This window comes from Ursus arctos, unplaced genomic scaffold, assembly GCF_023065955.2.
Source record: "Ursus arctos isolate Adak ecotype North America unplaced genomic scaffold, UrsArc2.0 scaffold_19, whole genome shotgun sequence".
NCBI lineage: Eukaryota > Metazoa > Chordata > Mammalia > Carnivora > Ursidae > Ursus > Ursus arctos.
In genome coordinates this window covers 29,018,947-29,091,035 of record NW_026622863.1, presented here as the reverse complement: position 1 = coordinate 29,091,035, position 72,089 = coordinate 29,018,947, and the positions used below count along the sequence as shown (strand labels likewise).

The window sequence follows — 72,089 nt, the reverse complement described above, 5'->3', positions numbered from 1 at the left end:
AATACAGACGCAGTGAGAAAAGATTATTTGGAGGAGAAAGACAACTGCCAGGCCACTCGAACTAAAATGTTCCCTGAACTAACAAGGAAAGAGTCAGCAGTTTGTGACGCATATTATAGAGGAGCAAAGACTCGAGCACACAACTAAAAAAAAAAAAAGTTCATCAAGTTTAACTTCAAGTGTACACAGATTCAGAGTAAATTCTCTACACGTGGTCATTATTACTATGATTAATATTGTAGAAAGGTTCAGAAACCCTAAAGAAATGATTTCAAAATCATCATAACATTGTGTATGTAAAACTTCGGCCAAGCTTTTAAAAATATAGAGTGGCAGGGATGTACTGTATGGTGACTAACATAATATAATTAATTAATTAATTAATTAAATAACATAAAAAATAAATAAAAATATAGAGTGGATGTTGTCTATTATAAAGTGAAATACGGGTATCAGCGGTGGACCAAACTAGGTAGAGTACCTTTTCTAGAATCTGTATTGACAGAGGTTATCTCGCCCATATAATTTTTTTCTGAAATATTCTGAGTTGCTTTGAACAGGTCTTCATACTTCCACAGTACTTTATTTAATTAATGGTGTGATATATCTGCTGTGCCTAGCATTTCACCAATTATCATGAGCAGTTGTGAGGAAAGCAAATGGCTTTTAAGATAAGACTCTGCCCACAAGAGCCTAGATGAGGAAAACACACACACACACACACACACACACACACCACTGTGTGTGGGTTAATGTAGTATTGTGGATGTGTTGTCATTGGTTTTGCCTAGGGGGATGGGCGCAGAAGTGGAAAGGCTTCCTTAATTAAGGTGCCTTGTGAAACAAAAGGCAGGGTGTGTGGTGAACAGAAAGAGAAAGATCAGAGTCTTTGGTGACTTTTTTTTTAAAGATTTTTCCTTTTTTTTTTAATAATAATATTTTTTATTATATTATGTTAGTCACCATACAGTACATCCCCAGTTTTTGATGTAAAGTTCCATGATTCATTACTTGCGTATAACACCCAGTGCACCATGCAATACGTGCCCTCCTTAATACCCATCACCAGCCTATCCCATCCTCCCCCCGCCCCCAAGCCCTCAGTTTGTTTCCCAGAGTCCTGGAACTGGAAGGAGGAGCTGCTGCCCTGGGGGAGGAGGTAACAAGGTCAGCTTTGGACAACCACAGTTAGTGGTAGAACCCCAGCTCTACCCAGAGGTCTGCCACTGCCATTCTCTGCTCCACGGAGAGCTCAGAGCTGGGAGCAGAGGTTGCTGCAGGTGGAGGAGTGCCTGAAACCATGACAGTGTCAGCCCAAGGGAGTTATTATTTCACAAAATGAGACATCACAGCATCATCAGTGCCACCACGTAAAGAAATTCTGCTTCATGTTTACATATTTAGGAAAATCTAAAAATTTAACACTTGACTGCATATGTGCAATACACGCACCTTTGATTAGCCTATTCCAGAAACTATCATTTCCATTTGCACCTCTTTTCCATTCCTTCCTCTCCATTTCCAATAACAGTCTCATTCTGAAGCTCATCCCAGAGCAAGAGCGGTGCCCAGCAGATGCGCCTGATTCATATTCTCCACAGAGCTTGTGGGAAAGTGGTCAGAATGATTGAAACTTATTAAATACCTGTTGTGGTCTTTAGAAATCACCAGGGAAAATATCGCACATAAAACTATCACCAAATATTTCAATTTAGTAGTTACAAGGACCAGCTTCCCATTAAAATGGATTTTCTCTTCCTAGAAGGATACTTAAGCCAGGATTCCTAATTCATATTCATCTTCCCTCAAAAACAAGTTGATTTTGACAAGCAGCACTCATCGGGTGGGAAAGGACCTTTGATATGGGCTGGCTCCTTCCTGTCCTTGTCGCCTCCCCTCCCCCCCTGCTCAGGGCAGAGCTGAGTGAGCGCCATGTTGCCAAGCAACTCTGAAAAGGCTTTTGAATCTTATTAATTAAAATAATTAATTAAATTACTCTGAAGGGCACTTGGAGGACATGGACAGACCCTGTCCAACCGAGGCAGGGGAAATGCTCCCAAACAACAGAAGGACCCAGCGTGAAGACCAATCACAGAAGGAGCTGGGCGGACACAATTTCCACAGGCAAGATTTCCTGACATTTGCGACAACATAGATAGAAATTGAGGGAATCGTGCTGAGATAAGTCAGACGGAGAAAGGCAAATACTGTATGATCTCACTTGTGGAATCTAAAAAAGCCAAACTCATAGAAACAGAGTAGAATGATGGATGTGGGGTGGGAAAACTGGGAGATGTTTATGGTACAGACATGCAACTAGATCAGTAAGCCCTGGAGATCTAATGCAGAGCATAGAGATTATGGCCAACAATACTGTACGATAAACTTCAGAGTTGCTAAGAGACTAGATCTGAATTATTCTCACCACAAAAAAGAAACGATAATTATGTGACGTGATAGAGGTGTTAGCTAAAAGTACACTGGTAATCATATTGCAACTTATAAATGTATCACAGCAACACATTGTATACCGTCAAGGGACACAATGTTACATGTCAACGACACCTCAACTTTTTACATTTTAAAATTAAAAAAAAGAGAGACAGAGAACCAAAGGAGTATGAGAAAAAGCCCAAGCACACTTCATGGAATGAATTCTCCTAAAAGTGTCACATCTGGGGAAGTATCGTCTTGTAAGAACTGGTAAGAACTCAGATATCCAATTTATTTCTGGGACTTCCTCAGCTTTCCCATTTTCCGGCAAATACTCTGAATAGATCTTAAGCAGCCTGAACCGGCACAAAGCGTGCGCCTTCTCTATGGAGACTCTCTCCCCGTCACTTCTGTCCTTCCGTTTGAATTCAGTGAGTGTGTGCTGATTCTGCTGTTGTGTTTTATTTTGTTTTCATGAGTACTTCCGTTGTGCTTTATTCAATTAAAGTAAATGTATGTTAAAATACTTCCCTAATAAAAGCAGAATCAGTTGTTTTCGTTTCTGTTTACATCACTGACAGTAAGTAATCACCATCATTTTGTGCATCGATTTTGCTCATTTTTTGGCACCTTTCATTCCTTTGTGTGGATCCAATTTCCCATCTGCTATCATTTCTGTTACACTTGAAGAACTTCCTTTAACATTTCTTGTAGTGCGGGTCTGCTGGTGACAAATCATATATGCATTTATTTGCCTGAAGAAGCTTTTATTTTGCCTTCACTTTTGAATATTTTTGGTGGATTTAACATTCTACGTTATAGGGCTTTTTCCTTTTATTTTAGGACTATGAAGATGGAATTCCATTGCCCTCTGATTTGCATAGTTATTGGGGAGACATCTGAAATTATTCTTATTTTTATTGCCCAATATGTATTGTATCTTTTATCTCCAATTGCTTTTAAGATTTTTTTTAATCAATGGTTTTCAGAAATTTTATTGTGATGGGACTCCATCTGTTTTCTTTTTTTGTATTTATCCCGCTCGGTTGGGTTCACCAAAACTTTTAGATCTGTGGGTGTAGAGAGCTCATTAATTTTGGAAATTTTTCAGCCATTAATTGTTCAGAAATTCTTTCTAATCCCATGTTTTCTGGGACACCTACTGAAGGTAAATTAGACCCTTCAATATACTCCCACAAATCACTGGATGTCTGTTCTTTTTTAATGTGTTTATTTTTCTCGGCTTCATTTGTGTAATTCCTTTTTGTACATTTTCAGGTTCACCAAGTTTTCCTTTTTCGATGGCTGCTCTTAGTCCCATCCAGTAAAATCTTCATTTTGTATATTGCACTTTTATGTCCACTGGTTCATGGTTTATTTTTATATCTTCTATTCCTGTCCTAATTAGGTTTGGAGGGAAGATTTTAAACATAATGATTTAAACATAACAATTCTTTTAAATACAATGATTATTTTAAACATAAATATTTAAAATAACCATTGTAAAGTCATTAAGCTAATTCTCTCACCTTTGCTATCTCTAAGTACCTGTCTATTGCCTGATTTTTTTCTTGGTTAACTATAATTATACACATGTATGCATGTATACATGTATATACACATATATATATAACATATACAGCTATATATTTTATTATGAATAACATTTTATGTATTTATTTTATTTCATTATATGTATTTGCTTCTGCATGTCTTACAATTTTATATTAGATGGTAAATATTATGAGGTTATCAGGTTTTGCCTTTTGGTAGACAATACTGAAATTCGTTTGGGCAGGTGGTTAAGTAACTTTCAGGTCAGCACATTTTTAAGCTTTATTGGGTCTAGATTAGAATTATTATTATTAGGATTATTACCATAAGTACTAGAATTTAGTTTGGCCTCATTCCTAAAGCCTGACCTTTCTGCTGTCTCTACTGACTAACCAGCCAGGTTCAGTGGAACTTGTTCCCCAGCCATGGTGAGTTCTGGAAGTGACTGAGCTTCTAGTGCCCCAGCTGATCTCTGTGCTGCTTTATGGAGTTTCACACCCTGCATATGTGAAGCCTAGTTTTCAGCCACAGATTCAAAAGGACCCCTACTCTGATCTCTAGAGCTCTTTGCTCCATGACTCCCTCTTCTGGAGCACCCCGCCCTGCAAATTCTACCCCCTTCCTCCTCCCCAGACTCTAATCTCTGTCTTCTCACCTCGATGGGAGTGTCATACTCTGCCTGGTTTATCCTTGCTTGCGCCAAGGTGCACAAAGGGTCTCCAGGTGGTTATAGCCAGAACGGTTGTAGGGGTCCCATCTTTCTTATCCTTGTCCCTGGATCACAGTCCTTCGCTGCCTATTGCCCAAATTCTGGAAAACCATTGTTTCATATGTTTTTCCAGCTTTTAAATTTTTTATAGCAAGAAGACAAATGCAGTACTAGCTACTTCAACATGGCAAGAAGTGGAAAATGTGCAATTTCAGTGGCTAAGGAATTCTGGACAACTGGAATGGGTACGTCTCACTCAGGGTCTCTCACAAGCTTGCAGTTGACATGTTTGCCTGGATGACAATAATATGAAAGCTCAAATGTGGCTGGACAATGAATTCCAAGGTGACTCACTAATGCCAAAGTCAAGTTGGTACTGGTTGTTTGCAGGAAGTCGTACATCCTCACCTCATGGGCATCTCTGGCAGGCTGCTTGAGTGTCCTCATGGCAGAGCAGCTGGCTTCTCCCAGAGCAAACGATCCAAGAAGTACCTATGCTTCCTACAACCACCAGAACACTTAGAACACAAGGAGAGAGTGCCTAGAGTCCTAGTAAATGTCCAACCATTGACATTATCCTCAATACAAACCACAGTGGATTGCATTCAGCACACGAAGAATCAGAACCACCCCCAAATTCTTCAATTAATTACTTAATGTGAAAAAAAAAAATGATCCAAGCTCAATTTGGTAGAGTAGGTCCAACCCCCAAGGAAGTTTGCCCAGCATCTCAATAGTCACTGCCCTCCCTCCCTTTCACAAATAGCTTGTCACGTTATTCCAGAGGTTCTAATGGAGAATGTTTCCCCAAGATTTTCAAGAGGGCCAAAGGGGATTTTGCTTGGCACACAACATCGGTATCCCCAGATAACGAGAGCCTGGGTACAACGCCCCCTTTGCCCATTGCAGCGTACTTGGCTGTCCTTGCTTCTTGTTTCTCTCCACAGAGCTAAAGCCAGCAACCTCTTTCTAAGAATTCTGCCATTTCATGCCACCACCTCATAAATATGTAAGACAGGAAAAGAAAAAGCCTTTTCTACTAAGGGGTATTCCAAGTATGAAGAAAAAGATGATGGAGCCACATGCTAGCTTCTCTGTCGCTGTAGACATGGTTGATTTCATGAAGGACAAGGTTGCCTTTACTTCTAAGTAAAGGCAACTTGCAAGTCACATAACATTTTACATGCATTTCTTTAGACTTTATGTATTCCTTCCAGAAAATCTACTTCTCTTCCAAGTGTGTGAGACTCATAGCTCTTAGCAATAAATTTAGCATTTAACATGCAGAAGTCTAAACCAGGAAGTCAACAGAGGGGAGAGAGACACACTAAACTTTTCTGGCTCACACAAAAAATGAAAGCATTTATGTATGTATGTATGTATGTGTATACCTGTGTGTGTGATGATGCTTATGTATTCATGTTTGTATTATAATTTCCATTTAGCTTTTCTTGATAAGAATTAGAGGAATGGGCATGCCTGGGTGGCTCAGTTGGTTGGGCATCTCCCTTCGGCTCAGGCCATGATCCCAGGGTCCTGGGATCGAGTCCCGCATTGGGCTCCTTGCTCAGCAAGGGGCCTGCTTCTCCCTCTCCCTCTGCTGCTCCCCCTGCTTGTGCTCTCCCTCCCTGATAAATAAATAAGTTAAAAATCTAAAAATAAAAAAAAAGAATTAGAGGAATAAACAGGTGCCAAATCTGTCAGTTTACAGGCATTTACTGCTGCCCTCTCTATGTTATTTACTGTGCTGTTTGCCAGGGATTGATCCTGAGCTGCGTGCCTTCGAGAACCACAGACCAGGCAAAGTGCGTACAGCTAACATACTTCCAGCTCTTCGGCATATATCGAACTACACGCACTCTATGTCTGACTCTCCGTCAGACACTGAGGGTTCAAGGTACGAAATAAAGATCCTGACATTAACATAAGCCAGAATTGGAAATGGACATTGGGAGAGGCGTTGATGCCATTTCTATGACTGTCTACGGTTAAATGTTGGTGTAGCATGTTTTATAGTTTAATATCTCAAGCAATGTTAGCAATGTTTATTGGTTGGTTGAAGGTCTGAAATTTGATAATTATGAAATGCCATACAGATTCTATGTTAAGAAGCTGTTGAACAAGAAAGAATGTTATCACTTAGCCTTACCTGCATTTTTATTAATGCACTCTGGCATTTATAGTGACAATTCGTAAACACTCCTCTAAACATCTAATGATCACAACCTTCTTTTAGTGTCTTAATTTCCAGGGTATAGCTGTGTTCTCTAACATGGCAACCATACGTATGCACCTAAATTTAAATGTATATTAATTAAAAATAAAAATAATAATAATAAATTCCCCTCCCCAGTCCTACTATCCTCACTTCAAGTGTTCAGTAGCCACTGAATTATAGAATATTTCCATCATTATAGAAAGTTCTATTGGACAGAAATAGTTTAACAATTTCTAACATTAAAAAATCTTCCAACTGAAAACATATTTGTTTGCCAAGCACATTTCCATAGCATTTCATTCGTTTATTTTTTTAATGTTAACTTTTTGACTCCTACAGATAAACCTAATGTTATTCATTTTACGATCATTTAAAATAGCAGTTGATTAATAAACTTGTTCCCTATGCTCAGTCTATTCTCTGCTCTATAGCACTGCCATTTGAGGACACCATATTAAAAGCAACACTTCAATTCTTAATATTAAATTTGAAAACACCATTTAAAATTAAAAATTGATTACCACAAAATTAAATCAACTATTTATTTCCTTTACGAAACTCTCCATGGAGGATGCACTGAAAATACAGCCCTTTCATCCTGGATACTTGTAAATTACTTGCTAATGAAAATTTCAGAAATTTGGGTATTTGTACAATATGCTTCTAGATTTTGTTTTCCACAGTGAGAGAGATGGAAAGAAAGAGATTTGCATACACTTCTTCAATCAAGAGAAACTCCAGGTCACTTTTGAAAACTCAAACTGATAGAACATCACGTGCAGTGATAATTTGTTTGTCATTGGGGAAAAGATTATTAGACTTCATGATGATAGGACTCAGTGCTCCTCCACAGATATTTTACTAGAATGCTTCATACTGGATAAGAGAAAATTCAACATGATACATTCAAATATTCCATTAAAACTTTTTTTCCACTAAAACTTAAATGACTGTCAGCTTAATATAGACTACTATATGCAGAAGAGGTTATATACAAGCCTAATGGTCATTATATATCAAAAACCACCAATAAGTATGCAAAGAATAAAGAGAAAGAAATCCCAATATATCACTAAAGAAAATCAGCAAAACTGGAAAGAAAGACAAGAAAGGATCACAGAAAATCTTCAGAAACAACCATAAAACAAGTTATAAAATGACGATAAATACATATCTGTCAATAATTACTTTGAATGTAAATGAACTAAACACTCCAATCAAAAGACATAAGGTGACAGAGTGGGGAAAAAAAATGAGACCCATCTCTATGCTGCCTATAAGAGACTGGTTTTAGACTTGCAGATTGCAAGTAAGGGGATGGAGAAGCATCTATTGTACAAATGGTTGTCAAAAGAAAGCCAGAGTTGGGGGTGCCTGGGTGGCTCAGTTGGTTAAGCATCTGCCTTCGGCTCAGGTCATGATCCCACTCCCAGGATCATGATCCCGGAGTCCAGGAATCGATCCCCACATTGGGCTCTCCCCTCAGCAGGGAGTCTGCTCTTCCCTCTGCCTTCCCCCCACTAGTGCTCTCTCTCTAATAAATAAATAAAATGTGATAAAAAAAAAAAAAAAGGAAGGAAGCAAGCAAGCAAGCCAGCCAGCCAGCCAGAGTAGCAATACTTACATTGGACAAAATAGTCTTTAAGAACAAACACTGTAAAAAGAGACAAAGAAGGACATTATATAATAATAAGGCGACAATCCAACAAGAAGATATAACAATTGTAAATGTTTATGTACCCAACATAGGAGCACCCAAATACATAAAACAGTTAACAACAGACATTAAATATCTAATTGATAATAATACAATAATAGTTAAAATGTCCATGCCACCCAGAGCAATCTACACTTTCAATGCTATCCCGATCAAAATACTGAGGACATTTTTCAAAGAATTGGAACAAACAGCCCTTAAATTTGTGTGGAACCAGAAAAGGCCCCGAATCGCCAAGGAATTGTTGAAAAGGAAAAACAAAGCTGGGGCATCACAGTGCCGGATTTCAAGCTGTACTACAAAGCTGTGATCACAAAGACAGCATGGTAGTGGCACAAAAACAGACACATAGACCAATGGAACAGAATAGAGAACCCAGAAATAGACCCTCGGCTCTTTGGGCAACTAATCTTTGACAAAGCAGGAAAAAACATCTGGTGGAAAAAAGACAGTCTCTTCAATAAATGGTGCTGGGAAAATTGGACAGCTCCATGCAAAAGAATGAAACTTGACCACTCTCTTACACCATACACAAAGATAAACTCTAGATGGATGAAAGACCTCGATGTGAGACAGGAACCATCAAAATCCTAGAGGAGAACATAGGCAGCAACCTCTACGACATCAGCCACAGCAACCATTTTCATGACACATCTCCAAAGGCAAGAGAAACAAAAGATAAAATGACCTTGTGGGACTTCATCAAGATAAAAAGCTTCTGCACAGCCAAGGAAACAGTCAAAAAAACTAAGAGGCAGCCCACAGAATGGAAGAAGATATTTGTAAATGATACTACAGATAAAAGACTGGTATCCAATCTACAAAGAACTTCTCAAACTCAATACACAAGAAACAAATAAACAAATCATAAAATGGGCAGAAGATATGAACAGGCACTTTTCCAATGAAGACATACAAATGGCTAACAGACACATGAAAAAATGTTCAAAATCATTAGCCATCAGGGAAATTCAAATCAAAACCACACTAAGATACCACCTTATGCCAGTTAGAATGGCAAAAATTGACAAGGCAAGAAACAACAATTGTTGGAGAGGATGTGGAGAAAGGGATCCCTCCTACATGGTTGGTGGGAATGCAAGTTGGTACAGCCACTCTGGAAAACAGTGTGGAGGTCCCTTAAAAAGTTAAAAATTGAGCTACCCTATGACCCAGCCATTGCACTACTGGGTATTTACCCCAAAGATACAGACGTAGTGAAGAGAAGGGCCATATGCACCCCAATGTTCATAGCAGCTCTGTCCACAATAGCTAAATCGTGGAAGGAGCTGAGATGCCCTTCAACAGATGACTGGATTAAGAAGTTGTGGTCCATATATACAATGGAATATTATTCAGCTATCAAAAAGAACGATTTCTCAACATTTGCTGCAACATGGATGGGTCTGGAGGAGATAATGCTAAGTGAAATAAGTCAAGCAGAGAAAGACAATTATCATATGATTTCTCTCATCTATGGAACATAAGAACTAGGAAGATCGGTAGGAGAATAAAGGGATAAAGAAAGGAGGGTAATCAGAAGGGGGAATGAAGCATGAGAGACTATGGACTATGAGAAACAAACTGAGGGCTTCAGAGGGGAGGGGGTGGGGGAATGGGATAGGCTGGTGATGAGTAGTAAGGAGGGCACGTATTGCATGGTGCACTGGGTGTTATACGCAACTAATGAACCATCGAACTTTACATCAAAAACCAGGGATGTACTATATGGTGACTAACATAATAAAAAAAATATTTAAAAAAATAATAATAAAATAATACAATAATAGTAGGAGATTTTAACACCCCACTTATATCAATACACAGATCATCTAAACAGAAAATCAATAAGGAAACAATGGCTTTGAATAACATACTGGAAAAGATGGATTTGACAGATATTTACAGAATATTCCATCCTAAAACAGGCAAATACACATTCTTTTCAAGTGCACATGGAACATTTTCCAGAATAGATCACATATGAGGTCACCTCAACAAAAACAAGCCTCAACAAATTCAAAAAGATCAAAGTCATACCATGAATCTTTTCTGACCACAATGGTATGAAACTAGATGTCAACCACAAGAAAAAATCAGGAAGAGCACAAATATATGGAGGTTAAACAACATGCTACTAAACAATGAATGGGTCAACCAGGAAACAGAGAAATCAGAAAGTGTATGGAAAATAATGAAAACACAATGATCCAAAATCTTTGGGATGCAGCAAAAGCAGTTCTAAGAGGGAAGTTTATAGCAATACACATCTATCTCAAGAAGCAAGAAAAATCTCAAATAAACAACCTAACCTTACTCGCAAAGGAACTAGAAAAAGAGCAATGAAGAAAACCCAAAACCCACAGAAGGAAGGAAATAATAATGATTAGAGCAGATATATCAATGATATAGAAACTAAAAAAGCAATAGAAGAGATCAATGAAACAGGAACTGGTAAAATTGATAAACCTCTAGCTAGACTTATAAAGAAAAAGAGAGAAAGGACTCAAATAAAATCACATATGAGAGAGAAGAATTAACAACACCACAGAAATACAAACAATTATAAGAGAATATTATGAAAAACTATATACCAACAAATTAGACAACCCAGAAAAAAATGGTAAATTCCTAGAAACATATAAACTACCAAAACTGAAGCAGAAAGAAAAAGAAAATTTGAACAGACTGATAAACCGCAAAGAAATTGAATCAGTAATCAAAACACTCCCAGCAAACAAAAATCCAGAACCAGACAGCTACACAGGTAAATTCTACCAAACATTTAAAGAAGAGTTAATACCTATTCTTCTGAAACTATTCCGAAAAATAGAAAAGAAAGGAAGGCTTCCAAATTCGTTCTATGAGGTCGGCATTACCCTAATACCAAAACCAGATGAAGACATCAGAAAAAGAGAACTACAGGCCAATATCCCTGATGAACATAGATGCAAAAATCCTCAACAAAATACTAGCAAGCAGAATCCAACAATATATTAAAAGAATCATTCACTATGATCAAGTGGGATTTATTTCTGGGTTGCAAGAATGGCTCTATATTAAAAAATCAACCAACACGATACATCACATCAACAAAAGAAAGGATAAAACCATATGATCATCTCAATAGATGCGGGAAAAGCATTTTACAAAGTATAACACCCATTCATGATAAAAGCCCTCAACAAACTTGGTTTAGAGGGAACATACCTCAACATAATTAAGGCCATATATGAAAAACCCACAGCGAACATCATACTCAAGGGGGAAAAACTGAGAGCTTTTCCCCTAAGGTCAGGAACAGGTCAAGAATGTCCACTCTCACCACTTTCATTCAACATAGTACTGGAAGTCCTAGCCACAGCAATCAGACAACAGAAAGAAATAAAAGGCGTCCAAATTGGGAAGGAAGAAGTAAAACTTCCACTATTTGCAGATGACATGATACTATATATAGAAAACCCTAAAGACTAGACCAAAAAGCTGCTGGAACTGATAAACAAATTCAGAAAAGTCAGAGGATACAAAATCAATGTAGAGAAATCTGTTGCATTTCTATACACTAATAATGAAGCACCAGAGAAAGAAACTAAGAAAACAATCCCATTTACAATTGTGCCAAAAATAATAAGACACCTAGGAATAAACCTAACCAAATGGTGAAAGCCCTATATTCTGAAAACTATAAAACACTGATAAAAGAAATTGAAGCTGACACAAAGAAATGCAAAGACATCCCATGCTCATGGATTGGAAAAACATTGTTAAAATGTCTGACTACCCAAAGCAATCTACATATTTAATGCAATCCCTATCAAAATACCAACAGCATTTTTCACAGAACTAAAACAATAACAACAACAAAAAGTCCTAAAATTTGTATGGAACTATGAAAGATCCAAAATAGCCAAAGCAATCTTGAAAAAAAAAAAAAAAAAAGCAAAGCTGGAGGCATGACAATTCCAGACTTCAAGTTATATTACAGAGCTGTAATGATCAAAACAGTAGGGCACTGGCATAAAAATAGACACACAGATCAACGGCACAGAAGAGAAAGCCTAGAAATGAACCCACAACTATATGGTCAATTAATATTTCACAAAGCAGGAAAGAATATCCAGTGCAGGAAAGAGTCTCTTGTTGTCTTTTCCAACAAATGGTGTTGGAAACACTGGACGGCAACATGCAAAAGAATGAAACTGGACCACTTTCTTACACCGTACACAAAAAATAAATTCAAAATGGATTAAATACCTAAATGTGACACCCAAAACCATAAAAACCTTAGAAGAGAACACAGGCACAAGAAGAGAACACAACCTCTTTGACATCAGCTCTAGCAACTTTTTCTAGATATGTCTCCTAAGGCAAGGGAAACAAAAGCAAAAATAAACTATTGGGAATACGTCAAAATAAAAAGCTTCTACACATCAAAGGAAACAATCAACAAAACTAAAAGGCGACTTACAGAATGGGAGAAAATATTCGCAAATGACATATCTGATAAAGGGTTAGTATCCAAAAGTCATACAGAACTTGTAAAACTCAACACCCAAGAAACAAATAATCTGATTAATAAATAAGCAGAAGCCATGAACAGACATTTCTCCAACGAAGACATCCAGATGGCCAACAGACACATGAAAAGATGTTCAACATCACTCATCATTGGGGAAATGCAAATCAAAACTACAGTGAGATATCACCTCACATTTGTCAGAATGGCTAAAATCAACAAAACAAGAAACAACAGGTGTTGGTGAGGATATGGGGAAAAAGGAACCCTCAGACATTGTTGGTGGGAATGCAAATTGGTGCAGCCACTGTGGAAACAGTATGGAGGTTACTCAAAAAATTAAAAACATAACTACCTTATGATCCAGCAATCTCACTACTAGGTATTTACCCAAAGAATACAAAAATACTATTTCAAAGGGATACATGCACCCTAATGCTTATAGCAGCATTATTTATAATGGCCAAGATACAGAAGCACCCCAAGTGTCCATTGATTGATGAATGGATGAAGAGCATGTGGTATATACATATAATGGAATATTTCTCAGCCATAAATAAATGAGTGAAATCTCACCATTTGCAATGACACGTTTGGAGCCGGAGAGTATAATGCCAAGCGAAATAAGTCAGAGAAAGACAAATAAAAAGATGAAGAAGTCAGAGAAAGATTTCACTCATATGTGGAATTTAAGAAACAAAACAAATAAGCAAAAGGGAAAAAAAGAGAGAAAGAGAGAGGGAGAGAGATCAAGGCAAACCAAGGAACAGACTCTTAGCTATAGAGAACAAACCGATGGCTACAAGAGGGCGGGGTGGGGGGGAAGGGGGTGAATTGGTAATGGGGATTAAGGAGGGCACTTGTGATGAGCACCGGGCATTGTATGGAAGTGCTGAATTCCTATTTTGTACATCTGAAACTAAGAACATGCTGTCTGTTAAAAAATAAATAAATAAGGAATAAACAAATACCCCACTAGAAAAGGAGAGCTAAACAGTACTGAGCGGCCGTGGCCTTTTTGTGAATAGGCTTTTTCTCTGGCTTCCCCCACAAAAGCATCTTTTTTGACAAGGATTTAACATGACCTAACCTAATTTCCTTGGCAGACAAAGGCAGTTTTTCTATCCTATGTCTGATCTCAGGTTTGCCTACATATTCTTCTTCTACAGTTCGAAGTTCCTCAGTTAAGTTTGGCAGTGTATCTATTCCCTGGGTATAGTGCAAAACTCTCTCCCTGATATGGAAGACAGTCTGTGCTCCCCAAGTCCTGTAACCCATAATTACATTACAGTTTTAGATACACTACTCAATATTACTAGCTCTAAGAGAAAAAGAGTCTCCATCTTAGACACCACAGAGTTAACTCTGGCTCAGCTGGACACAGAGGTGATCTTGGAAAGAGGTATGTTTCTTCTCTGAGGATTTACTTCTTTACACTTACATCATTCTCATTGTCATTTAAAAACTGAGTTTACTAATGACTGAAGAAGTCTATCTACATGCTTTTCCCATCATTCTAATCATACACTTTCTCCTCTTCTGATCCAAGTAGATACATGTTGAGGTCGGACACCAAGCCCTTGATCTAAATGGCTGTAATTCTCCTGCTACAGTGACTCTCCCCTTCACTCTACCTAAGGCTGATCTGATTTCCCTGTCAAATCTGTCAAGTAAATCTTTAAAGGTGTCCGTCAGTTGCCAACATGAGGTCTGGCAGACAAGAGTGCTCCCTTCAGGAAGGAAGCAGAAACCTCCAGAGTTACGATATAAAAGGCAGTGAGGCTCTGAGTATCCAGGGCAGTAACACTCCTATCTGAATCTCCAGTCTGGATGTTCATAAGATGTGGAAATACAGAAAAGCAGTTTCTACAGAAGACTCGAAAGTGGGGGGGGGGGGGATATTCCTTTATTTCCAAAACAAGATGGAATGGCTCTAATTAAACTCAATGTTCTATATGCGGTAGAAAAATCTCCTCATGAATTTAAACATTATGCCTTACAGACTTTCAGGGAGCAAGAGACTTTCTACTAAAATTTTTTGGATAACCTATTTGAAGTCAAAGCTGTAAGACTCTCTTTTTCTTGTCTCGACTCTATAGAAAGCAAGCCTATATTTAGGATGAGTTACTGAATAGGGGAATGGGGATTCTAAAGTGGTCTAAAGACTTCTCAACAGCTAGATGTCCCATCTTATCGTTCCTTAACAGGGAAGGCTAATAAAGAATTGCCTCAAATAGTTGATCTATATAAGTCTCATTTCAGCTCAGCTGCTGATTCATCAGATACATTTCTCGCTGTGTGCAGGGGCTTTCTGTCTGACAAGATGAAATTTGGCTTAGTAACTAGAGTTGTGATTGCTGTATCTTCTACCTTTCATAATATGCTCTCCTAAAGGTCTTGGAATAAATAGACCAACTCCCCTTGCCATCATCCTCTTGTACTCTCTAACAGAAACTAGAGAGGCACGTATCTGAGATCTGTATCAATCTTACAAAAAAGTTGAGAAAAAGAATGCAATGAATGTAATTTTTAAATAACATAAATGATAAGTTCCAAATGGTCTAGCGTATGACTAACAAAAATTGAAAGTAATAGAATATGTGGGGGAAATATTACTGGTTTCTTTAGAGATGACAATAGGTCAATAGATTACTTGTTCAGAAAATTTTCAAGGATTTTTGATTGCTTAAGAATAAATTAAAGTGGAATGCTTGCTTTATGAAAGGAAAACTTCAGATAATTATCTGAAAAGTATTACACATTTGAATAAGTGGAAAGGAACTCTGCATATTGAAGAACGACAACATAATGTCTCTTCATTCTGTCTATACAATATTTACTCCTAATGGAATATATTTAAATCAAACTGAATTGCCTAATAATAGAAGAGAGTGATCCAACATATACATACACATGTAATTTTATATGCATCTATACATGTGTGCGCATGTATATATCCCAATGAAATATACCTTTTTTGTTTTTAAAGATTTTATTTATTTATTTGAAAGACAGCATGAGAGCATGAACAGGAGGGAGGGGCAGAGGGAGAGAGAGAGAAGCAGACCCCTGCTGAGCAGGGAGTCAGATGCAGGGCTCATTCCCAGGACCCCGAGATCAAGACCTGAGCCCAAGTCAGAAACTTAACCAACTGAGCCACCCAGGTGCCCGCCTTCTTTGTTTTCATACACACATATATTCCATGTATACATGTATGATTTATTTAGAATTAAACTATACTTCTAAAATAGTACATTGGAAGTTTTTTTTATTACATTGCAAAACATCAGTATACTAAATGAAAAGGGTACAAAAATATTTTTAAATCATTCAGTAGAATAAAAAGTATAAAAATTCATTTATGTCATATGTAAAATATTCATAATGTATACAGGATATAACTATTCATAAAAACAAGATGGCAAGCAATACTGTGGCATAGATTTCAAAGGGTTTTTATAACTTGTGATCCTCATTATGGAAATAATAAATGTCCGTTTTAACAAAAATAAAAGGGTTTTTTAAGGTAAATTACAATAAATTACTTAAAAGAAAACAAAAGATCACCCAGAGAAGACCATGAGCACAATTTGATATATATATATAATCTTCCAAACTGGCTTCCAAAATGTACCCTAATACGTTCCTATTTTTCTGAAAGATTTGTTCATTCACTTTGATTCCAATTCAGATAAATAATCACTTGCATGTTTAAAATCCTCTCTTTCAGGGGCGCCTGGGTGGCTCAGTCGTTGAGCATCTGCCTTCGGCTCAGGACGTGATCCCAGGGTCCTGGGATCGAGCCCTGCATCGGGCTCCCTGCTGTGATGGAGCCTGCTTCTTCCTCTCCCACTCCCCCTGCTTGTGTTCCCTCTCTCGCTGGCTGCCTCTCTCTGTCAAATAAATAAATAAAATCTATTTTTTTTAAAGATTTTATTTATTTATTCGACAGAGATACAGACAGCCAGCGAGAGAGGGAACACAAGCAGGGAGAGTGGGCGAGAAAGAAGCAGGCTCATAGCAGAAGAGCCTGATGTGGGGCTCGATCCCAGAATGCCGGGATCACGCCCTGAGCCGAAGGCAGACACTTAACCGCTGTGCCACCCAGGCGCCCCAAAATCTAAATAAATAAATAAATAAATAAATAAATAAATAAATAAAATACTCTCTTTCAATATTTCACATGGTGTTAAGGTTTCTTCTAGTATTTCACATTACGTTGTCTCGCATTCAGCTTTCTGCAAACTACTGACATCCAAAAGAAGGAAGAGGAGGGAGAGGAGGAGCAAAAAGTGCTGCAGAGTATCAACTTTGAACCCACCACACTGGACGCCCTCATGGTTCATAAACGAAGCAGTTAATAAAGAGTTTCTGTAACAAATGGGTCAATATGTTTTATTTCCATGTGCATAGTTCAGTAGGCCTATTACTCAGCAAACAAGACACGTCATGTAATTACAAACACATTTGGAGACCCTGAGGTTCTAGGTAGCCCTACACTTCCAAGGTGCAAAAAAGGTTTCCCCAGGCTGGGTTTTTTTTTCATGCAACGTGCGTGTGTATTTACACTTACACTGCCAACGCGTTCCTAGATTCTGGTTCCCTAGTGATAAGGAGAGGGTGTAAATATCATTAACATACAGGAACACCAAGGAAAATGAAGGCATAGTTAGTATGCATGTCAGTAACACAACACCAGACCACCACTCTGCTCGAAGTCAGCCACTTCCTTTTTAGTAACTGAGCATCAAATGGTTTTCTTTTCATAAACAATAGAAACTCTCCTTGGATGCTTTTCCAGTCAGTCAATACCACACACAGTCACTGAATAGCATCTACGTATGTGCCAGCCACTGTTGCTGGTGTGGGCACTTGTGGTAAATTATTCTATCTCTCTAACATGTTATTTGGAGGCGGATTGGCACTACTGACAAAGAATTTAGGGTTTAATTCGCATCTAAAAATCTTAAATACCCATAATTGTGGATGGCTGGGAACACTACCCATGGTTAATTTGCATATTGTTCCCTTTGTCCCTAAAATATGAGGACATTTAGCAAAACTTAATGCCATGTGACATGGCATACCAAACTGAGGGCAAAGATTACCTGACAGATGCTGGGTATGGAGGGCTGGTGCAGTCACGATGAGCCACCAGACAGTTTCATGTCATGTCCACTGAATCTCCCTTTTGAACATACCCCCTGCCCAAGTTCTTGCAGATTCATCACAGACTGTCTGGCGCAGTTATCTTGGTACTAGGTGGCTGTAGGCAGAATTGTACTTCAAGAGGTTCAAAGGGCTCAGGGGTTATCCATCAGGCCAATTCCATTTCAAATATAAAGAATCTTATGCGCTCTGGTCAAATTGACATTTTCTCCATCTTACGTGTCAGTAGCACAAAAGCTAAAGCTCCTTCCATATTGAGATTCTGAACTTTATTCTCCTTTAATGTAACAGTCCTTTCCCTAAATCCTTTCTCAGGCTCACTGATTGCTTCTCTTGAAAATACTCTAACCTTGTATCCCTTTCTTATTATGAATAAAACAGTTATCCAAACCTTGAGAAATTTTCCTACTTCTCTAGCGCCTTCAGCCTGCAACTCTGTGCCAATAGTAAAAATTGAATCAAGGCTCTGTAGGGGAAAAATTTGTGCTTCAAAGGGAAACGATGCATTGTCTATACAGCACGTGTCTCCCTGTTACCTATTTGTGATTCTATGACAGCTCCTCCACATCTCTGAACATTCTAGATAGCTGATAGCAATGAAGAATAATTCTTACCTGTAGAAATGCAAACCTTCCCTGTCCACAGAGAGTCAACTGACCTCCCTCCCCAGCAGCGGAGAAACCAGGATTTTCTTTTGAATCTATTAAATGTCTACTTGATTTCCTCACTGATTCACCAGTAAAAGAAAATCTCTAATAATTATTCACTTTATATCAGCACAGGAGCCACAATTTCATCTTTTTTTGGAAATTATTATTTAACAGCTCCAAATGAGGAAAAATATGCATAACTGGAGCACTGATTGGGGGAATTTACAAAAACGAGATGAGGGAAGAGGACATATCCAGCAAGAGGGGATCAAGAGTCATTGTCTCGGGGCGCCTGGGTGGCACAGCGGTTAAGCATCTGCCTTCGGCTCAGGGCGTGATCCCAGCGTTCTGGGATCGAGCCCCACATCAGGCTCCTGTGCTATGAGTCTGCTTCTTCCTCTCCCACTCCCCCTGCTTGTGTTCCCTCTCTCGCTGGCTGTCTCTATCTCTGTCGAATCAATAAATAAAATCTTTTAAAAAAAAAAAAGTCATTGTCTCTCATGCTTTTCTTTTTTTTTTAAGATTTATTTATTTTTTAGAGAAAGAGTGTAAACAGGGGGAGGGGCAAAGGGAGAGGGACAAGGGAGAGAGATCTCAAGCAGACTCCGCACTGAGTACAGAGCCTATCCCGAGGCTCAATTTCAGGACCCTGAGATCATGACCTGAGCTGAAATCAAGAGTCAGATGCTCAATCGACTGAGCCACCCAGGCACCCCTCATGCTTTTCTAAGCATAAAAATGTCATAATTTAGGGGGGATGAAAATGAAGATTTATTTAATAATTTTCTCTTAAAGTAATAACACTTTTTATATTCACATTGGAGTTTTGATGGAAATGATTAAAGGGCGATGGTTAGTGTATGAAACCATTGTCAAAACCACTGCACCTGACAAAGTTAAATGAGCAAGGAAGACTTTACTCAGGGCTGTTGCAATAAGGAAGAACGACCATTCTGAACTCAACTCTGCTGAAAAAATGGGCAGGAGAGTTTTTTGAAGCTGGGTTGGGGGATATCATAGATCACCTGTGTTCACAGATCGGCCTTACCCAAGGAAAAAGGGAAGTGGAAAGAGATTTTACACACTGAGAGGAGAAGACAATATAGAGATAGAGCAGAGAGAGATTTGAGGATTGGGATGATGTGGCCACAAGCCAAACAATACTGGTATCTACCAAAAGCCAGAAGAGACAAGGACATTTACTCCCTAAGGCCACCAAAGTGAGCACAGCCCTGCTGACCCCTTGACTTTGACCCAGTGATACTGATTTCAGACTTCTCTGGTCTACAGAACTACAAGAGGAAAAATTACCTTTGTTTTAAGCCACCAAGTTTGTGCTAATTCTAACAGCCACAGAAAACTAATACGGTGCCTGGGTGGCTCAATCAGTTGGGTGACTGATTCTTGATTTCAGCTCAGGTCATGAGCTCGGGGTCACGGAATTAAGCCCCATGTTGGGCTCTGCGTTCATCTGGAGTCTGCTTGTTCCTCTCCCTCTGCTCCTCCTCCTGCTTGTGTGCTCTCTCTCTTTCTCTCTCAAGTAAATAAATAAAATCTTTAAAAAAAAAAAAAAGAATACAGATTTTGGTAACGAGAAGCTGGGTGCTGCTGTAACAAATACCTAAAACTGTGGAAGAGGCTTTGGAATTGGTAATGGACAATGGCTGGAAGAATTTTGAGGTGCAGGATAGATAAAGCCTAGATTGTTCTAAATGTACTATTGGTAGAAACACAAACATCAATGACAATGCTGGGGACCACTCAGAAAGAAATGAGAAGCGCAATACAAGAAGCCTGGATCATCTCAGAAAATGGCTATATTGCCACCAACAAAATATTGGAAGCAATATGACCACCAAAGATGTTGCTCAGGGGGCTCAGAAGAAAATAAGAAATGTGCTCCTGGAAAATGGAAAGGCAATCCCTGTAATATAGTGGCAGAGAGCGCACTTCACTGAGTTGGGACCTAATATTGCATGGGAAACAGAACTTGCAAGTGATGGATTAGGGTATTTAGCTGAGGAGATTTCCAAGCCAAGCACTGAAAATGCAGCTTGGTTTCTTCTTGCTGTTCATGCTAAAATTCTAGAGGAAAGAGACAAATTGAGGAAAGAATCATTAAGTAAAAAGGATCCAGGACTTGATGATCTGGGAAACTCCCAGATTGTCCATATTGCATAAGATGCTAAATTCAGGAGATTCACTGTTATGAAAGCATGCTCAGGAAAGAAGGATGGAGAACCTTTTGTCAGTGCTCAAGAGATTAAGCATGAGCAAAGGGGAGCAACAGTTGAGGACTGGAGCAATCTAGGTGAAAAGAAGGGTGCATCGGTCCAAGAATTATATGTGGTGGTCCAGCACTACAGGTCCTGAAAAGTGGTTGGATTCTGGATATATGTTGACAGAACTAACAATATTTTCTGATTGAATTTACATATTTTGTGAAAGAGAAGGGTTGGGGATTATTTCAAAGAATTGAGTTTGGATAACTGGAAGGATGGAGTTGTTATTTCCTGAGATAAATTTATAGGAAAATACCAGCAGGTCAGTTTTTAGCTTAATAGATTGATAATTCCATTTAAAAAAGAAACAAGTGGAGATTTTGGAAAGATAATCGAATTGAATATGGGAGTCCAGAGATCAACTTCTAGGTCCAGACAACAGCTATAAATTTAGGATTATCAGTATAGAGATGCCATCTAATGGATATGACTGGAGGAAATCATCAGGACTGGACTGTGAATACAAAATAGAAAAGGTTCAAAAATCGAGTCATGAAAGCCCTCCAAATTAAAAGGTCTAGAAGAAGAGAAGAGACTGAGCAGAGGAGACTGAGAAGGAATGTGGCAGGAGAAAAACCAGGAGATTGTGGAGTTCTGTTGAGCCAAGTGAAGACATTGTTTTAACGAGGGAGCAATCAAAAATGTCCGATCCTGCTGGGCAGGTGCATAAGAAGAGGGCTGAGAAGCGTCCATGGGATTTCGCAACCTGCAAGTCCTTGGAGACAGCGTCTAGAGAAATTTTGTTGTATCAATGGAGATGGAAGATTAACACGATGATTGTGGGGAGGGGGGATAAGAGAGAATTTAAATATAGTATAAACAGGAAGTGAAATGAAATTGACTGCAAAGTCAATTAATTTTGCTTTAAAAAATCCACAAATTTGGCCAGATTAAGCTCATTACTAAATTAAAGGAGAAAACTTGTGCTGAGAGACGCCAGACGGCTAGAGGTACGGAGGAAATGAGTAACCAACATGACTCATTCAATTAGAGAGTTTGCTAATTAAAGAAAGAGTTAGTAAGTGCGGCGTAATTTGCAAGATCTAAGGGGAAAGCAAATGTAGTTGTTTTAATCTGTTAAATCTGTGCGGTAAAATGGGGAGAGAAGAGGCTGAACGGGGTTCTTGAAGGGTTAGAGGCGACGTGAACAAAAGGCAAAGGTGAAGGAATTGACTTTTGGAAAGAAGTACTTCTTCCTCAGAAACCATAGGGATGGGCGGGAAGATAACTGTTCACCAGGGTTTCTCAGTCTGAGCACTATTGACATTTTGAGCTGAATGATTCTTTGTTGTGGGAGAGCTGTTCCCTGCATTACAGGACGTTTGGCATCCCTGAGCCCGACCCACTAAATGCTAGTAGCGCTCCCTCCCATCATGACAGCCCCAACTGTCCCCTGAGAGCAAAACCGCTTTGGCTGAGATCTGCTGATAGACACGTTGAAAAGAAGAGAATTTCACTGTTGATCTCAGAGCACTAAGAGTATACAAAGCCTGAGAATGGGCTGGGTGATTCAGAGAACTTCTTGGAAAGAAATTTTTAATAACAGCTGATATTGTGGTGGCTTTGTTCTATATCGATTTAGCTGGCCACAAACTGTGTTTGCCAGAATCCCCTTTCCTGTGCGGTTCTAGATTCTCTTGGGCCACAAGGGACGTTTTACATGAGAATTGGAAAGGGAGGGAGTTCAGCACATTCCTTCCATACTCAGAAGGTTGGGGCAGGGCACGGTACCGGCACCGGCACCGTTCAGGCACTGGTGCTGCTCACGCAGTGCCATTCATCTGCTGACTCACCTGCGAGTGAGGTCACAAGCACGCCACTACTCCTCCAGATTCCTCCAGGTGCCCTCCTGCCGTCTCTCTCGCTTGCAGCGAGGCGTCTCGCTTGGTGCTGAAGGGTGCCACTGGCCTTGCGGGTCAACCACCTCACTGAAGCAGGACACTTGGAAGCAGTGCGAGACCTGTGTGGGTTCCAGTTCATGTTTGAGGGCTTCGGCCCATCCTTGCAGTTCCTGTTTGTGCCTACTCGCCCCTGCTTCCCGTCCCTCTTTCTTCCTAACGGCCAATAATCCTGCTGACTCTGAGGGGCTGCGTCCAACACGGACGCCATAACCGTGCTAAACCTGTCACGAGATCTCTCAGTTGTCTGAGACGAAGTCCCTCCAACAAATCCCACATTTTATACCACTTTCTTACTACAGCCTGTATGTCAGGTATAACAACACTACGAACTATGTTTTGGCGTCCTTATTTTATAGGTGAGGACACTGACTTTCAGGAAGACTAACTCCACTGAGATCCCACGTTTAGTAAGTGGTGGACATAGGGTTTGAACAACATCCACCTTCCTTTAAAATCCTCTCTCCTTCCACCATATTGGTCTACCATGCTGTCAGCTAGTGGCTTTAGGAGGTAAAAAGGGGTAGAACTTGTTAAATGTATTGACCTTGACCTATGGATAAATGACTCTCTGTTGTATTCTAATAATGGTGGCAAGTGAATAAAACCTCCCTTCAAGGTAGCATTTAATGATGCATTAGAGGTAGGAGGCACAAAACTTCAAGATACAATTTACTTGCTCTTCGCAGATAGAAAATAAGAAGAGTTTAAGTTTCCCATCTTTTATGACTTCGTAATGCTTATGAGACACTAACATTTGGTGGCAGCAGATGTCCTGGAAGTTTAGAAGGGACCTTAATCAACCCATCAACATTCAGTTTAATCAGGACTAGGAGAGAGTGATCAAGGGCTTTATGACTATACTCATGCCACTGTCAATGCCCTGGCTCTAACTTCCTGCCTCTTACTAGCACAGGCAGAGCTTCTAAGCCTCTCCCTCCCCTAAGGAGGGAGGGAGTAACAAAGCAGCCATGTTAGCAGTACACATGGACTGTGGCAATAGACCAAGATAGAACGAGTCTTGATTTTTATTTGCTGGTGTTGTACAAATCAGCAGCATAACCACCCAGGCGTTGATGAAAACATATTAGGTTCTCTGGGTGAACAATCTCAGATGTACATCTCTCTTGTATCTGCTGTGAAGTATAAAGTCCTAAGGTACAGGGACAAATCTATGAACTGCTTTCCCAATAAGGCTAGAATCATAGAATATCAACATTGGAAGAGATTTTTTTTTTCAGGTCACTTAACCCATTTCCATCCCAAATGTTTGAATCCATTCTAAAACAAAGCTAGCTGTCATCCATGCTCTTTTTACACTCCAAAACACCAGAGAATTACCCAACTCAAAAGAAAGCCCACATTGTCCTCTGATAGCTAAAAGCTAGGATGCACTTCTTGCCTTGAGCTAGACTATGCCTGCCTATGATTATGACCCAAGGGTGTTAGAAGAGTCATTTTGCATTATTCGGAGTATATGTCCTACACCCATTGTGTTCCATGTTTAGTATTTACTGCATGCTCTGTTGTTATAATAATGGCAATAATAATGAGATTGACATTAAACCAGCTACTTCCTAAACCAATTTGTTCCATCATTAAAATTTTTGTTAGATTGATTACTAGAAGCATAAATGATTATTGCTTTTGCCATAATTTTTTCGCTTTATATCACGGTAGCATTATGGTTATAAAAGCTCAAAAAAGGTCATAATTATCTTAGTAGTCACTTTGAAAAGCCTCTTTTCCATGATTTCCACAGAAAAGTATTCACTTGAAGTATTTTTTTAAGTCATAGTAAATATAGGATATGTGGTTATCTTCTAAAAATAAGTTTAGGATTCCAGCTCACTCTAAGATTGCAGCTGTATTACCTGAGAACAGGATAAAATTTTGAAATCAAATGTCTTCCTCAAGGAGGGGGTGCAAGTAGGCAGAGTAGGGGGACCCTAAGCTCACCTCATCCCACGTTTACAACTAGATACCCCCCACATCCAAGTAAATAAACTGGGGAGCCATCCAAAGACCGGCAGAACAAGCTCCACTACTAAATGTAGAGAAAAAGCCGCATCGGAGAGGTTAGGAAAAGCAGAAACAGTGGTCGAGAGCTGCCCACAGGGGGGAAGGAACCGGGCCGCAGAGAAGGGAAAGCACCAGTGAGCCCACACAAGCAAAAACGAATCCCCATAACATCTGGCCTTGAAAACTGGAGGGGATGAATTCCATGAGTTTGCATAACCCAGGAGACTTGGAGCCTGGAGATTTAAAAGTCAGCTGCTGACTCAGCAAGGGGCAAGCTGGGAAGGAAGGTTGTAGCTGGGTCCCACCCTTAAAGAGACAACAGCCTGACGACAGGCCACAGAGAAGCCGCAGCTGGCACAACAGGAGGGAGATCAGCTTATACTGATTTCAGAGAGTGTTGGGGGCTTCTCTGGGAACAGAGGAGCTGGTAGTCACCATTTTCCTCTGCCATCCCCAGCATAAACCTGTGGGAGGCAGCACTACACAGACATTGGCTACCAAGTCTGGTAGCTTTGCCTCCCACTGATGAGTTCTCCTGAGGACTTGCCCACTCCGAGCATGCTGCCCTGGGCAAATTTTGCTAACACCATGTGCGCACCCTGCCTAACTGCCGTGAACACAGATGTCATGCGACTCTGGCCGCCACCACTCCCATCATGTGCTGAGCCCCCAGCAGCCAGGGGTTTTGGGAGATCTGGCCTAGAACTAGTGGCTCAGTGCAAATTTTGCTAACACAGCTGCCCCACCCCCAAGCCCTCCTGCTATCATGCCCCTTCAGAGTGTGGGTCTCACTAACACCACAGAAAGCAAGTACTGCCAATAACAGACAAAGAATCAGTGCAGACATCTAGACTGAAAGGAAAAGTGACTCAGACACAACAGCAAGACACAAGCAACACACTTAGGAGACTCCCCTGAAGGGCCAGGTTCTGGGGAGCAGGGGACATTGCACTGCAGGGCCCTACAGCACCTCTTTTCATAAAGCCACTACTTTCAAGGGCAGAAGACATATCTGACTTTCCTAACACAGAGAAACAGAAACAGAGAGGCTCACAAAATGAGGAGATGGAGACATATATCCCAAATGACAGAAGAGGACAAAAACCAGGAGATCTAAGTGAAAGAGAAATAAGTCATATGCCTGATACAGAATTTAAAGTAATGATCGTAAAGATATCCACTGGACTTCAGAAAAGGGTGGACGACATAGGTGGTACCCTTAACAAAGAGACAAAAAATAAGATATCACAGATGAAGAACTGTGATGAAATTAAAAATACAGCAGATGGAATCAACAGTAAGCCACAGGAAGCAGAGGAATGTATCAGGGACCTGGAGGATAGAGTAATGGAAAGCAATCAAGCTGAACAGGTGAGAGACAAACAAATACCACATAATGAGAATAGACTTAGAGAACTCAGTGACTCCATCAAGTGCAAAAACAATCATATTATAGGGATCCCAGAAGAAGAGAGGGAAGGGGGGAGCAGAAAATGTATTTGAAGAAATAATAGCTGAAAACTTCCCGAATCCAGGGAGGGAAACAGACACCCATATTCAAGAGGCAGAGATTCCCCAACAAATTCAACCCAAGAAGGTCCATATCAAGACACATGGTAATTAAAATTGCAAAAGAAATAATGATAAAGAATTTTAAAGGTTACAAGAGAAAAGAAAACAGTTACATACAATGGGAAACCCTATAAGGCTATCAGCTGATTTTTCAGCAGGAATTTTGCAGGCCAGAGGGGAGTCGCATAATGTATTCAAAGTGCTAAAAGGGAAAAATCTGCAACCAAGAATATTCTATCCAACAAGACTATATCATTCAGAATAGAGGGAGAGATAAAGAGTTTCCCAGACAAACAAAATTAAAAGCATTCATGACCAGTAAACCAGCCCAACAAGAAATGTTAAAGGAGACTCTGTGAGTGGAAAACAAAAACTGTAAGTAAGAGTAAAAAAAAAAAAAAAAAAAATAGGAAGCATGAAAGAAAAAAAAAGTATATCTGTAAAAATTAGTCAGAAGAAGCACAAAATAAAAGGATGTAAAAATGATACCCTATATCTGAAATGTGGAGAGGAGAGGAATAAAAATGATTTCAAAATTAAGCAACCATCAGCTTAATATACACTATCTGCAGAAGATGTTAGACATAAACCAAATGGCAACCACAAATCAAAAAACGTAATAGATACGCAAAAATAAAGAGTAAGGAAGCCAAGTATATCGCTAATACAAACCAGCAAACCATGCAAGTGAAGAAAAGATCAGAGAAAACTACAAAAACAAACACAAAACAAGTAAGAGAATGGCAATAAATACATATATATCGATAATTACTTTGAATGTGAATGGACTAAACACTCCAGTCAAAAGACAGAGGATGACAGAGTAGATAAAACAACAACGACAACAAAAAACAAAAAACAAAAAAACACGAGACCCATTTAGATTCTGCCTATAAGAGACTCATTTTAGATCCAAAGACACCTGCAGATTGAAAGTGAGGGGATGGATGGGGCGCCCAGGTGACTCAGTTGGTTAAGCATCTGACTCTTGATATCAGCTCAGGTCTTGATCTCAACATAATTAAGGCCATATATGAGAAACCCACAGCAAACATCATACTCAAGAGGGAAAAACAGAGCTTTTCCCCTAAGGTCAGGAACAGGTCAAGAATGTCCACTCTCGCCACTTTCATTCAACATAGTACTGGAAGTCCTAGCCACAGCAATCAGACAACAGAAAGAAATAAAAGGCGTCCAAATTGGGGAGGAAGAAGTAAAACTTCCACTATTTGCAGATGACATGATACTATATATAGAAAACTCTAAACGTTCCACCAAAAAGCTGCTGGAACTGATAAACAAATTCAGTAAAGTCACAAGATACAAATCAATGTAGAGAAATCTGTTGCATTTCTACACATCAATAATGTGTAGAAAAAGCAGAAAAAGAAATTAAGAAAACAATTCCATTTACAATTGTGCCAAAAATAATAAGATACCTAGGAATAAACCTAACCAAATGGTGAAAGCCCTATATTCTGAAAACTATGAAACACTGATAAAAGAAATAGAAGCTGACATAAAGAAATGCAGACATCCCATGCTCATGGATTGGAAAAACAAACATTGTTAAAATGTCTGACTACCCAAAGCAATCTACACATTTAATGCAATCCCTATCAAAATACCAACAGCATTTTTCACAGAACTAAAACAACAACAACAACTTAAAGTCCTAAAATTTGTATGGAACTATGAAAGATCCCAAATAGCCAAAGCAATCTTGAAAAAAAAAAGAGCAAAGCTGGAGGCATGACAATTCCAGACTTCAAGTTATATTACAGAGCTGTAATGATCAAAACAGTAGGGCACTGGCATAAAAATAGACACACAGATCAACGGCACAGAAGAGAAAGCCTAGAAATGAACCCACAACTATATGGTCAATTAATATTTGACAAAGCAGGAAAGAAGATCCAATGGAGAAAAGACAGTCTCTTGTTGTCTTTTCCAAAAAATGGTGTTGGAAAAACTGGACGGCAACGTGCAAAAGAATAAAACCGGACCACTTTCTCATACCGTATACAAAAATTCAAAATGGATTGAAGACCTAAATGTGAGACCTGAAACCATAAAAACCTTAGAAGAAAACACAGGCAGTAACTTCTTTGACACTGCTGTAGCAATTTTTTTCTAGTTATGTCTCCTGAGGCAAGGGAAACAAAAGCAAAAATAAGATATTAGGACTGTATAAAAATAAAAATCTTCCTTACAATGAAGAAAATAATCAGCAAAACTAAAACGCAACCTGGAATTGGAGAAGATATTTGCAAATGCATATCTGATAAAGAGTTAGTATCCAAAATATATAAAGAACTTATAAAACTCAACACCCCAAAAACAAATAATCTATTAAAAAGTGAGCAGAAGCCATGAACAGACATTTCTCCAAAGAAGAGATCCGGATGGCCAACAGACACATGAAAAAATGCTCATCACTCATCATCAGGGAAACGCAAATCAAAACTCAAGGAGATAGCACCTCACACCTGTCAGAATGACTAAAATCAATAACTCAGGAAGCAGGTGTTGATGAGGATGTGAAGAAAAAAGAACCCTCATGCACTGTTGGTGGGAATGCAAACTGGTGCTGTCACTGTGCAAACAGTATGGAAATTCTTTAAAAGTTAAAAATAGTACTGGGGCACTTGGGTGGCTCAGTCGGTTGAGTTGTGGGACTTTTGGTTTCAGATCAGATCATGATCTGGGGTCATAAGACCGAGCTGCTTGGGATTCTCTCCATCTCCCTCTGCCCCTTTCCCCCACCCCCAGCTCTTTCTCTCTCTCAAACTCTCTCCTCTCTCCCTCTCTCTCTCTCTCCCCCCCCCACCAAGAAAAAAAAAAATAGAACTACGATATGATCCAGTAATCACATACTAGGTATTTACCCAAAAAATACAAAAACACTAATACATGTACTCCAATGTTTATTGCAACATTATTTATAATAGCCAGAGTACGGAAGCAGCCCAAGGGTTCATCAAGTGATGAATGGATAGAGAGGTGGTATATATACATACAACGGAATATTACTCAGCCTTAAAAAAAATATATGAAATCTTACCATCTGCAATGACAAGGATGGAGCTAGAGAGTACAATACTAAGCGAAGGAGTCAGAGAAAGACAAATGATTTCACTCATATGTAGAATTTAAGAAACAAAACAAAGGGGAAAAAAAACAGGGAGAGAGAGAAGCAAATCAAGAAACAGACTCTTAACCATAGAGAAGAAAATGACGGTTACCAGAGGGAAGGTGGGCGGGGGGTATGGGTGAAATCGGTGATGGGGACTCAGGGGTGCACTTGTGATGAGCACCAGATGTTGTATGGAATTGCTGAATCACTATATTTTAAACCTGAAACTAATAACACACTGTACGTTAACTATACTGGAATTAATTTTTTTCAAAAAAAAAAAGAACATCCTCATTAAAACTAGGAACGATTAACTCTTGCATATCATTTTCAAATTTCTACTACTGCCTAATGGGTTTTGATACATGTTGTACCCCTTTCAAGATTGGAGCAATCAAGTAATAAAGAGCTCTTACTATTTTTGAGATCTCACAGCCATCTGCTGAAAATAGAAGGAAGGGCTTTCAGCGGCCCATCTCTTTGCACCTAGAGCACAGTGCCTCCAGGAATGCCCTATCGTTCACCTCATCAGGGTCTGTCTCTGCTAAGGGAAAACGGATAGTGCGGGCATTGACAATATAAATGACCTCAAGAAGAAAATTATAGGCATGGCCAACATGTGTTAAAGCACAGGGTTTATCAGTATTAAGAACTGATTCATTAGTTTAATTTCTCAGTAACTGGATTAGTACCTGTCCTCCAAATAAATCTGCTTCTGGGATGCCTGTGTTCTCCTAGGTTACAGGTAAAATAATGTTTAATAAGAAAATGAATGAAGGATTGCTTCTTTCAAATAAAAGAGTGAAAAAGTCCTAAAGGGGAGAAAAACGAGAAATAATAAGAAGCAAAGTTTAATGATTCAACTTTATATAGCACGACACAATGAAGAAAAAATGCAACCTAGTAGTAAAATTCAATAAATAATTCTTTTAAATTAAATTATTTGTTAAAATTAAGCTGTGCTCTGGGTTTTTTAAATCGAAATGAATACACTATGGTAATTGGGGATATGAGAAAAAATAAATTAGCACTACTTGGAACATAGTTAATGCGTCTGAATGGATGCCAATACCTGTTTGTGAGAAGGAATAATATTCTAGTAGATGAAAGTTGCAAATTATGTTTTAATAGGTTCATATACAATGATAGGCAAATTGTAATACTCATTTTCTTCTGAATACTTCAATTTGCACTGTTTTCCTCCAATAATTTCTGCTTCAATGATTGTATATTGATCTTCACTATGTATTATTTTTCCTTAAATACTCTATTTGTAAGTCGCAGGGGAGGTGGGGGATGACACACATGAACACTAATCCAAATTCTCGTGAAACCACCTGATCTTTCATCAGTACGGCATTGCATTTTCGAAAATAATTCCTGTGGTGTTTTTTTTTTTTGCCTTGAATATTCAGGAATTGGCTCTCCAATTCATTTGTATTTATTCATCTTGCTTTTTCTTCACATTTGATCTTTGTTTCTGCCTTGAGTCATTTCACAGCTAATTAATTTCTCTACCTCCCAAGTGAGAAAAAGACAAAATAATGTAAGCTATCCTAGTAGTGTCGAAGGAGAAAAAATTAGAAAGGGACTACAGTTGTTCCAGATGTCTGTGCCCGCTGACCCCAGGTCCACCTCCTTCCTTCCACACTGCCCTGGGTATGAACCACTTTTGACGTGCAGCTCTACCTCTGCCCTCCTCAGAGATGCAGCCAATCCTGCCGAGCCGGGCTGTATAGGTGGAAATACACATGACAGCTCCATGCCTGTGAGGTTACCAATAGTCTTGCTTCCCTAATATAAGAAAGCCCTGGAAATGGCATGTTTACTGAGAATTCCCTCCATTCCCTCTAAATCAACTTCTCCTAAAGAATACAGCTCTACCTTCTTTTCCTGACTGATAATCTGTCTTCCCTGAAGAGTCCGGAGTCCTCCTCACTCTTGCCCTCATGTAGCTAGATTTCCAACAACACACCAGCCAGCTCCCCCTTGCCTGCTCCCTTCTCCCGGGGATGAGAATTTGAGCCTGTAACACCAGACATTGTTTCAAAGAAGACATAACCTTGGGAAATCTGTACCATCCGCTTACCACAAGTATGTCCACTACCTAGAGATCCCAATAAAGCAGCCCTGTAGAATGCCAGAGCTGGCTAGAATACTGTTCTCTTCAGCACTTCCCCCATGGATAATATATTGGAGACTTAGCCACTTCATTGAAGTCAACTCAGCCTTTCGTTGTCCTATGAATTAGTTACCTCGGTTCTCTCTTTGTCCCTCACCAGCCAACATTCAAAGTCCTATAACAGCTTGTATAATTTAGATTAATTTAATTTCATCCTTTTGTCACTGTTTCTTACTCCAAACAATCAAAATTTGTCAGGAATTATAGTAATAGCTCAGAACTGATGTCAGGTTTCTCTATAGTAAGTTTCTTCTTAGCAAGGTTGATAAAATCTGCAACAAAACTGGTTAAAAATGTTGATCCGCTCTCTCTATGGGTCTATGAATGCTTTGACTAATATGAAGAAGGCCTGGAGAGATACCAACTAACTTAAAGGATTAGCCATATATTGATATTTTAATTGGCCTCATGTTGAGGAACTTGAGGATCCCCAACAATGCATAAGCTTATTGTCTTAATCATTGCTGCACCCCTAGGACCTATCACAGTACATTACTAAGATGAGTTTCTAAAACTTTAGTTATATAAATAAGTGAATAGATGAAGATAGGCTCTTGTGCCTGAATTCAAGGTATCAGAAATAACTTGAATAAATATTAGTCATGGAAGAATAGTGCAAAAAATAGTAAGTACTATAAAAATTAAAAGAAAAGAGAATAGAATTTAATGAAGAAGTTGGAAAAGAGTACATAGATAATTTGGAACTATTCAGCCTTAAATTTTGGGCAAGGTTTAGCATCAGGTAAGGGGGAAAGTATTCCTAGCACAGGGAACAGAATACATGAGTTCCCACAGGTGCATAAGAGAATGGACCAACAAGGAGAATGGCTCTTTGGGGTGAAGAATGTGCAGGAAATACAGTTAGATGGAGGGACTGAGGCCAGAACATGGAGATCATGAAAATTCAGGCTTGGGAAGGCTTGGAAAAATACCAGTAAAGGTTGAGTCTAGTCAAGAAAGAGGTTTTTTTGTGCATCAAGACATCAACTCTCCATTTCACTAAGTCAAAAGGTGCTTATTTCTTTCTCATGCTCTGTATTAAACATAAGACTCCAGGATGGGCAGAGGGGTGTCGAGTTCGTGATAAACTGAAAAGAGAGAGCCACGATGAAGTACATGACAGAGTAACTTGGGCAAGGATGTTATCAAATGCCGATTCCCCAACCTATCACCGAAGCATCTATTGATAAAACAAAGCACCATTAATTGCTTGCCATGGTAACGGAGAACACTAGATCAACAGAGTCTTAGTAATGTCCTAGAGAAGGAGGGACAAAGTCAGGATGTTTACTGAGATTGTGAAGTCTGCTTAAGGCTGGTGTTTCAGTGCGGAGGCTTGATGACTACTGAGTAGGAATCACGATATAATGGCTTAGACCAGTGGGCACAGCCATGCGAGACCGCTGAGGTGAGGAGTTCAGGGTCTAGGCGTAAACTGTCCACAGATTCTTTCAATTAATGAGCTGCTAGAACTATCTGGAAGTCCTTGGAATGAAAACGTTAGTTACAAGTTTTATCTTCCTGAGAAAGAGTCTCCTGAAATACTGAAGTTATGTCGAAGACAATGGAATGATGAAGTCATGTTAGCAGAGACGGTGAGCTGCAGAGATGGTTTCCATTCTCAATGAACGTGCATGCAAAGAGCAGAGGACAGAGAACACAAAGAAGAGGGGCCATGCTGTGCTAGGTAGATTCAGAAAAGTCTTCAAAGAAGAGGTGACCTCCGTGCCACCACCTGAAAAATGAGCGGGAGTTTGACCCATGTACAAAAAGGAGAAAGAATTTCAGGGCATAACACTGTGTACAAAAAGGTCTGAAAGAATGTGCTTGGTCAAAAGAACTCTAAGGAATTTCCGTAAGCAGAAGGCTTTTACTTTGGTTCTAAAATAGCAATTGATGTACTTCGACTTTATTAATTTTAATGATTTAGAATATATTGTTGGGAATGATCTTATTGTGTTTAAGTTAAGAATGATTTTTTTCTAATTATTCCTGAAACCCCTTTAGTGTTTTAAGATTAGTTTAAAAACAAATATAATTTGGAGACACAGACTTAAACTCATGTGGTTTTTTTTTTAAATAGATGGTTTTTTAAAAACGAATTGTTAAAACATATAGAACCTCAGTCTCACCTAGGGAGCATTATAAAGAAAGGAAGCATGGAGCTTCCAACAGGACTCGTGGTTTCTCTGATATAGTGTGATAGCATTCAAATCCTCCAGGAAAAGAAAGGAAATATTCTATCCTACTGAAAGCCAGAGCAGAGACCATTTAGATCCTGCATGTCAGGGAATTTTCAGTAAACTAACTTAGAAATAAAATCAAATGGGATAAGACTGCCATGTTGTATAATAGAAGGGTTGGCTTTTAAAGAGATTTTAATCAGAAAATAAATCTCAAAATCAAAAGCATGCTTTGACTGGATCCGCCATTCCCGAGTCAAACCCTGGTCCCCAGTGAGGCCCAACAACAAGGATCTGAAATCCCTTTGTGAACCCAGAGAGGACCTCAAACTAGTCTTGAAGCAACAAGACAGAGAGAAGTCTTCTTAAATGTTACCTTCCCTATATCCCATCAAAATCATAATCCTTATTGCATTCCTTTCACCCACCCTCTCCTCACAGTATGTGGGAAGTTCACTAGAACAGCCTCTATCTCTTGCAGGACCCCTGGGTCTTGCATTGTGCTTTGGGCCTTGCCTCCTAAATGCCCTAACCTGCTTTATATCTTCCAGAATAAAGGTCATCAAACTCTAAATGGTGGTTCCAATGGCACCTCACATGGAGGTCAAACCAGACATCACAGGGAACCCCTTGACAGATGGGGATGAGAGGAACCCTGACTGCCACCCCATCCAGCGCCCCTGACCAGCAGGAAGTAGCTAAGATCAGTCATCACCCTTCTTCCCTAACAGCAGTTAGGGTTACCTCTTCAGTGGGGGGAATGATGAAGGATAGTTGGAAGGAAGGCAGGCAGGGACGAGGGGCCCCCCACCCTAAGAGGAAACCACCCTTAAAAGGATTTTGCACCACCCTGGAAAGAACCCTCCACCCTTTCCCATGTGATAGATAGGTGACAAAAACCTGATTGTATGACAGGCACAGGAAGGGTTGATCAGATTAAAACAGCCTACCCACAAGCCCATAAAAACCCCTAGACTTAGAAACTCCCATGGCAACCATCTTGGGTCCCCTCCCTCTTCGGGAGCTTTGTACTGTGACCTTGCTATCGCTCAATAAACCTTGCTTGGCTGCCCACCAAAACAAAAACAAAAACAAAACAAAAATGCATGCTTTGGGGCAAGAACAATAGGAAACCAACCAGCATTTGATCTCTGTAGCTTCACCTAGAAAGCTGTATCCTTATCCTTTTGGTGTCCTTGTCTGATAAAGGCCAAGGCCCTTCCATGAGTAGGTCAGACCCAGGTCCTCCAGTCAGTGATGAGCACAGCTCAAATTCTACAAGCTGCAAGCCTGCTAACCCCACACCTGAGAGCCCAGACAGATTCAAAACAACCAGCTAATTAAACCTGGAGCACCAAGCTATCATCATCCGAGATTCATGGGCATCCAACAAGCAGAAGAACTAGCAACACGGCATTCAGCAACAGCTGTCACCTGCTATAATGTTCTTTAATTATCTTAAAATCTCTAAGAACTGACAAATGGGTGACAAAATGCAATTTTCTGTGTCAGGAAGCGAGAGACAAGCCTGTGTTACTTTGATGAAAGGAAATACTGTAAAATCATCTCTCTCAGCTCTTCTTATTGGGGAGGGGGAACTGTTGTCACTCAATTCTAGTCTGTAAACACTGTTTCCTTCTTTATAAAGATTAAGTGGAAGACGCCAGAATGGGCATTGGGCTGTGCCAAGCTGTCCCCTGGCCCAGCTTCAGTCCCAGACCCACAATGGTATTTACTTCCTCCCGTGCACAGATGCATTCCTGGGGTGGACCATTAGCAAAGATTGACTGACCCAAGTTCCCTGGAATCACATCATGCCTCTTGCCACAAATTTCTCCAGGTGCCTGTCCAAATGTGACCTAACCCCTCTAGGTTGCAGTGATGTCTGTTATGACCTCCATAAGGATTTCCAGTAGTCCCTAATTACTGTTTTGGTCATCACATTCTATCCAATGTGCATGATGACATCTTGTTCCTCTGGGGCAAGTTTACTTCTACCATTTACACAGCTTTTCCAGCCTTTATAGGTAAAAAATGTTCATGAGAACACAAAATAAATTGTAGAAAGAAGGTCACTGTCTAGTAAACAGCTCTTAACATCAGCTAGAAAACCACATCATCTATATGGAGTAGTAGGGCACTCATAAGCCAAGAGCATTGCACTACTCATGGTCACATAAATAAAACAGAGAAAAATGTGAGCTAGCTCACATTGGCTGAGAGTATAAGATAGCCCTTAGAACTTGAGGAAAACATACATTAACAGTGTGCAACGAAAGATCGTTACATACAATTAAAACTGATATATGCATGTGCAGTTTTTTTAAGTATTTGAGAGACAAATAGCATAACCATTCAGCATGCTACTGTTATCAGGCACTAACAATCTGAAAGGATCACTAATAATTCTCAAAACATACAGTATTTGTGACTTGTTCTTAAAATGTGTGTAAATATATTAATGCAGGTAACAATGATTACAAGCTCTGGTTACATTTTGGAACCATCAAAACACACTTTTTATATTAAGATTTAAATTAGAGTGTTAATAGCTGATCTGTGAACATTCCTGCCCACTAATTATAGTATAACCACTTAAATTTTGTATTTGAAAATATTTTATGCAATTAGCATATTATTTTTTACTGTCTATTAATAGTTAAATTAGACTGTTTTATGACCTCTGAGATGTAAGCTCTCTGGGGACAAGGCCAAGATCTGTCAAGAAGTTTTGTTAGTGGTATTCTGATAATGTTAGTATTATCAACATTTGATATCTGATAATTTTTTTTTGAGAGACAGAGAAAGCACATGAGCAAGCAGGTAGGGAGGGGGGAGGAACAGAAGGAGAGGAAGAGAGAGAGAATCCTAAGCAAACTCCACACGCAGCACGGAGCCCAATACAGGGCTTGATCTCGCTACCCTGATATCATGACCTGAGCTGAAATCAAGAGAGGGACACTTAACCGACTGAGTTACCCGGGCGTCCCTGATAATTTTTTATAATAGAGAAAAGTCAACTGTTTTCTCCAAGGCCATGTAGTCAAATTCATCCTTTTTTTTTTTTTTTCCTATTTTCAATCTCACTATCCATTCCGTCACTGCATCTCACCTTATCACCTCAGAGCACAGGCCTGGGCATCTCAGAGTCCAGCACATGATTAGACCAGTTACTAAAATGGCACCTGAATAACAGAAAAAAAACGTAAGTACTCAGAGGCAAGATGATTAATTTGCAGATTCTACAGTAATGTGCTGTAGCTGTAACAGAGAAGAAAGATATTTCCCCAAGCATTGGCATAATAGAATGGAGATGCTGGGGATCGAACCCAGGACCTCATGCATGCTAAGCATGCGCTCTACCACTGAGCTACATCCCCACCTGCTGACAACACTGCTTTTCTAAGCTATTTTCATGAAATAAATCAGAAATTTGCTCCCTTAAAAGAAAACTGGTTATAGTGACAGCCAGGAGGTGGGGGGGGGGGGGCCTTAATTCAGAGGGTGTGTAGGGAGAAGTTCTGGGAGTTAGGAATAAAAGGAATGTACTTTTCTCTATGCTTTTTGTACTACTTGAGTATTTTATCATGTAGGCATTGCCTACTTAAACAAAGATGTAAAATAAAATAAAAAGAAAATTTTAAAAAATAATAATAAAGTAAAATAAAATGGCACCTGAAATGGACACGCCACTAATCTAATGCAATAAAAAGATATTTATTTTCTCCAGTCGACTTCCACTAAAAACCAAGGGCAGGGGGTGACCTTGACCCAGAAGTTACAGCACCAATAAATAAATTAATTAAAAAAGAAAGAAAATAAAAGAAAAGGGTGGAATCTATGGATTCAGAGAGACTTAAAAAACATATCAACCAAGTGCAATATGGAGCCATTTAGGTCCTTGTTATTTTGCCCCAGCTGTAGGAAGGAAGGAAGGAAGGAAGGAAGGAAGGAAGGAAGGAAGGAAGGAAGGAAGGAAGGGAGGAAGGAAGGAAGGGGACAGGAAAATTTATGTGAGGTATTTGATTATATTAACTATTGTTAATAATTCAAGCCTCACAATGAAATTATTTTTATATTTTATAGATATACACTGAAATATTCATGAACAAAACAATATAATTTATTTAAAATTCAACCAGGTGGGAGTGCAGTGGATTTATTTTTGAAACAAAATTTTTGGAGGCACCTGGGTGGCTCAGTCGGTTAAACGGCTGCTTTTGGCTCAGGTCATGATCCTGGGATCCTGGAATCAAGTCCCACATGGGCTCCCTGCTTAGTGGAGAGCCTGCTTCTCTCCCCTCCCCCCCTGCTCATGTGTGTGCGCTCGCTCACTCTCTCTTAAATAAATAAATAAAATCTTAAAAAAAACAAACAAAAAACATTTTTGAACCAGGATGATGAATATCTATCTGGCTGGTCACTATACTATTCCACCTTTTTACATGTTTGAAATTTTCATAATAAAAACTTTGAAAACAAATAAAAAATAAAAAACACGATTTGGCTTGCAGTCCAGAGTCATGTATTTTTTATTCCAACGGGCTAACTAGATTCTAGTAAGAATGGAATGTGGTTTATGTAAAACGCAGTATTTGGGACAACCTAATTAATCCACCTGTCCACCCATGAGAAAAGGGAATAAGATAAGACACTCATAGTAGTTCCTAAGCCATGTTGAAGGCCAGGTTTTCAACAGTCCATGGCGGTAGCAGCTAGCATCAGTGCGCTACCTTTCAAGATGCCCTGGGCGACTTCCCACCACCTGTATCTGCAGTATGGCACCTGAGGGCCGCTGCCTGCACACCTGCCTGGCAGGCGGGAAGTGCTGAGGAAGTAGCAGCCCAAGGAACGGTCCCCGAGAAATGACTATCAGGAGTTGCTGTACTTAGCTTCATAGCCCATTTCCTAGTAAAGTCTGAAGCTTTGCACGTTTCCCAGAGATTCCCTGTGGGATCCTGCTCCAGTAAGCCCATGATGGCAATGGCCTGGGGGCTCCCCCTTCATTTGGTTCCCTTTGATCCTTCCCTTTGATCTTTCCTTCCTACCAGTTTCCTACCAATGTATCCTTTGCTTCCCTACTTCACATCTCAGGGTCTGCTTTGGAAGGAATCTGAACTAAGAAAAAGAAATATAAGCAGTTGTCTTTCCTTAAAAATAAGTTTATTCAAAAATATTACTATGGGATAACTAATAATGACAAACACTTAAATATGCTAACACAACTAAGTATTTACCACAAGCCATGATATACAGAGATATATAGATATGTATATGTTTATGTATACATGTATATATGTAACGAATATGTGTTAGATATATATAATATGTGTATATTATATATATTTATCTCACTTGATATTCGGTTACCTTATTTTATACATAAAAAGAGATATTAACCTGACCAAGCCCATACAGCTAGTAAATGACGGAGTTGATAATAATATTCTTACATTTTCATATTCAATTGATATTGTTATTAAGTTGATAGTGTTAATTGTTTGGGGGAAAGTTTGGGGAGGGAGTGTGTGTGTGCTACAATATTCTCACTTGGCAAAATAAAATATGTACTATAAGTCCTTCTCACTCAAATAATTACGAAAATAACTAGGAAAACTACATTAGCCATATCTTCTGAGAAGGAATATAAACAAATGAATAGTCCTTTTATCCAAACCTCCTCCCCCCATCATAATGATGCTAATTTTTTTTCTTCTGGAAAGAAACATTTTGAAAACAGAATGAAGAGGAAATGTACTCCATTAGGATAATTCCATCACTCCAGGCTTTCTTCCTACAGAGAAGAAAGCCTTCTTGAAATTAAAGCTGTGGCCGCGAACGGAGCACCAAAGATAGCGCAAGATAACTCAAATCACCACATCACTAGAACAGAGCTGAACCTCAACATGTAGCTGGCTCTGAGATTTGCAAGAACTATGCCCAGCTATCAGTCAAAGGACATCTCCATTTAAAACAGAAATACCTAAAAAAAAAAAAAAAAAAAAAAAAACCTCAAATGCAAAAGATCAGTGATACTGGGGGACTTGTTTTATAGCATATAGCAAAAGAGGTAAATGCTGTTCCTAATGATGTCTGGCCCTGGGACATGTCCATCCTGGACAGCATGAACTAAAATGATTCATTCTAAGATCTTCACATTTGTGACAACACAGATGGACCTAGAGGGTATTATGCTAAGTGAAATAAATCAGACAACAGAAAAACAAATACCATATGATTTCACTTCTATACAGAATCTAAAAAACAAAATAAATGAGCCAAAAAAACCCAAACCAAAACAAAACAAAAAACAGACTTATAAATACAGAGAACAAACTGGTGGTTGCCAGAGGTGATGGGAGGAGGATGGGAGAAATAGGTGAAGGGGATTAAGAAGTACGATTTCCAGGGGCGCCTGGGTGGCACAGCGGTTAAGCGTCTGCCTTTGGCTCAGGGCGTGATCCTGGCGATCTGGGATCGAGCCCCACATCAGGCTCTTCTGCTATGAGCCTGCTTCTTCCTCTCCCACTCCCCCTGCTTGTGTTCCCTCTCTCGCTGGCTGTCTCTCTCTCTGTCAAATAAATAAATAAAATCTTTAAAAAAAAAAAAAAAAAGAAGTACGATTTCCAGGGGCGCCTGGGTGGTGCAGTCGATAAGCGTCTGCCTTTGGCTCAGGGCATGATCCTGGCGTTCTGGGATCGAGCCCCATGTCGGGCTCCTCCACTAGGAGCCTGCTTCTTCCTCTCCCACTCCCCCTGCTTGTGTTCCCTCTCTCGCTGGCTGTCTCTTTCTGTCTAATAAATAAATCTTAAAAAAAAAAAAAAAAAAAAAGAAGTACAGATTTCCAGTTACAAAATAAAAAAATTAAGTCACAGAGATGAAATATACGGCATATCATCAATAATATTGTGATAACACTGTATGGTGACAGATGGTAACTACATTTATTGTGATGAGCATTGAATAATATAATCAATTGTTGAATCACTATGTTGTACACCTGAAACTAATATAATATTGTATGTCAACTATACTTCAATAATAAAAACTTAAGTAAATAAATAAATAAAATTAGTCATTCTTAGATGTAGTTGTTCTCTGCTTTAAGAAAACCCCAGAGGAATACTCAAGTGAGTGAGTTTTTATATTTATAAAACTTATCAGGCAGTGGATGGTAATATGTATCAAAATCTGTAAATCTGTTTACATTTTGACTTGGAATTTCAATTCTGGGAATTAATTGAACAGAGGTAAAAAATATAGAAATATGTATCTATAAGATATTTTTATTAAATCAATACTCTTAATAGCACAAAACAAAAAGAAAGAACTAAATTGCATAGAGTATTGACTAAAGTATAACATATATATAAAATGGAATCACAGGCATCCATTGTGAAGAAGGAATGAGGTGATATAGGAAAAGTATTCATCATTGGGCATGGAAAGTACTCTACTAGAGAACATGTGGAGGCTCTTCATGTTCTAAACATATATAGAAATATTTAGAACTTTGCATAACAAATTCTGGCTAGTTTTATCTCTTCAACTGAAATTAGCAAGTTCATTTCAAACTTTGTTAATTTTATTATTTTACAAGTGTGTATTTTTTTAAGATTTTATTTATTTATTTATCAGAGAGAGAGACAGAGAGAGAGGGCACAAGCAAGGGGAAAGGCAGGCAGAGGAAGAAGCAGGCTCCCCACTGAGTAAGGAGCCTGACGCGGGACTCGATCCCAGGACCCTGGGATCACGACCTGAGCAGAAGGCAGATGCTTAACCAACTGAACCACCCAGGCAACCCTACGTGTCTGAACCACCCAGGCATCCCTACAAGTGTGTATTTTTACATCACTTTTTTACACTTTTGCAACCAAGAGAAAGTAAAGATGTTTTGAAAACTAAAAAAGGCAATATAACACAAAAGAAACTGAGTTTACCTGTAATATTATTGCCCTAACAAGGAGATTCTATCCGCAACAAAATTCTTCATCAAAAGATACCCTGAAGAATGAACTACTGGTGCTTGTACACTTAGTCACAGATTATAGGTTCCTTGACTGAAGGTGCTAGAAAGAGAGAAATTCAAGATTGGAGTCTTAAAGGCTATTGTCAAAAAGTGAAAAGAATCTCCAAATTTCTATCACTACAAATATTGTAAATTGGGAAAAACTTGTAAATTTGCAAGACTCCCACTGAAATTCAGTTTATACAAGCCTATGTCTATAGTTGCTTAAAATAGGGTCCAAATGCAATTGTGCCAACCCAGCTTCCTTCAGGTCTCATTGGAGTCCAGGTCACAGCTACACATCATCAGGGTGCATACACCTTCATAGACAACAAAGCAGCAGCACCAAAGAACAAAGGTAATGATCTGAGTCTTAAGGAAGGAAGACAGAGTTCATGGGCAAGATACAGTAAGAGTGATGCCTGTTGACTTATGTTACAGCCTTCCGGTTTTTTATTCTATTAATTCTATGTTATTATTTAATTTCCTCTTGCATAACCAAAAAAGACATCTTTGTAAGTCTTTGGCACCCTCTTTTGGACAATCTGATAATTTCAAAACTGATATTTGTTTCAGTGAAATGGATTTCTGAGTATATCATAGGCAAACTGAAATTAAACCTGAATTGATATTTTTAATGTTTTCGTTTTCTATAATTGATACACTTTACTTTTAGAGCAGTTTTACAGTTGCAGAAAAATCAAGCAGATAATACAAAGCTTCCATACACTCCCCTCCCCCATAGTTTCCTCTATTATTAACAACTTGGATTAGTATGGTACATTTGTTAAAGTTAATGATATAATATTAATATATGATTATTAATTAAAAATCCATAGTTTACAATAAGGTTGTACAATTTCATATGTTTGCCATTATAGCATCAGAGAATAGTTTCACTGCCTTGTGCTTCACATCATCATCCTTCCTCTCTTCCCCTCAGCCCCAGTAACCACCGATCTTTTTTATTATCTCTATAGTTTTTTATGTCTCTATAGTTTTCCAGAATGACATATACTGGAATAATAAAATATGTATTTGGAGGGCATGTGGGTGGCAGAGATGGTTAAGAGCCTGACTCTTGGTTTCGGCTCACATGGTGATCTCAGAATTCCTGAGATCAAGCCCCAAGTTGGGCTCCATGCTCAGTGCAGAGTCTGCTTGAGTTTCTCTCTCCCTCTCCCTCTGCTCTCTCCCCTGCTTACTCGTGCTCTCTCTCTCAAATAAATAAATCTTACTATTATACACACACACACACACACACACACACACACACTACGTATTTTTTTCAGACTGGCTTATTTCACGTAGCAATATGTACTTAAGAGTTTTCCATATCTTTTTGTCATTTGATAGCTCATTTCCTTTTGTCACTGAATAGTATTCCATTGTATGGATGTACCAAAGTTTGTTTATCCATATCCTATTGATGAACATTTTGATGGCTTCCAGTTTGTGCAACTACGAATAAGACAGCTATAAACATTCATGTGCAGGTTTTTATGTGTGTTAATGGATATGTTTTCAACTCATTTGGGTAAATACCAAGGAATATGCTGGTATGACCATACTTGGAAACTGCCAAACTGTCTTCCAAATTGACTGCACCATTTTGTATTCCCACCAGCAGTGAATGAGAGTTCCTGTCATCTGTATCTTCACCAGCATCTGGTATTACTGAATTTGAGCCATGCATATTTGCTTTAGTCATGATGTATAAGTTCCTATTTACTGTTGAATTCAATTTGCTCATATTCTGTCGAGGACTTTTGCATATATGTTCAGAAGAGATGTGAGTCTGTTTCCCTTTTTTTCTAACGTCTATATCTGGTTTGGGGTAGGGTGATGTTAGTGTAATGTTAACTTCATAGGATGTGTTAGAAAGTGTTCTCTCTGCTTCTGTTTTCTGTAAGAGGTCAGAGAGAATTGGCATCATTTCTTCCTTAAATGTTTAGTAAAATTCACCAGTGAAACCATCTAGAACTGGTGCTTTTGGTTTTGCAATTTTATTAAAGAGTGATTCAAAATGATTAATAGATATCACCCTATTCAGATTATCTACTTCTTCCTGTTTGAGTTTGGTGGTTCTGTCCAATTGGTCCATTTTATCTAAATTACCAAACTTGTATCATAGAGTTGTATGCAGAATTCCTTTATTATCCTGTTTTTGTCCACGAGATGAGTAATGATCAGTTCTTCTTTTTTTTTAAGATTTATTTATTTAGGATGGGACTGGAGAAGATTATGCTAAGTGAAATAAGTCAAGCAGAGAAAGACAATTATCATATGGTTTCACTCATTTATGGAACATAAGGAATAGCAGGGAGATCGGTAGGAGAAGGAAGGGAAGAATGAAGGGGGGTAAAGAGAAGGGTGAATGAAGCACGAGAGACTATGGACTCTGGGAAACAAACTGAAGGTTTCAGAGGGGAGGGGGGTGGGGGATTGGGATAGGCCGGTGATGGGTAGTAAGGAGGGCACGTATTGCATGGAGCACTGGGTGTTATACGCAAACAATGAATTACGGAACACTACATCAAAAACTAATGATGTACTGTATGGTGACTAACATAATAAAAAATTTTTAAAAAAGATTTATTTATTTGAGAGAAAGAGAGCATGTAAGTTGTGGTAGGAGTAGAGGGAGAGGGAGAGAATATCCAGCCGACTCCCCACTGAGCACAAGCATTATGTGGAGCTAGATCTCACCACCATAAGATCACAACCTGAGCCGAAATCAAGTCAGAAGTTTAGCCAGCTGAGCCACCCAGGCGCCCCAGAGTAACAATCAGTTCTAGCAGTATTTTACTTCGTGTCTTTTGATGCTGTGTTGGTTTTGCAATTTAATAAAATTGCAAAACCTTAATATGATGCATATTAAGGATTGTTCTGACTTCTTAGAGACTGACCCTGTGTTCTTCATGCAATACCTCTCTTTAACCCTGATAATTTTCCTTGTTCTGAAGTCTGCTTTGCCTGAAACATAGTTAGGCCAGTTTTGTTTTGATTGATGTTAGCATGGTAGAACTTTCTACAGCCCCTCTCTATCTATCTGTGTCCTTATATTTACTTAAAATGGCTTCTTTACAGACAGTATATAGCTGGGCCTATTTTTCTTACCCACTTTGATAGTCCCTGTCTTTTAATCGGTGTATTTAGACCATTTGCATTTAAAGTAATGATTGATATTTTGGATTAAAATCTACCATATTTATAATCATTTTCTATTTGTTGCCCTTCTTTCATTCCTTTGTTTTCATCTTCCCCTCTTTTTCTGCCTCTCTGGTTTTAACTGAGCATTTTATATGATTCCATTTTCTCTACCCTCTAACATATCAATTACACTTCTTTTTTAAATTATTTTTCTGACTGCTATGAAATTTGCAATATTTATTTACAATTGAAATTCACTTTCAAATAACATCATACCTATTCATGGGTGTTGCAGATATAACAGAATATCCCAGTTCCTTCCTCCCATTTTGATAACATTGCTGTCACTTATTTCATTTAAAATCTCTACCTAAAATCACCCAGTACATTCTTGAAGAGTTATCTATCATATCAATTAATAATAATAAAAATAAAATATCTTATTTCACCTTCATATATGTATATCTGGCTTTCTGACATACATCATTTTCCTCCTCTGAAGAACTTGATATTTCTTGTAAGGCATGTCTACTATCAACAATTTTCTTTAGTTTTCTTTGTCTGAGAAAGTAGTTTTTATTTCTCTTTTACTTTTGAAGGATGATTTCTCTGGATACAGAATTCCAGATTGGTGGGTCTTTTTTAAAAAACTTTAGGGGCACCTGGGTGGCTCAGTCAGTTAAGCATCTGACTCTTGGTTTCAGCTCAGGTCATGATCTCAGAGTCTTGAGATGGAGTCCTGAGTCGGGCTCTGCACTCAGTGCAGTCTGCTTGTCCCTCTCCCTACCCCTCTCCCCTCCCCTGGCTTTCTCTCTCTCAAATAAATAAATTCCTTAAAAAAAAAAAACAAAACACTTTAAACATTTCACTACACTCTCTTGTTTGCATGGTTTATGACTAGGAGTCCAGTATAATTATTATAGGGGTCCCTCTATAGAGAAGTCCCCCCACCCTCCTGACTTCTTTCTCTGTCTTCAGTTTTTTTGTAGTTTGAATATAATATGTATAGGTATAGTTTTTTGGTGTTTATCCTGCTTAGTATTATCTAAGCTTCTTGATTCTGTTACTTAGGGACCAACAATCACTTGGAAAATGCTCAGCATTATTACTTCAAATATTTCTTCTGCTCCTTTTTCAGTTTTTCCATCTGTTATTCCCATTGTGTGTGGATTGCATCTTTTGTAACTGTCCCACAGCTCTTGGATATTCTGCTCCATTTTTTTCATTATTTTTTCAGTTTGGGAAGAGAGATAACGGAATTTGCTTTTATAATATCCTACTTATTTTTTTATGAAGAAAATTTCATTCATAGATTTCAGATTCATAGTCCTAACCCCCAGTACCTCAGAATGGGACTCTATTTGGAGACAGGGTCTTTAAAGAGATAATTAAGTTAAGATGAGGTCACTATGGTAGGTCCTAATCCAATATGACTGGTTCCTTACAAGAAGAAGAAATTAGGACACAGTTACAGAGGGAAAGCAATGTGAAGTCACAAGGGGAAGACACTCATGTACAAGCCAAGGAGAGAAGCCTTGGAAGAAACCAACCACGCAGATACATTGATCTCAGATTTTTAGCCCCCAGAATTGTGAGAAATATAAATTTCCGTTGTTTAAGCCACCCAGTCTATGATATTTTAATGGCAACACCAGCAAACTAATACAAACACTAATCAGAGGATGTGCCCAAGGGCCCTAAAAACAACTTTTTCCAATGTACATTCATATGCCTACATTGCAGCACCAAACTTTTATTTTGAAACCATTTGTTTTCTCTTTGGCTATGTAGAAATAAACGAGAAGTAATAATAAGCAGGGAAAGTTAGAAAGAAATATGTCTGCCACCATACAGATTTCACATGGTTCAAACTGCAGGCTGCTTCTTGGAGACTGGGAATTTTTATAATCCCCAAATAATACCAAGGTCAAAGCCAAGTTCATGAGAAGAGCTGTGGGGCTATGGATAGCTTTATGGTATCTCATCATTTTCAAAGTCTCACAGGGACTGGCCCACATGCCCAAGCAAAAAGGGAAATCATGTATAGAAATCTGGGTGATGAGACTCAGGAAAATTGCAAAGAAGGATTTGTACTATTTTTGTTTGAGCTCTAACCTGTAGTCTGACTTAAACTCTAAGCTCAGCTACCAATTAGAGGAAGAAGCCAGACAATTCACTTCTCTCCACAAGAGATACCAGTTTTCTCATGTGTGAAGCAAAAGTATCAATCCATTAGCCAACCTCTGAGGCTTTTAACAGCTCCCAAACTTTATAAATAATAAAAGTAGAAGAGGATAATATCCAGTAAGAAAAATCTATGATGACTTAAAAGAAGCTTGAGTCAATCTCTCTATGGCATCCACATGACTTGGACAAGTCTGTATGAAAATAACCAAAGGCAAAGCAGTGATCTCACTGCCGTGTAAGTTATACAATTGAAGTGATATCAGTGAAAATGTCAGAATAGGAACCTCTGAAAATTTACCTCCTCATAAAAGCAATGAAAAAATAATGGCAAAGATTATCAGAACCAACTTTTTTGGAGCTCTGGATATTAAACAAAGGCTTGTAGTAACACAAGGAGTATTTATTCAAGAAAAAAAAAATGGCTAAATAGTCCTAAGAGCAGCAACGTTTTTGGTGTTTGGTTTTTTTAAAAGATTTATTTATTTATTTTAGAGAGAGAGGAGATGGGGAGGGGTGGAGGGAGAGAGATAATCTTCAAGAAGATTCCCCACTGAGCGTGGAGCCCGAGGCAGGGCTCCATCTCATGACCCTCAGATCAGGACCCGAGCCAAAACCAAGAGTCCAATGCTCAACCAACTGAGCCACCCAGGTACGCAGCTTTGTGGTGTTCTACCCTACCCTAGTACCATCCTCCCCTGCCCATCTCACCAGTATCCTTGGAAACCAACAGTCTGCATTCTTGGTTCCAGAGAGAGCAAAGGGGATCATCAATAGACACACCCCACAGAAAGGGGATTGGCTATAATTTTTTTTTTTTTTTTAGTGGAATGTAACAAGTGTTGACAAGGATTTGGAGAAATTGGAATCCTCATACGTTGCTGATGGGGATGAAAAATTGCACGGCTGCTATGGGAGACAGTTGGCGATTCCTCAAAAAGTGAAACATAGGGTTGGCTCAGTCAGTTAAGCCTTTGCCTTTGGCTCAGGTCATGATCTCAGGGTCCTGAGATCCAGCACTGAATCTGCTCCCTGCTCAGCGGGGAGTTTGCTCCTCCCTCTCCTTCTGCCTCTTCCCTCACTCGTGCTCTCTTTCTCTCTCTAACAATAAATAAAATCTTTTTTTAAAAAGTGCAACAGGGGCATCTGGGTGGCGCAGTCGTTAAGCGTCTGCCTTTGGCTCAGGGCGTGATCCCAGCGTTCTGGGATCATGCCCCACATCGGGCTTCTGCACTAGGAGCCTGCTTCTTTCTCTCCCACTCCCCCTGCTTGTGTTCCCTCTCTCGCTGGCTGTCTCTCTCTGTCAAATAAATAAATAAAATCTTTTAAAAAATAAATAAATAAAAACTTAAAAATTAAAAAAGTGAAACATAGAGTTACAGTGTGACTCAGCAACTCCACTCCTAGGGATATACTCAAGAGAACATGCAAACATATGTTCACACAAAAACCGGTACACAAATGTTCATAGCAGCATAATTCATAATAGCTAAAAAATGGAAAGAAAGGAAGTGTTCATCAATTTATAACTGGATAACAAAATGTGGCACAGCTAGCTGTGCAAGGGACTATAATCCATTCATAAAAAGAAAAGAAGTATTGACACTTGCTGCCACGTGGATAAATCTTGAAGTTTCTGCTAAGAGGAAACAGTCAGGCACATGATATGACTCAGTTACATGCGATGTCCAGCACTGGCAAACCATAGCTACAGAAAGTGTATTAGTGCTTTCAACGTTTTGGATTAATGAAATATTCTGTAATTAGTTACGACAGTTGCACAACCTTGTGCATGTACTCAAAATCACTGAAATGTACACTTTATTTTTTGAGAGAGAGAGAGAGGGAGCATGAGTGAGAGGGGAGGGGCAGAAGGAGAGGAAGAGAGAGAATTCCAAGCAGACTTCACACCCTGCAGGGAGCTGGAAGTGGGGCTCAATCTCACCACTCTGAGGTCATGACCTGAGCCGAAATGAAGAGTCAGACGTTTAACCAACTGAGCCACCCAGGCGCCCCTGAAATGTCCACTCGAAAATGATGAATCTTACGGTATCTTAATTGCATCTCAACAACGACAACAGGCCATTAAACCAAATACTGTTATGGATTCCGAAAGATTGACCTTACGCATGGCGCAAACCAGCCACATCGATAAGAATAAATAGAACACCAGCACTGTGGCTTCTCTGATTTTGACACGCATTCTCAATCTTTCAAAAGTCCAATAGTGTTGCCAGTAAAGCATTTTCATTTTAAGCTTCATAATAAGCTGGTCCATTGTTGTCATCATTCCTCGCCTGACATGTGATTTTATTTTATTTCCACAACATAGTAAATTTTGATAGATCACAGTAATTTCAATCCATGAGGAACGTTCAACTGTAGGAGTGAATTAGAAAGATATTTTTATATTGCCTATTTAAGATAACAGGTCCTAGCACCATGCTTCGGGCAAAATACATCAAAAGAATGAACTGAAGGTTAAGTTTCCTTTTAGATCTCAATTTTTACAACATCACAAAAATTCTTGCCTAAAAGCAATCCAAATTATTCAACTGCAAGATATTCTACATTCACCTCATTCAGCCTGAGGGAAAGAACAAAGTCAGTAGCTGGAGACACTTCTAAGGTTGAAGCACATTCATCTTCTCGTTATGCCTTTCTCGGGCACCAATCCCTGAGCACGACCCTGGTACCCTCAGAGAGAAAATGCAAGTAAGAGCTCTTTGAAAAGTTTTCTATGATGTCGTATTTGCAAAGGTAATTGTCACGTGAAAAGAAGCAATAAGAAATTCAAGTAATGAAGTTTAAATACCATGTCCAACAATTATTGCCATTTTACCCTACCCAAATCAATTAAATGTAACTATCTCTCTAAATTAGTGTTAGATAGCACTGAATCCCAATTTGATGTTTAAAAAGATACTTTGTATACTTGTTTCTATTTTATTTTTTTGTAATTTTCCTCATCATTTACTTAAGCAAATGAATTTATTTTTTCTTTTTTTAAAGATTTTATTTGTTTATTTAATAGAGAGTGAGCGCACGCGAGAGAGAGAGAGAGAGAGAGCACAAACAAGGGGAGTGGGAGAAGGAGAAGCAGGGTTCCCGCTGAGCAGGAAGCCCCACGCAGGGCTTGATCCCGGGACCCCCGGGATCATGACCTGAGCCAAAGGCAGACGCCTAACCGACTAAGCCACCCAGACGCCTCTACTTGTTTCTTTTTTACAAAGTGTCTTGCTGTGATTATGAATGAAATGTGGGAATGAAGTGTGGTTTTTCTGCCTCTAATGCTGTTTATGACAGCAGAGCTGATACTCAGTTTCAGAGGGCTCTGTGGGGATCTTCACCCAAAAGGGTTTATCTACTGAACTATCCAGACATCCTCATTACAAGATGATTCCAAATACAGAGGAAGCCACTGACACATTATCCAGGAGCTACTCGGATGACAAGTTTCTATTCAGTCGAGTCTTCCTGGCATCACTCTGTTTTGTGCAGGGCCTGGTCTTACGCGTGCACGCACACACACACACACACACACACGCACACACAGAAAGCCCATTGGGGTTGTGCAACACTGTGGTACTGCTTAATAAATGCTTCTTTTAAAAAAAAACTTTATTGGAATATAACTGTCATATAAAAACTTGCCCACTGCATGTACCCATAATACCGTCACCACCACCAAGATATGAAACATAACCATCGCCTCCCAAAATTTCCTTGTGTTCTTTTGTGGGTTTTTTGTCTGTTTGTTTGTTACTGGTTTGGGGGTTAGAACACGTACTATGAGACATATATTCGTCCCATATGTTCAACTTCACAATGCCGTAATGTTCACTATGGGCACAACGTTGAATGAACGTTTCGTGACAATGAACGTGACATCAGGTGCTATCGCATATGTTCATTTATTTACATAATCAATGTTTTTGTACTGACCACTCAGTTTGTGCCAGGTCCGGTCTTGGCACCCGTGACAGGATGATGAACAGGAAAACAAGGCCCCTGACCTCATGAGGTTTTACGTGGAAGTGAAGGAGGGGCAGAAAGTAAACAAAATCATTTCAAATACCGGTAAGTGCCATGGAGAAAATCCAGTTGAATAATAAGATAGGAAGTGACCAGGCAGAACGATGTACAAAGGTTCGCTGAAGTGCACAGGGAAAGTGGTCAGCTCATCAGGCCATCCTGCACGTGCAAAGACCAAGGGAGCTACTATATAGAGAATACCGTGGAAACGTGACATATTCCAATAACAGATGTTTGAGGGCCAGGTAAGGAATCAATGTACCAATAAAAACATTCAACTCACATCAGGTTTACACTGGGGTCTGCTTTAGAAAGTCTCCCCCAAGATTTGGTGGGTAAACCTTTATACACATGTAGCTCCAGCCTGTTTCGGCTTTCAAGACTTTATTTATTTATTTACTTATTTATTTATTTATTTATTTATTTGAGAGGGACAGAGCACATGCAAGTGGGGGGAGGAGCAGAAGGAGAGGGATGAGCAGACTCCCTGCTGAGCGCAGAGCCCAATGCAGGACTCGATCTCACCACCCCAAGATCATGACCAGAGCCTAAATCAAGAGTCGGTCACGTAACTGACTGAGCCACCCAGATGCCCCATCCTGCTTCAGCTTTCAAAAGGTGTTCACCTAAAGACTAGTCACAATTCTGCTATTTAGCAATGAGAAAAAGCATACTTTCAACTCTGTCTGGAAGACAGAATTCAGAAACTATAAATCCTGAAATGTCTCACTGAACTGGTATCACCCTCACCACACTCAGAAGTAAGAAAAGGGATACAATTTTCCAATCAACAAATGAACAAGGTCAAAATGCGATTTGGGAGCGAAAAAAATGGTCGCTGCAAATGGTCTAGGTATAGATTATTTAGAACCAGTTCTTTCAAGACAGCTATTTTAATACTTCACATGATATTAAGAAACAAACTTTCTCTGAATTTATGCAATATCTTTCATGTACTTGACGCAATTTATAAGCAGTAGTTGATAAGTTTGCACAATAAAGTTACCTGTAAAAGTGAGGCAGGGGTGCGATGCTCCTTGCTACGTGTGAGAAGCTCAGCATCTTCAGTGAAGTAGCCATCTTCATGTGAAGGGCTGACGGCTGGGCAGAGACATGGAGAGATGGATGCCAATTCAAGTCTCCTTGGGCATCTCCTGCAAAACTGTGGCAGAAAACCGAGGTCAGGGACGCCGGGGTGACTCAGTCAGTTAAGCGTCTGCCTTCAGCTCAGTTCATGAGCCCAGGTATGGAGCCCCACATCGGGCCCCTTGCTCAGCAGGGAGTCTGCTTCTCCCTCTGCCTGCCACTGCCCCAGCTTGTGCTCTCTCTCTCTCTCTCTGACAAAGTCAAAGGAAAGAAAGAAAGAAAGGGAAGAAAAAAAAAAGAAGAAAGAAAGAAAAGAAAAGAAAAGAAAAGACCAGACCTAGGTCAAATATTCCAGTTTATCTTTGCTCTTGGTCCTAGTCCATTTGAGCTCCTGTAACAAAACACCACTTGTAACTAACAGACATTTACTTCTCAGAGTGCTGGATGCTGGAAGTCCTGGATCAGGGTGCCAGCGTGGCCGGATTCTGGTGAAGCCCCTCTTCTGGGCTGCCGACTACTGACTTCTCACTGTGTCCTCACCAGTGAAGGGGTCTTGTCACTTCTAACATATTGGCCAGACAATCAGTCACAAAGTTTTCTTTCCAAACTAATTCTAACCCATGTTCACTTGTGATACCAGAACTTTGGGGGACATAATTATTATAATATTTTGCTTTGTTAATTTACAAGAGGCTGAAGTGAAATATGTAGTATTTGAATTGGACTGTAACTGTTCATCTCAGATGTAATTGATTTCTGCTCTAATTACCAACAGACAAGCAGCTCCTGTTCAGTGTCCGTGCTGGTTTCCCGCCTACGTTGTGCAGGTTCTCCGCACTGCAGCCAGAGTCACCCAGCCCGGGGGTGTGTGAGGACACGTGTATCACGGGCTACACAGAATGCTCCACACAGGACAAATAAACAGTAAGTCTCCAATGTGCACTTGTCTTATATTAATGAATAAGAAAGAAGTTAGACCTCTAGTACTGACTTGGGAGAACAATCCTACTGTTTGTGTATGAAATGTGCGGTATGCCAGGCTTGAAGGAAGAGTGCAAGTTCACTGCCATGTTCCAATTCCTTGAAGTGATCAAGAGAACACCGAGACTCAGTTGTCTTCTGTTCCACTTAACTTAGCTCCCCTATGACGTAAAACAGGGATCTAATCAGACCTGATGTATAATCTGCAAAAAATTCAGAATTGTCAAAGGCTACGTCATTATTACCACAAGCTGCATAGTTCTGTGCATAGTTTGTAATCTGCATAGTAATATGTCTGCATAGTGCTACTTATGTGCAGTTTATATCTATGTATAAATATATTGGATGTTTACTAAAACAGCATTTATTATAAAGGCCGTTCAGCCAACGTAGCTGAGAGACTCTAGTCTAAAACATCACTTTAACCGTATCAATCACTTAATCGAAAACTATTATTTATTCTCCACTGGCTGCAAGCTATAGACCGAACCTTTATGCAGCAAATCTGGCCCTTCACGCAGTGGTCCTGGTCCCCTTTCTTATCCTTATTTCTTACCGCTCTTTCATTCCTGCTAACTGCATGGACCCACTCCATCTTCCCTGATCTGGTTATGATATTTTGAGTGTCTATCTCCTTCTACGTGATATTTCCACTGTTGGAGACAGACTGTTACTTGCCCCCTTCTCAAGTGGAAAATTTCTGCATATCTTTTGCACCCTGATAGATGGTCACCTGCTCTGTGAAGCATGCCTCCTTGGTCACTGGGGGTCCACATCTGTGTCTCCCCCAGGAGGACAGGAGCCCTCTGAGGCAGGAAACACATCTTATTCTTCTCTGCACATCAGGAATGAATGTTAATCAGTGCCTTCATAAAGATATCTAAATCCATTTTAGAGGTAGAAAACTACCCTTAAGAACTGTAATATTTCTCCTACTGGGTCCTATGAGGAGATGTCGTAAATCAATCTATGACATGTATGATTGTAGGCAAAATATCTTTATAAATTTTACACTGAAGTAAAAATTCCATGATAACAGTTATAGGAATAAAGTAGAGCTCAACAAAACAGACTTGTGTACCCACACTAATACCAAATATGTAATTTCATAGATCTCTTAAAAGAACTTAGAAATTTTTTGCACTGGGCCTTTTTTAAAAAGCATCTCAGTTGTACAACATCGCCACCTAGTGGTAGACTTCAAAACACAGTAGGTCAATCCTGTCTTCGCGGTTTCAAAGATAACTCAGTTAAGACCTTAGCTTCTGGCCATGGTGGAAAAATACGGGATGAACTCACCCTTCCCCCGGGGGGGGGGGGGGGGGACAGATAAAGTGTACCACACAACTATTTGCAAGACACTGGACAACGCACAATAAAGGACAGGAGTCCTGTGAAACAGGAAACAAACAAGGTCAGCCCTACAGTTGTCCCTAGATTGCTGCCTTGAAAGAAATCCCAGGCCACAGGCAAGGGTGGGGAGAGAGGGGAAGTTCACTCATTAATGATAATATGTCAATATCTGCTTATCAATTGTAACTGTGTCACACTAATACAAGATGTTAATTATAGGAGAAACTGTGTTTGTAAGAACTCTTTGTACATTTTTTCTGTAAACTTAAAATCACTCTGCATAGCGTGTGTGGGCAAGGTGTTTGGAGCTCTGGGGGTGCCCCTGGGCCCCTAAATAAAGTTGTTTGAAAAAAAAAGCATTGGTCAGGGTTTTGTATTTGTCCCTCTCCCCCACCTCGGCTGAGGTCCGCCTGGCTACCCAGCACTGGTTTGGTTCTAGGCATAAGGCTCTCGATGTTCTCTGAAGTTAATGATATTCTGGGTGTGAGGTGACTCCACAGTGGCCTCATGTCATATCCATGATGCCCTGTGTCCTGCTGGTCCTGGGGGCCAGTCAGTAGCAGCACATCCAAGACACCTTAGACCAGACCCAGCTCCCCACTCACTGCTGTGTGCAGTGGCAGCTGTGATAGTCAAGGTTGGATTTTTCATTATCAAGATCTGACTTAAAAAAATAAAAAAGATCCGACTTCATACAGAGACAAAGTGGACACTGGAGGGGCGCCTGGGAGGCTCAGTCGGTTGGGCAGCTGCCTTTGGCTCAGGTCATGATCCCAGGGTCCTGGGATAGAGCCCCAAGTCAGGCTCCTGCTCAGCGGAGAGCCTGCTTCTCCGTCTCCCTCTCCCGCTGCCACTCCCCCCACTTTTGCTCGCTCTCTCTGTCAAATAAATAAATAAAATCTTCTTTAAAAAAAAAGAAAAAGAAAGGAAGTGGACACTGGAAATTCTGCCCCTCTGGAGGAGAGACAGCACATTTTTGAGTAGCTATGACTAATTGAAAATGAATGTGCAGGGCCTGAGTCCAGTTCAGTGGCACCCTTCTGGGAGACACGGTATTGGCAACAAGAAAGTTGGAGACCATGCGTAAAGACCTAGAAACACCTGATCTTTTACTTGGGTGTAAAGTACACATTCCAAAACTACCCAAAGAGGACAAATGTCAAGATAAAAAACAAGTCGAGCTAATGGCCAACATACCAGAAAAACGCAGTCTTTACAAGCTATATGGGAGTACCAAAATCAAGTCACTGCCACTGTTAACATCTGCAAAAGCCATCAGGCAAATGAAGGAAAAATTCACGGAGCTCTCAGAGAGGCTCTGCAGAAAAATTCTCATCTTCAAGGAAGCCTGACAGTTTTCAAAAGAAGCTAAATGAATGAACAAGAGTGAAGACAACTGTTACACAAAATAAAAGAATATTACAGAACTCTTTTTTAAAAAGTCAGATCAAGCTTCTGGGCAAACCCTGCAGGAGATGAGGGACGGGGCTCCTGCTTCCAGAGAAGACAGGGATGGTGGGAGCCTGGAATTGGATGAAAGAAGTTCACCAGAAGACAAGACCACGTGGGAGGGGAACTGAAGGAAAGACAGCGATCTGTATGGCCTGAATTTAAAAACTCCTGAAAAAAAAAAGAAACCAGCTGCACACTAACGGAACTGAAGACTATGAAATAATCAGTGCCTTGGAAGATCATCTGAAATGTCTCTAAAAACCAGGAAAGCTTCGCTGCAATCAGAAAAAAAAAAAAAAAAAGCAGTTAGAAAGGGAGACGGAACAGCTCCAGTGGAAACTTCACATCTTCCTTCAAGTGTATCAGCATAAAAATCATTTTCACCAAATACCTGATTTATAGAGGATGTCCCCTGCAGAGAGGTAGGAGACTTCTTCAAAACCATATGACAAGACTAGCCATTAATGCAAAGAGCTGGGCACCTACAAAATACAAGCCAAAATTCTGTCAGGAAATTTTTAAAGAATCGTGTGTTATTATTGAATCCTATTCAAAGAAGAAAGAGCTCATGACAATGAGTTAGGAGCTCTGTTGGCTGAGAGACACCTCCGTAGCTTAAGAAAAGAAAGGGCATACCTGAGGCGAAAGAAAGAAAGAAAGAAAGAAAGAAAGAAAGAAAGAAAGAAAGAAAGAAAGAAAGAAAGAAAGAAAGAAAGAAAGAAGGAAGGAAGGAAGGAAGGAAGGAAGGAAGGAAAGAAAGAAAGGAAGGAAGGAAGGAAGGAAGGAAGGAAGGAAGGAAGGAAGGAAGGAAAAAAGAAAGAAAGAAAGAAAAAAAGAAAGAAAGAAAGAAAGAAAGAAAGAAAGAAAGAAAGAAAGAAAGAAAGAGGAAGAATGTAAAATTCCGAAAAAATATCCTTATGTCCCTGATGTTGCAAATAGGACATTTGGCAGAGGGCAGAGACCACCAGGGCACCCTTTGGACATCCAGATCCCCAAGGAAGGAGCAGCACTAGGCTGTGGTTGATTGAGGATCCAGGGTCCAACCAAGGATCAGAAGCCCAGGGGAAAGACCCCTCTGGCAGGTCAGCTCCATCCTGACACAGATCTTTCTCAAGATCTCAAGATGGCGAGGATATCCTGGTCCTCCTGGTGCAGACAGCTGCTTGGGACTTTCTTTTGATTCAACAAATCACAGGATCAGAATTCCACTGACCCAGACTCTGATCCTCTCCCTTACCCCCTGTCAGACTTCAGATGTTTTAGAAAACCCTAAGGGGATTGCTTAGGCGGGTAGGACTCTCTGGTCTTCCCTCATTCCAGAAATTCAGAAGAAATTGCCTAGGAATCTTCCCCACCGAGGGCCTTCACTGGCCCGGCACTTCCTCCCCATCCTGCATCAGCCACAGGAAATGTCTCTGCATCGAAGGCGGTCCACACGGCCTGAAAACAAGAAGTGAGTCACCACTGAGCTGACCCCACCTTCCACTGATCCCACAGCTATAGAACCAGAACCACAATGAGATGTTTTCTCTCCACTAAAATAATTTTCTAATACTATTTTAGTCTTATTGCTATTAAGCGATTCTGTAATGTCTACAATGAAAACCACTTGGGATTATATCTCATAGACAATGTTCTATAGTTGTGCATTATTTCAATGTGACACTAAGTTAATTGCTTCATTTTATCCTATTTGCAAGCAGCATAATTACAGCTTTTTGTTGTTTTTAGCAAGTCTTCTAAAATAATCCAGGAGGCCAGTATTTCATTTCGCCTTTCTTTTAAAATAATTTTGATGTCGTTCTTCTGGTTTTACTGCCATTGTATAAAGTGATTACACATCTCAGTGGGACACCTGACAGAATTACAACATTGAGGATTGTGGATTATTTTGTGCCTGATGTGAATGTGAATCAGATTTAACCCTGAGGCCACCTGCCTCTCTTCTCAACCTGCACGCCTTCAGGTGTTGACTGGGAGGCAACCTTAACCTTGACTCTGAAAGGCGACCCAGGTTCATAGGTCAAGCCTAGCTGCTCTTGACCCAGGGCCTGCCCCAGACAAAATTATGAAGGTGACAAAGGCTTTCCAAGACCCCAACTCCCTTCCCTGTCCTGTGTCCTCTACCACCCTGCCCCATCACAACCCTGGATTTGGGGCTGGACAGGACCTCGGAGGCTGGCAGTCAACCCTCACCCCTCCTTCCCTGAACTGTCTTGCCTTTACAGCAGCACACTCAATGGAAACAGTTTAAACCCCTAAATGAGACTATGAGTCCATGATGCTCAAAGACCACCAATGTCTCCAAATCACACTGAGATGCAAATCCATGCTCCTGGTCCAGACATGCGTAAGTCCAAGGCCCTCCTACTCAGCCACTGACCATCCTTCTGTCCAACTAGCATCTCAAGCTCACTTGCGCCATTTCCTCTGCGAGGAACACCTTTCCCCAGATGGGGGGCTGCTGCCTCCTTCATTTGGACACCAACGCTGGTCCTGTCTTCTTAAAGTGCCCTTCCTTGACCACCTCAGGCCAGTGGCTCTGCTCCCTCAACCCTTTCTATTCCCTCACCCTATTTGTGGCCTCAGAGCCATCATCCTTTCTGAAATCATCTTATTTCCATGTTTATTCATGTGTTTTCTGCATCAGTCCCTGCACTAAAAAGGGCAAGTAAGGCAGAAGGATGATCTTATTTCTGACAAGACCTCTCTCCTGTCAAGCATATGATACGCACTCAAGGATCTGGGAAACTAAGCAAGAAATGAACAAGTGAATCCAGTGGGAAGACACCCATGAACCCTCAGACCTGCCCAAACAGCCACTGTGGGCCTCCCAGTGCAGGACCCACATACCTGCGGTACCTCCTTGGAGCCTTCCCTGGACCCCACTGCACCCACGGGCTCAATGGTCCCTGAAGAACACAGGCTTTACCCTAGAAACGGCTCCTCTCTCGGGTGTGGGTTTCGGGCCAAAGACTCCACATTAACACAGCTCATGGAGAGGGCTGGGGAAGGTCAAGGTTGTGGGGAAAGAGGAGGAGACGTGGTGAGGTAGCCACTGCCTCCTGTGCTCGGCGTTGAACTGGAAGGAACTCAGAAGCTTTTGTGATGAAAAAAAAAAAGCCACCAGACCTCAAGGCCCAGGTTTTTCACTGGTTTGGAGAGTCCCTAGCAAGGAGGGACTTGTGAGCACTCAACACTCAGCTCTTCCCTTGGAGTCACGGCTAATATTTTCAAGACGCAGAACTCAACAAAGCACAGACCTTCATAGGAACTCCACACTGTTCTCTACTTCATCTCCTCAAAACCCACCGATGGAGCCCCCCTAGTGCAGGGGTCCCAGGTGAAGAGGAGGAAGCTGAGGCTCAAACAAGCTCCAAATTATAAAACATTGAGACGTGTAAAACAGAGCTCACGCTCTGAAGCCTAGGGACAAGGCTCACCTCTGCACCTTCCCAGTTGGGTTTCTTTGGGCCACGTCCCCTAAACCTGCTCCCTCAAATTCCTCAACTCTGACAGAGGTGCACAGGTTAAATGAAATGAACTTGTGGGAAACTTTAGCGCATGGTAAGAGAAGTTGCTATATTTATGATCACCCTCTTAAGTTATTGGCAGCTGAATCTGGGACATCCATCCCAAAATCCCATTCATTTTCCATTCCCTGAAAAGCTGCTTGGCCTCTGTTTAAGCTTTTATTGGCTGGCAGACTGCACCAAGAGGCAGTATGAGGACCTCTCGTGGAGGCAAATGGTCATTTACTCAGGAGGAGCTGCCCTGGAGATTGCAAATATGCATGTGCTTGGGCCACGTGTGTGCAGGTTGGAAGCCTAAGAGCACACTCTTCCAGGGGCAGAGCCGAACATGAGCAGGTGTAGGGGGGAAAGGGGCTCTGCCTGGAATGCAGATCACAGGAATAGTCCCTGGAGCTGAGAAAGATCAAGGGAAGAGGGGGTCGGTCATTCCAGGCTCACTGTGAGTGGGTAAGAAACAATGGGAGTGTAATTAGCAAATGCAGTCCTAATTAGAACCAGGGGCTCTCTCTGCAAGTGGCAAAAACATTTTGAAGGTAACTATGGGAACAAACGGGAGGGTGTCAGTAAAGTAACATTGGAAATTAACTTGTGTTTCTCTGCAACAGTAACAGCTGAAACCCAGGGGTTGCTCCCTCTACGGGAGCACTCACATCTGACTCGGTATCACCAGCATTCGAGTCTGAGCCTCTTATCAAGTTCAGATGGTGGCAAGGTGTCTGCCTCCCTCCTGGCCATCAGTGACCTGAAGGGCTTTCACACAGACCACCACTGCCCCAGGTGGGAACTTGATAGGACTGTAATTCTTAGATAATGCTCTGGAACAATAAGTGTTTCTACTGTGGCTCTCGAAATTCAGGGTCTCCACGTTGCCCTATTTGTAGGTGGTATTTTGTGGCTACTAACGAGTCCACAAACATAATCAGGAACACAGGATTTTCTTTTTTCTTAAAATGAGACTTTTTCTTTCTTCTGCTTTCATTGCTGGTATATACGTAAGAACAATATTTTGGCTAGCTCTATTTAACAAGGCCCCATAACACGAACGCTAAGAGGGAGTTTTACTTGCGTGGACTCAAAAGATTTGGAATGCAACGTTTATTTCGGTTGCAACAAGAGCTGAGTTACTCTAGTTATAACGTCGATATGTTTAACAAGATCAGTTTTTGATTTAAGAAAGGGTAAGGCTGTGGGGGCACCTGGGTAGCGCAGTCGTTAAGCGTCTGCCTTCGGCTCAGGGCATGATCCCGGCATTCTGGGATCGAGTCCCACATCGGGCTTCTCTGCTGGGAGCCTGCTTCTTCCTCTCCCACTCCCCTCCTATGTTCCCTCTCTCGCTGGCTGTCTCTCTGTCACATAAATAAATAAAAAATCTTAAAAAAAAAATGAAAGAAAGAAAGAAAGGGTAAGGCTGTGAAACATTTTGTATGGCCAAGCTTCCTTTTCTTCACTATTCGTCATGTGTAGTTGTAACAATGGTTCCAAAGAGACCCACCCCTGTGAATCCTACCACCTTCATCCATCCTCAGAGTGGATCTTTGGCACGGATTAGCAGCTCAGAGAGGGAGTTTTCCTCCAGAGGCAACCCAGTTTCTCACACTTACGAGTCAGTGTTCTCCACCACAAGCCTGACTGACACCTGCCAGAACAAGCCTGGGTCCAGTAACGAATGCTCGCGGGCACACAACTCTCAAAGCCCAGAGCGCCACATTGTCCCCACACCAGGTTTCTATCCATCTCATTTAATCCCGCTGTGGCTTGCCTTGAGGAAAGGAATGACATGCAGAGGTGAGGAAACTGGGTCTCAAACAAGCTCTAGAACATAAGTTTTTTCAAAATGACTTCAAATTCGGTGTTTCCATGTAATTCTATTTGTAGGTGGTGTAATGACAGTATCTTTGTTCTTGTTAACAAGTCCACTAAAATAATCAGAAATACAGTAAGAATATTGTCTTTCTTCTGAATTAATTTTGATTTCTCTTTGTTTTCCTCTTATTTAAGTGATTCCACAATATGGAGCACTAATAGGATTATAATGTTTAGGATGGTCTTTTTATAAATGTTCATTACACAAAACGTGAATTATACTTTGGTCATTACTATTTAATCCAGAAACAGGAATACTTTTTCTCTCTTCTGATGTAATTTTGGACTTTCTTACAATTGTTTTCACTGCTGTTGCCAAATAATTGTATATTTGCTCAAACTGAAGCTCAATAGAATTATTATTTCTAGGATAGTGCTTCATAAATGGATCTCGTTTGGAAGTAAATTTGGTGAGTGCCTTGTTTCTTTGTCCCAGATGGTGTAAGGACAGTATTTCAGAGATGGTTGTTTATTAAGGTCCCATAATGAGAGTTTATCATGAGGGATCTTACACCTAGAGGGATTTGAAACACAAAGTCTACTTCTGTGTGCCAAGAGCTGAATTGAATCTACTTATAAAGACAGATACAGCTAACTAAGTTATTTTTGAAAGAAAGTAGTCTGTGAAATTTCTGTAGGCCAGGCATCACTTCCTTCAGGATTCACCTTGTATTTAAGTGTATTAACAGCTCCAAGGAGACACGCCTGTGGATTCGGACACCTTCAGCCTCCAGCCTCAAAATCCAGCTCTGCACAAAGATGACCAACACAGAGAGGGAGTTTGCCTCAGAGGCAACCCAGTCTCACGGTTTTCTTCATACGGCGCCCTACTCCATGCCCCTCGCCCCATTCCATGCCCCTCGCTCCCTGCTGACCCCGCTGACCTTGACTAACAGCCCTCAGAACCGGCCTTTCAGGGCACACACTTCGGTGAATGAGAATGTAGGTAAAGTGCAGTCACTGGGATGCATGAAAGAGAATCTGAACTCGGATCTAACCTGAGGCCACAAGGCGCCCTCCCAAGCTAACACTCCAGCCCAGTGTTCTTCTACCACGGACAGCCCAAGGCCAAATTATGATGGTGAAAACACTTTCTAGGACTCCTAAGTCCCGTCTCTGTTCTAATGTCTTTCACCTCTCCCTCCCCATGGCAAGGCTTATCTTGAGAATGGAAAGGACCTCAGTGGAGCTGTCGACCCTCCCCTGCTCCCCGATTGCCACTCTGGGCCATCCTCGGCCACTGCCCGGCCAACCCAGTGACAGCTGGAGCTGATGTCCACAGTCTAGAACTCTATCTTCCACCAGGGCAGAGCAAGGGCCCGTGCTGAGGAGCAGCTCACCATAACTGGGCCTTGGGAAGCCCTCCTTCTCCTGGGATCAGTTTTCTGTCACTACAGTAGGACTGTCAGGACACATAAACAAGGCTGTGGGCCTGCGGCTGCCCTTCAACCCTCACAATACTGTCGGCACACGGGTCATGGCGTGTCACAGGCAGAAACAACCATCTACAAACGAGCTGGGCAACAGCAGGTCACTTTCCCAATGACCCTGAGGTCTCTGAAAATGGTGACCTTAATGAGGTGGGGTCCAGGAGTAAATGTATTCCATTGCTCAAGTTAACAAACTGCAGACTACTTCCCAGTCTTGTGGAGAGGGGCATAACACACGCAATACTGCACCTCTCTAACCTTGACCGCAGGTGAATGAGACTATTATAGACATTACGTAAAAAATTCCCAAAGTGTCTCCTACTCAGTTAGTTTCTAAAGACAAAATACCCAGTTGTTACTTGAAGGGAAATAGTAGCCCAGAGGAAGCACCCTCCTTCCACAGCCAAAGAAGCACTGTGAGTTTTTGGCTGTAGCATGACATTTTGCTCGGTCACATGACTGCGGTTTTTCTTTGATCATCTTGAATTATGAATGCTTTGGAGATCAGCAGATTTGTCCCCAGTTAAAGCAAGTATATTGGGTCTCCATCAGTTGATGTATTTTTATCCTAAGTGACGCTCTAACACGGTCTCTGTCTGGAGGCTTCCTGATTCAGCCTGCACCTAAACGGACTGCCTTGTATGCCGGGCCTGTTGCTCTGCACCCCTGACATGACCCAAGGTGAGACCTGACCCCCGGACACATCACTGAGTACTGATTTATGTGAAGTGTTCCTCAATATCAAAGGTGCCTGAGTGACCTAATGGTGTCCAGGACGAGCCTAACATGGGTCCAGACAAATCAGCTCCCGGCAAGAACTGTTTGTGAGCTCACCGTGCTGGGCACTGTGTCCACCAATCCCTTTGTTATCCCATTTCCAGTTATGTCTTTCTTCATAACTTTAGTCTGTATTCCTCTTGATGTGGGCATAAGTTCACGAATTTTGATTAGGATGTTGGATCCAACTTAAGGAAGTCATAGAATTGGATTTTGGGGGAAAGGCACGTAGCAAATGATATACGTTCCACAGTAACTCGAAAGCTATTCAGCATGATTTCATGGTTTGTTCTAAAAAACAAAAAACCTTTTTTCTGTTAAATAATTGCATTAACCAAGCTGCCTTAAAACAAAATATAGAATCCGAGTTTCAGCAGATAGAAGCATTTTCTTTAATAATACTTTGTACTTCCTCAGTGGACTATAAGAGATATATAAATAATCAAGAAAAACAAAATTAGAAAGGAAATTTTAGAATTGAGGCCTGAACTAGTCATTTTATATTTTTCTGATAGAATATTATCAAATAGAGGGGCGCCTGAGTGGCTCAGTCGTTAAGGGTCTGCCTTCGGCTCAGGCATGATCCTGGAGTTCTGGGATCGGGCCCCACGTCAGGCTCTCTCACTGGGAGCCTGCTTCTTTCTCTCCCACTCCCCCTGCTTGTGTTCCCTCTCTCGCTGGCTGTCTCTCTCTGTTAAATAAATAAATAAAATCTTTAAAAAGAAAAAGAATATTATGAAATAGAATATCTAATTTATAGAATTGTTAGAATATTTGGGATGCTTTGGGTTTCAGAAAGGCAACTGGTCTTTTTCTTAGACAAAATAGAAGAAGAATAAAAAATAATAACAAGAATATTATCAGAATACATAAATACATAAGTGTTCTATAAATAAATATATATGCATATATATTTATTCACACATGGTATGTGTTCTGTTCTAAGGAATATGAAGAAAGTGCCACCCTAGATTATTAGCAATAAACAACGAGGCATGTGCTATGATGAATGCAAGATGAGAGGTAAGATGTGATAGGACATAAAGTTGGTGCCACGGAAATCTTAAGCTCTGAATACATTATGACATTTCTGGCCACTTATGTCAAGTTCCCAGGGCCTCACACTGTCTTGCATGTCATTAGCAACCCCTCTTCACCAGTTTATTCATGGAGAAACGCCCCTGGCCCCTCATGATCATACGTACGTGAAAGGGTTCTAAAAAGGATCCCAGGATTGAATGAGAAGAAATACATTTCATACATACCCATTTCCATTACATTTAATAAAATTTACATTCTTGGGAATTTCACTTTTTATTTTGAACTTCGTAATTTGAATACTAGAAATAAAATATGATTGACACTAGAACTTACATTTCTTCCCGTAGCACCCAGACAGCAAGAGGCCTCAGATTTTAAAACAGCAGGATTCAGTGATACCCTCAATTTTTATCAAGTCTGGGAGTCAAAAGAAAAGTGGCATGAGTATCTTAGGAAACCAGAATGATGTGAAAGGGTAACTTTAAATGGTATAATAATAACTACAATTTAAATGATAGAATAATTAACAAAAATATTAAACATCAATTATAATTGAGTGTTCTAACAGGAAACATATTGTAAATTCTAACTTTATTCACATTTTTATATCATCTGGGCTCATATTATTGAGTCTGGGTAATGAAATAATGATTAATAAAATAATTATATTTTATCAATATAATGATGTAGTACTATTACAATATGAATAGAAACTTAATTTGAATAAAATTATTACCACTATTAGTGATAAAATACTGTATTTTCATAATTTTTAGGGCAATACTTTCTAAGTTTAACATTAATACTTATTCAAAATCGCATGCAATATCTCTTGGCCAATAAATACAGTAGCATTCTTTATATTGATGTTATTTTCTGTTTGAAAAAAGAAAGTGAATCACTGGAAATGAATGGATGCTTTTGAGTTACGTTTTAATGTCCTTTCATTTTTCAACATTAATCAGATCATATTATTCATTCCATGCTTTTGAAATTTCCAGTATTTGTCAGTATCTTCTTTTGAAAATTTGGAGTTATCCACACAATTAAATGCATAAAACTTTTTTTTTCTGGTCAAAGATATGTTATCGAAATATTCAAGTTACAGCGAATGAGACAATTTTCATCTAAAATGCATGCTCTGTCAATACAATATGTTGACAAGCATTAATAGCAATGGCCTTAAATTTCATAATAGCATGTGAATTAATTTACATGTTCATTTTAAGCAGTTTTCAATGTAAATTGTTTTTGGAAAGTTACCTCCACACATTCACTTGCTTGTATGGTAAACATTTCATGACCCTTTCTGTTATACCGTCTTTTTATAAGTTATCCTCTGTTTAATAACAGTATTATCAAGATGTAATTTATTCACCATAGAATGTATCCTTTTACAGTGTGCAATCCAGTGGTTTTCAGTATATCGGAAGAGTTGTACAACCATCAACATTAGCTAATTTTAGAAAATTTTTATCATCTTTAAACAGAAATCCCTTATCAATCAGCACTCAGTCCCATTCTCCCTCCTCCCTTAGTAGTGAGTGGAAACTACGAACCTACTTTCTGCCTCTATGGATTTGTGTACCCTAGACATTTCAGTATGAATGGACTCAAACAGGTGGCCTTCCGCGTCTGGCTTCCTTGACTCAGCATAATATTTTCAAGGTTCACCCATGTTAATAGCATGTATTTCATTAATTTACATGTCTGAATAATATTGCATTGTAAAATATGCCACATTTTATTCATCCATTCATCAGTTAAAGGAGGTCTCAGACACTAACACTCAGTGATTACCAACATCTTTCCTCATCATTCTTCTTAAGTAAAGAGCCTGAAAATAAAATCTGGGAAACAGGTGTACTCTCCTGGAGGAGAAAAAAGCCCTCAGATGTCCCCCCAAAAAATGGGTAAGACTTATTTTATGAAGCTGCAATGTAAACTCATGAGGAAATTTGTCTCTAAGAGAGTCGGTTCACTGTGCACAGGCGAGAGTGACTCAGTAGCGAACCTGGCACCCAACATTTATCCGAGGAGTATGTGTGCACACAGACACAAGCACACACGCTCCTATTGGATCCAGTGTACAGAGTGCCATTTTATTCTGTTAAATCATGAATGGCTTAAACATGTATTTTCAGGGTGAGAGTCAATTTTTTTTTCCTAAATTGAAGTATTTTTTCAGTGCTGTGAATATTTTATGCAAAATGCTTTCCATAATAGAAATTTGCTTCATATCAGTTCCACTATCCCTTTGGAATATTCCTAGATGTGCTACAGGACAGACGCTGTGGTGTTCGAATGGGGGTCACTGCCCAGCCTCCTGTACCCCCCTCACCCTCCCCAAGATGACATCTGGCAGTGAGGAAGCTCAGCACTTCCCAGCCCTAAGCTGTCATTTCAGCATTTTCCCAAACTGAGATGGCTGATGTGAGAGAGGGAGGGGGCAGCAACAGATGGAAGAGAGTTGGAGAGAGGGGAAGGTAGAGAGGGGTCAGACATCAGGAGAGAATGGAAAGGAAGTGGTTCTCAGGGGACAGACCCAGGGCAGCCTGGCTGCCTGGGTACTGTCTCTTCCCTTGGCAGCAGGCTCTGGATGCCACCGGCCCAGGTTCCCCTCCTCCCCCAGTCGGACTCCTTGGGGCTCCATTATTTTCCAACAACACTTTTCCTTTCTTTCTATCTTTACTCCAGACCCGTATTTGAGAGCAGGCACCACAATGGATTAAGCAGATGGGCTGCAATTCTCCAGCTCACCTCCTGCCCCCACTTCTCAATGAAACATATGAGAAAGAGGAAAGCCGCACCTGATGGCCAGGACCGAGCCTGGTACCCTCAGTTATGTCTTGGTGTTCTTCTGCAGAACATAAATGTTTTTACAGACTGTGGACATCAGAGATATCCACTCTGTGACCGTGATGGATCAAGACACAAACAAGATCGCTCTGTGACCCTGTCTGAATACAGACAAACCGGAACACTGTTTAAACCACAAAATACCAACTGGCCTCTCTCCTTCACAATTATGGCACCAGCCTTGCTCAAACTTCCCTTCCTAAATATAAGATTTATTAAAATACCAATCATAGAACCATCTCTGTACATGGCAGCACAAAATCCAGAGAAAAATATCAGTTTCCGTGAATTCACCCCAAAATCACCTGGCATCAGTGGAAATCCTATAAGGCCCTTCTGCAAGAGCAACAACTGCCAAACGGGGGGGTGGGGGGTGGGATTCGGAGGATGGGCAAGGAACTCAGCAGCAGGACCGGGAAGAGTGATGGTGGCCCCTCAAAAGAGTCAGAACAATCCCTTCAGCCACTGTAGACTGGGGTGGCGCCATGAGGAAAATGCTGGCTAGAAAGGTGCCCTCCCCCCTACCCCTCTCCTGTGGGGGCTGGGCTATGAAGGCTCCTTGTCACCCTATTGGGGGAACAGGGTTGGATTCCATTCCCCCTGTCCACCCAAGGTCTGTCTACAGCATCCATACAAGTGGATCTTCCCTCTTACCTGGAGCCCCACTCAGGGTTGAGACACTCCAGGCTACCGCTGCTGTGAAATGAGAGCCGATGGAGTAAAATGAGCATTAGGGAAGTTAAATGAAACAGGGTCCTACAACAAATCTATGGTCAAATCTGTGGATACCGATGATATAAGAACTGTGTGCATAGAAGAAATTGAAATTTGGGGATGTCAGAAAGTGTGTCATTACTTCACCCTGGGTGGGGCAGCTTGAGCAAAGGAACAGTTGTAGGAAAGATGCATTGTGTTGGTGGGACGGCTGGGAGCCTCTTGTAGGACAGAAAGGGCATCTTAGTGAACAAGGGTGACGAGACTGCGAATGGGTCAGATTCTGAGGGGCCTTGATTTACATGTAAACTGTAGGGCCAATGCCTCCACTGGAAGAGGCTGTGGTTCTAGAAAAGTGCATTGCACCACCTCTGTGATCACAGTCCTGGGAAAGATACCCTTCGTTTCTCACAAGCTCTACCCACTGTCAGAAGAAAGTGTGTCCTGACATCCCTTTGTCCCATCTGCTACCAGGGTGGGAGCACCTCGCCGTCTCTGACAAGGCCCAAATCTGTGCTATCTCAGTTACTCTCTGATTCAAATTCCCCCTTCAATTGGCCCTGAGACTGTGGATTTGTCTCCACTTTAATAAACCGATCAGAATAACTGGATAATGAAATCCAGGCAAGTTTTTAATTCTTCGTGTCCTTTCTTCCTAAAGTACAAATAAACATCTTCTCCAGGATGAAGGAAACATGTGGATTCCCTCTTATCTTGCACATGTAGGCAACGTTCTGAGTCTTAGGTCAAGGGAAATTCCCTCGTTTTTCTGCAGGTCACAGGACCACCTGAGCAAATAACTTCACATGATCTTCAACGGAATAGATCCTGTCCTACTAGTACCCCCTTAGGTTTCACATCTGAGATAGGGTAAGTCCTTCGGTACTTTCTGCTTAGAAAATGTACTTCATGCCCTTCTAAAGTTCATGGAAATTTACCTCAGTTAAAAGAGAAGGAGCTATAAAAATTTTAACAAATGGGTTTCTTGGAATATTCAGATAATTGTTTAAAGCCTCAACTCTGATCATAGAGCATAAGATACAAAAACCAATTTTGTATATCCACCTTAGTCTCAATTATGTCATGGCAATAAATGACCTCAAAACACTACTGGCTTACCTCAACAAAAGTGTATTTCTCATCCTTCTGGGATTCAGCTTAATGGGATCATCATTATCTAGGACAGAGAAGGGTCATGGCAGTGAGAAAAGAGCAATGGCCCCAAAAATGGAGGATTCGGCTCAGGGATGGTACAGACTGCTTCCTTAAACCCATTCACATCTCACTGGGTGAAAGATATCTCAGAGCAAAGCCCGAAATCAACAATTTGTGAAGTCCAATCCCTTTGGAAGACAAGGCCTAACTGGGCTAGTGCCATGAGTATGGGCATGAAACAAGTGGCCCCTATTAAATACATTTTGGTTCATCTATTTGGTCAAAATTATTAGCTTCCATCCCTAAAGTGCACACAAAAATCTTACCCTTCTCTACCAGACACAATGTGAAAGATTTTCTAAGCCCCAAACCTCCATTCACACTGAAAGCAACAGAAGATCACACTATAACTCCTTCATTAAGATATCAAAGAACAAAAGCCCATGCTGTGAGCCAGTTGGAACAGGGACTGGACCCACGTAGTAAACAACCTCTCATCTGTAGAGAAGAGGAGGGAGACTGCATCCATTGGAACAGAGTGGTAGCCAGATTCAGCTGGGGAGATGTTTAGGGGTAGACCTTTAACAGAGCATGCTTTTCCCCCCTATTTATCAATTTCTGCGTCCTGGCTGAAGTCCCCAGACCAGATCGTTGGATGTCCCTTATCTTGCTTGCCCTCATTAGTAGGGACCCTAGAGACTGCAGTAGAGGGAAAAAAAAAAAAAAAGGCAAAGGAAAACACATACAATTACAAACCAATTAACCTGATTCCATTTACTTCCAGGTCCAATTAGCCCACCCCCAACTCATTATGCCTCATTTTTCTCTCATCTTAACTAAAATATCTTGAGCTTATCAGTTGTCTGTGGCAAAAGCACACTTCCTTTTTTTTTCCGTGGCAGTTTACAGGAATGCTTAAATAATAGAGGAATGAATTACTGGTAGAAGTTTTAATGCAATCATTGCCGCAGAACAAAAGTTTTAAATCACAATCCAGGTTAATTTTTGGATTTCTTAACTATGTATAAGATTTTTCTCAAAAAGTATGTCTCCAAGTTTTTATGTCTTCATTTAAATGAGTATAAAATCTACCTGTACCCCAAAATCTACCTGTACCCCTTACCCTGAAGTTCATGCATTCTATCTCCTACCCTTCTTCCTGTTGAACGACACATTCTTTTTTTTTTTTTCAATAGTAATAGAATATGCCTTTACTAAAACATTCCTTTCTGAGCTCATTTCTTTCTAAATGTTCCCAGGCCATAGTGGCCAAGAACATGGGAATCATGTCAGAAATATTCTGTTATCCATAACTCAAGGCACAAGAAGGTTTCGCCCATTTTCTGCCTTCCAGGTTTTCACAGCTAACATAGCTTTACCAAAAAAATTTATAGTGGCATAACATGAGTAGCCATCTTTCTAGGATTCAATAAAGTTTTCCACCATCCATGGTTTGTCTCCAAGACAAATCCACATATACGCTTTTTTCCTATTCAATGTCATCATTTCCAAATAAAGCAATTTGGTGATTTTATCAGGCAGAGTACAGCCATTCAACCAGAGAAACAGAATCAGTTTATAGAGATTAATTGCAAGGAATTAGCCGATGTGACTGTAGAGACTCACTAGGCAATTCCAAAATTCATTGTATGGGCTGAACTCTTGAGCACGAGCTGAAGCATCAGTTAACAGGAAGAATGTCTTCGCAGGGAAGCCTTTACTCTGTCCTCTTGGCCTTGCAGTCGATTGACTCAGGCCCAGCCAGATTATATAGGATAATCTCCCTTAAAGTCAAGTGATCGTGGACTTTAATCACACCTACAAAATACCTTCACAGAAACACCTAGATGAGTGAATAACTAAGTTGTGTAGCTTAACCATACTGACACGTAAAACTAACCATTTCTGTCTACATCTTGTTGGGCTGTAAGCCATACACCTCTCCTGAAACCATAAATGACTTTCAAATTTAAAAAAAAAAAAGTGATATTTCTGCCTAATATGGTACAACTATCCTGCCTACAATAGAAACACGCTAATCCTTTCCCCAAAAGAAGAGGCAACATCCTTGAGTGATGTGCATCCATCTCTTTTGATACTCCTTAAATATGGTGATTTAAAGTGAACTATTGGGGTGCCTGGGTGGCTCAGTTGTTTAAGCATCTGATTCTTGATTTCTGCTCAGGTCATGATCTCAGGGTCCTTGGATCAAGCCCCATGTGGG

The 72,089-nt window shown here is 40.2% G+C and overlaps 1 long non-coding RNA gene and 1 other non-coding gene across 3 annotated transcripts; both read right to left on the bottom strand.

Moving 5' to 3' along the window:
* Window positions 1–37,381: 37,381 nt before the first annotated feature.
* On the bottom strand, window positions 37,382–70,513 carry LOC113252509 (uncharacterized). Of its 2 annotated transcripts, XR_007191068.2 has the most exons (5): window positions 69,830–70,513; window positions 65,471–65,554; window positions 52,628–52,783; window positions 42,182–42,310; window positions 37,382–37,426 (listed from the first exon to the last, which is right to left on the bottom strand). It is a non-coding gene; the product is annotated as an uncharacterized LOC113252509 (long non-coding RNA). The 2 variants fall into 2 exon arrangements; XR_003314878.3 differs by lacking the exons at window positions 37,382–37,426; window positions 42,182–42,310 and adding an exon at window positions 51,534–51,780.
* TRNAA-AGC (transfer RNA alanine (anticodon AGC)) lies at window positions 37,550–37,621 on the bottom strand. Its single transcript has one exon. It is a non-coding gene; the product is annotated as a tRNA-Ala (tRNA).
* Window positions 70,514–72,089: the final 1,576 nt, after the last annotated feature.